We start from the raw sequence: 72,089 nt of genomic DNA on the forward strand, positions 1-72,089 counted from the left end.
CGGTGCCAAAGAGATCGAATGGAGCAGAATCGGAGACCAATCCTGCTATCATAAAGATACTCAAGGAACTGACAAAGCAAATCTAGACAGGGGAAAAGAAGATCTAGGAAAATGATAAGAAAGTGGAAAATTATAACTCCAGGGTTGACCAAATCCCGAGGGCACCACCTGTATTGAAAGGACTTGAATCCAAAAACTTTTCCCAAAAAACTTTTCCCCCAAGTGTGGCTCTGAAGCCAATCCCTAAGAAGTTCAGTATGCCCGAGATAATGAAGTATAACAGGACGATAGATCCAAACGAACACGTCACCTCATATACGTGCACTAAAGGTAAATGACTTGGAAGATGACGAGATTGAATCCGTATTGATGAGGAAATTTAGGGAGACTCCATCGAAGGGTGCTATGATATGGTACCATAATTTACTACCTAATTCTATTGATTCATTTTTTATGCTTGCAGATTCTTTTGTAAAGGCATACGCCGGAGCCATTAAGGTTGCTACAAGAAAGTCGGACCTTTTCAAGGTAAGGCAGACAGAAAATGAGATACTCGGGGAATTCGTATATCGATTCCAAATGGAATGGATGGATTTGCCACCGGTCACCAATGATTGGGTTGTTCAAGCTTTTACTCAAGGTCTCAATGCTCGGAGTTCCATAGCTTCACAGCAGTTGAAGCAAAAATTGATCGAATATCCAGCTGTCACTTGGGCCAATGTGCAGAATCGGTATCAGGCAAAGATCAGGGTCGAGGATGATCAACTAGGGGATCCAACTGGGTCGGTTTATCCTTACAGGATCGTGGATAGAGTTAAAAGGGACTTCGACCGGGAACCACGGTCAAACAGAGATCAATATCAGCCATACGGTGGAGATCGAAGAAATAACGGGCCTGGATGCAACCCCGTTTGGAATGATAGAAGGAATGATCGAGGACAGAGCTCCCGAGGACTCATGAGTAAGAGTAGTTTTGATAGGAATGTCGGGTCCAAAGAAGCACCTCGGTTGTCAGAATATAACTTCAACGTAGATGTTTTTGCCATAGTATCGGACATTGGATGTATCAAAGATACTAGGTGGCCTTGACCTCTGCAGACCGATCTGGCCTAGAGAAATTCAAACCAAATATGTAAGTATCATAGTACCCATGGCTATAAAATAGAAGATTGCAGACAACTAAGGGAGGAAGTAGCCCGATTGTTCAACGAGGGGCACCTTCAGGAATTCTTAAGTGATCAGGCCACGAACCACTTCAAAAACAGAGATTCAAATAGACAGAATGAGTAAGAAGATCCACAGCACGTGATTCACATGATCATTGGAGGGGTCGATATTCCTCAAGGACCAGTATTTAAACACACCAAGGTGACGATCACAAGGGAAAAGCGAACACGGGACTACTTACCGGAAGAGATCTTGTCCTTCAAGGACGAGGATGCAGAAAGGATCGAACAACATCATAACGATGCACTAGTAATATCTGTCCTTATGAATAACATTCAAGTTAAATGTGTTTTGATTGATCCAGGTAGCTCGGCCAACATTATTCGATCGAGCGTCGTAGAACCGCTTGGCCTAAAAGATCAAATTGTGCCTGTAGCCCGAGTACTTAATGGCTTCAACATGGCGAGCGAAACCACCAAAGGTGAAATTACTCTGCTAGCGAACGTGGCCGGGACCATTTAAGAAACAAAGTTCCATGTGATAAGGTACAACATGAGGGTAGTACCCTCGACCCTTCACCAAGTTCTGAAGTTCTCGACATTAGAGGGTGTCAAAACGGTGTACGGGGAGCAGCCCGCCGCCAAAGAGATGTTTGCAATCGATGAAGTGATACTGGTGTTGGCACTTTCTTCAGCAAATGGATCGAATTCAAAGGGAAAGTAGGAGGCCAAATAGCAACCACCAACACCAGCCTTGAGCCAACCAGATAAGCGGGGGACTGACAAGGACGATGACTATAGGATACTTCGCTCCTTCATAATTCCTGATTACTCTGACGCCACCAAATCAACGATCGAAGGCTGGAACAAATCACACTGGCTAACATCAGCCCGAACGAAAGGTATACCTAGGTACCGGGCTAACCCCCAAGCTCAGGAAAAAACTTATTCATTTCCGTAAGGCTAACTTGAATTGCATTGATTTGTCCCACCTCGATATGACAGGGATCTCGCCGGAAATTATTACTCACAAACTGAGCCTCGATCCTAAATTCTTCCTTGTGAAGCAAAAAGAAGGCCCCAGTCCGAGATTAAACATGCCTTCATCAAGGACGAGGTAACCAAACTTCTCAAAATAGGATCCATTCGGAAAGTAAAGTATCTCGAATGGTTACCAAACGTAGTGGTAGTCCATAAGAAGGGAAACAAACTTAGAATGTGTGTAGATTATAAAGACCTGAATAAAGCATGCCCCAAGGATTCTTTTTCTTTACCTAATATCGATCGTATGATCGATGCCACGACCGGCTACGAGATTCTCAGTTTTCTCGATGCTTACTTTGGGTACAACCAGATACAGATGAACCTAGAAGACTAGGAAAAGACTTTGTTCATCACAAAGTATGGCACCTACTGTTATAATGTAATGCCATTCGAACTAAAAAATGTTGGTGCAACCTATCAGTGCCTCGTAAATTGAATGTTCGAAGAAAAAGTAGGGAAATCTATGAATTAATGACATGCTAGTTATGTCCCTACTAGTAGAGGACCATTTAAAGCATTTGCAAGAGACATTCGATATACTGAGGAAGTATGATATGAAGCTCAACCCAGCAAAGTGCTCGTTCGGGGTTGGCTTGGGTAAGTTTTTTAGATTCATGGTGTCCATTCGGGGGTCCTAGATTAACCCCGATAAAATCAAAGCCATCAAGGATATCACGGTCGTAGATAATGTAAAGGTCATGTAGAGGCTAACGGGGCACATAGCTGCCCTAGGATGATTCATTTTGAGGTCCTCATATAGGAGTCACCGATTCTTCTCACCGCTTAAGAAGAAGAGAAACTTTGCATAGACTCCAGAATGTCAGCATGTCTTGGAGGAACTAAAGCAGTATCTATCGAGCCCGCCGCTACTTCATACCCCAAAAGTGGGCGAACATCTTTACGTGTACTTGGCAATCTCGAGATAGCGGTAAGTGGAGTCCTAGTCCGAGAAGAATAAGGTACGCAATTCCCTATCTATTATGTTAGTCGGACCTTAGGTGAGGCCGAAACTAGATATCCACACATAGAAAAATTAGCGCTCGCTTTAATAAGCACCTCTAGGAAACTAAAACCATACTTCAAATGTTATCCAATATGTGTTGTGACAACTTATCCTCTTCAAAATATTTTGCACAAACCCGAACTTTCGGGTTGATTGGAAAAATAGACCGTCGAAATCAATGAGTACGATATTGAGCATCGACCCCGAGCCACCATCAAGTCTCAAATCATGGTAGACTTCGTGGCTGATTTTGCGTCGGCCCTTGTACCCGAGGTTGAAAAAGAATTGCTGATGAAATTGGGTACATCTTCGAGAGTGTGGACCCTCTTTACGGACGGTTCTTCGAACGTGAAGGGGTCCGAACTAGGCATTGTGCTAAAATCACCCATGGGTAATATAGTTAGATAGCATATCAGAACTACAAAATCGACTAACAATAAGGCCAAATATGATGCCATGATTGCAGGTCTTGAACTAGCTAAAAATTTGGGAGTGGAGGTCATAGAGGCCAAGGGTGATTCCCTCCTCGTGGTAAACCAAGAGGACTTTTGAAGTCCGAGAAGACCGAATGCAGAGGTACTTGGATAAACTACAGATGACTCTACATTGATTTAAGGGATGGACCATGCAGCATGTACCTCGAGAATAGAACAGCGAGGCTGATGCTCTTTGCCAATCTAGGTTCATAGGTCGAAGACGACGAACTCAACTGGGGAACTAACGTAAAACTCATGAGGTCGGTGATCGAAGAAGGCCACGCCAAAATAAACTCCACGAGTTTGACTTTGGATTGGAGAAACAAGTACATAGAGTACTTAAAGAATGGGAAGCTCCCATCGGATACAAAGGAGTCAAGAACTCTACGTACAAAGGCAGCATGGTTCACTTTGTTCGAAGACGGAACGCTGTTTAGAAGGATGTTCGACGAACCATTGGTAATATGTTTGGACTGGGAGATATCGATTACATCCTATGGGAAGTTCACAAAGGCACTTGTGGAAATCATTCTGATGCTAAATTGTTGGTCCACAAAGTAATCAGAGTAGGGTACTACTGGACCAATATGGAGAAGGATGCAAATGAGTTCGTTCGAAAATGTGACCAATGCCAAATATATGCACCAATGATTCACCAGCCTAGAGAGCAGCTCCATTCGGTCTTATCTCTATGGCCATTCATGAAATGGGGAAGGGACATCGTCGGCCCTCTTCCATCGGCTCTAGGTAAAGCTCAGTTTATTTTCTTTATGACTGATTATTTTCCTAACTGGGTTAAAGCACAGGCTTTCAGGAATGTCAGAGAAAAAAAAGTCATAGACTTCATTTGGGATTACATCATAGGTCGATTCGGGATTCCCTCCGAGATCATATGTGATAATGGAAAGCAATTCATTGGCAGCAAAGTAACTAAATTTCTTGAGGATCACAAGATCAAAAGGATCCTATCGACGCCTTATCATCCCAGCAGGAACGGACAAGTCGAATCGACCAACAAAATCATCATTAAGAACCTTAAGAAGAGATTGATCGATGCCAAAGGGAAGTGGAAAGAGATACTTCCCGAGGTTCTATAGGCGTGCCGCACAATATTGAAATTCAGTACTGGAGCAACACCACTCTCATTAGTTTATGGCGCTGAAGCTCTAATCCTGGTCGAAATTGGAGAACCCAACATCAGATTTCGATATGCAACAGAAGAGTCAAATAACGAGGCTATGAATACGAGCCTAGAATTGTTGGATGAACGATGCAATGCCACCCTTGTCCGATTGTCCACTCAAAAATAGCAGATCGAAAGGTATTACAATCGAAGAGCCAATCTTCGACATTTTAACATCGAGGACTTGGTGGTAAGAAAGGTCACCCTCAACACCCGAAATCCAAATGAAGGGAAACTGGGTCCAAACTAGGAAGGACCATAGCAGGTTCTCGAAATCATCGGAAAAGGATCCTACAAGCTTGGCACAATGAACGACAAACAACTACCGAGCAAGTGGAACGTATCCCATCTAAAACGGTACTACTGCTAAGGTACGACCCCTTCCATTTTCATTTATATTTTAAACTAACTTCTGCAAGTGTTCGATTAGGAACATCAATGAACTCCTCAACACGAAGTCCTTAGGTCTGAAAGCACGTGTTGCACTCTTTTTTCCTTAGACCGATTTTGTCCCAAATGGGTTTTCCGACGAGGTTTTTAATGAGGCAACCATTGATCGTGCTAACGTAGAACAAGTCAACAATATCCGAGGCTTCTTTACAATAAACCTCGAATACTAGGGGGCAATTACCCTCAAATGAAAACTTTGTTGTGAGGAAATTACTTCATGACATCAGGGTCTCGATAGGAAAATTTGTAAGGGCCAAACGGTCAAACGAACTGTAGCCGCGTAGTTTGCTCAAGCCCTGGCATAGAACATATATGCATGTATAATCAATTATAAAGAGAAGTATTTTTCCTTGCCAATATCTCATGCCTTAGAAATGTTTTTGCTACTCTACAATTTTATACTTTCGATCTATTATGTAAACAGACTTAAGGGGTGATCATAACCAGAGTTCGGATAATTACCCCCACGCTCGGGGACTGCTATCCAAAAAATAAACGAGATCGAATTATTTAAACTTCTAGATCATAAGACCTTTTAGGCAACTCTCAATCTTTATAGGCCACAAAAACCCCACTCGGGGATTGACACTTCGGGTAAGCTCGAAGTAGAACGGGAAAATAAGCCCAAGGGGCAAATCTCGAACTAAATAGGCTACGGCTAAATTAACACAGTTCAGAGACGTCTGAATTCCGTAACAAAACAGGCCTTCAAATTCTTTCATAAACCGGTCAAAAGGGCTACCCCCGTCAAAATCATAAATGACTTTGATAATATAAAGCCTTAAAAACTCTAATGAGTCCAAAAATTGTTCGAACTCTCGAAAAGTTCCTTATTTCATAATAAGGCATTGCAACCTTTGTGAACACGGACGATAAAGGGAAAACTTTAAAAGCCAAAAAGGGTAGAAAAACCTTTTATATATATATATAGAAAAGGGTAGAAAAGCCTTATATATATGATTAAACGATTGTTTTACAAAGGCCAGATCGGCCAAATACAAAATTTACAAAGGCCTAAGGGCTACTTTCACTTCGAGTTCGAGAGATCCTTCTCTCTCGACTAGAAAGCCTAAAGGCTACCTAATTCCGAGTTCAAGCATGTCCTCACTCGATCATTAAGCTTAAGGGCTACATAAACTCAATTTCGGGTTATCATTTGGGGTCTATCGATTAGAAAAAGTGAAGGCAGGGCTTATTATCGTCCCTTACCTTCCCCAAACCTTGGACCCTCGAACACAACTTCATGATCTTATGCTAAGGCATTTTGACCCTTACATGAAATAAAAATCATAAGCCATGGAAAGGAAGGAAACTGATATATCGCCCTAGTCTTCTCCGGGAGTAGCATCTTCACTCTTGGGGTCTTCCCCACTTTCAGACTCGCTCATGCACCCAGAATCGTCGTCCTCAGAAAAGGACAACTCTTTGGCTTCAGCTTCAAACTCTTTGGCTTCAGCTTCAAGCTCTTTGGCGCTCTCGATCTCAACTCTAAGATCGAAACCACGAGCATGGATCTCCTCGAGAGTCTCCCTTCAAGAATGGCATTTAGCATACTCGGCACCAGTTTGCTCGAACCTGAGCAGCTTCAGCAACCTCCTTTGCTCGATCCTGAGCAACATCAATGTCGGTTCGGTAGGCGGCCACTATTGCATCAGCATTATCCTTGGCCGCTTCGATCTCCAATTTGGCCGCTGCAAGTTTTGTGGCCAGCTTCTTTCGATCGGAAGTTGCTAAACCCAACCGAGACTAGAACTCCTCAATTTTCTTGGCTTGCACCAAGGCATTTTCTTTCAAGCTTTGAAGTTGGTTCTCAGCCGAGGCCAGTTGAGCTCGGGCAGTTTTCTTCTATGAGGCCAAGCGATCCATTTTTTCCCTCCAGCCTTCGGCCTTGGTTTTTAGCGCATCAGCATCTTCACAGAGTTGCCTGATCACATCAAGCTTTTGTTGGACCAGCGGGTTCGAACAATTAGATACCACACCCGAATCAGCGCCACTAACTTCAAATATTCCTCTTACCTGCTCGACCAGTTCGGCATGATCTTTTTGAGCCGTTTCCATCTCAGCACGAAGGCCTTTAGCTTCCCCGTCCCTTTGCTCGCTGAGAAGCTTGAAGGCATATTTCTCCTAAGTCAACCCAATCTCGGGCTCAGAGCGGATCAGTTCCCCTCAGAATCGGAGGAAAGCCCCATGATGAAGCACCAAAGCCTGCAGAAATAGAAGGGAAAGTCATACAAAGGGAGAAAAATCTAAGTATGAAAATTGACAGGGAAATCAGGGATTACCCGGTTTAGAGCCTGTTGGGCTTCATTGAAAAGACAAGGCGTTCCCACCTCGTCCATCTGGGATCGGTCTTCTTCTATGACCAAACACTGGAGGTAGCTAGCCACCCCTACGGGCGTAGCATGAACTCGGGCATCGTTTGGGACCGTGATAATGATTGTTCGCTTGCACCCGAGATAGGCACTAAGGCTGAAAACTGATTGGTTAGTTTAAAACTCGAGGAATCCTAACTCGAACTCTTCTTCGGCACCTCCAAGCCACTCAGACAGGTGGTATCTTGTACCCCAACAAATAAACCACGGAAGAGATCCTCTTCGCTGTATAATCCTTCCCCGTGACAAGTCTTCGTGGACTGAGCATCGCGTATCACCGAATCGGAAACTAAAGGGAACAAGGGGTAATCCTCGATCTTTATTCCCCAAGTGGGTTCTTTGAGGCATTGCCTCCATCTTGGGGATCCTTGAGCCAGGTTTCTGCACCAACATCCAACACCTCTTCAATGGTCTATTTGCCCCAAGGTAAAATATCTTCGATTCCTTGTGGCTCGGGGGCTTGGGCCAAAGTCTCCTCATCGACCACATTGAGCCTAGGCTGAGCAGTATCGACTTCCACCAGTTTTGAAGCTTTTTGAATCTCGGTGCTAGCTCATGCACGGGCCACCAGCCCATAATCATCTTTATTCTCTTCTTCTTCACCCACTTCGGGCTCATCTATTAGCCAACGGACCGAGTCCATTGTTAGAGGGATGACATTTCCCTTACGGGTTCGCCTCTTTTTTAGGATTTTGCTCATACAACTTCGTGGAGCTCGGATCCCCTCTCCTTTTCTACTCTTTCTTCTACTTCGGAGCACATAGTTGGGTAAGGTATTCTTCATTGCCAGATGGGAGCCTCATTGGCACGTCCTTCCCGAGACCTACAAAAGAAGGACGAGTAAGATCGAGAAAAATTTGAACTGTGATCAAAATTATCGAGTTATACAAAAACTTACCGTGATTTCGGGCCTCCCATCGACCCTTCACCAAATCATTCCATGCATGCTCAGCGTGTGTCGACTTCGACACTAGGCCCCTAACCCAGTTCTCGAGCTGGGGAATCGCACTCGGCATCCAAGCAATGGCTACACCAAATAAAATGCCAATAAGAAATGATGAAAAAATATAGACAATAGCAGAAATTAAATGGAGTTATACTTACGTCTCATATTCCATTTCTCCGGAAATGGCATACTCTCAACTAGGATCAGGTCCAAGGTCTTCATTCGAACAAATCGACCCATCCAGCCCCGGTCCTTGTCCTCATCTATACTCAAGAAAGCTACCTCGGAGGCCCGACGTTGAAGCTTTATTAGTCCCTCTCGATAATGTCGGGGGCTATGTAAGCGCATGAGGTGGTCGAGAGTGAAGGGAAGCCCATCGACTTGGCTAACAAAGAAGCGGAGCAATATCACTATCCTCCAGGATGAGGGGTGAATTTGACCGAGGGTCACTTCGTACTTCTTGCATAAGTCTACAATGACCGGGTCCAAAGTACCCAATGTGAAAGGGTAAGTGTAAACACTTAGAAACCCCTCCACATGGGTAGTAATTGACTCCTCAGGCGAGGGCACCACCACGTGCTTGTCAACCCAGTTGCAGTCCTCTTTAACTTGGTTGAGAAGGTCACTAGTGATCGTGTATATGTACCTCAACATTGGCTTGCATCGACCCACAACTAAGGGGGTCTTTTCAACCTTGAAGTCGGAGTCAAGGACTCACCCTCCGGGAACGAATTCCTCAGGGCGTGGCTCCGCTGCTGGTTGCTCGCCGGCTGGCCGAGATGAGGAAGCATTTCTTTCTGCGGAAATATTTTAGAGATTTTTGCCATTTATTTTTGTAAGCAAGGGAGAACAGATATTGGGATATTTGGTGATTTGGGAAGAACAAACACAGAAACTCAAAAACCTGAAAATAGGAGGTTCTGAAGAAGGCAAGAAATATGAAGATTAGAATGAAAGAGATTGAAAGTAAAGTTTGGGCAAAAAAAGGAAGATACATTTATAGGTTGAAGATGACGGTTTAGAATCGGTAGTGGCCGACAACAACTGACAGGCATTTAATGCCTTGACATCCGAAGCGATGGGACGTTTCAGTGCCCACTTGTCGCTGACGTCATGATTGAGCTTGTCGCTTACGTCATGGCCCATCTAGATGGGATCGGGAAAGATCAAATCGTTTCTTGTGGTTAATCTCCAAAAAACGAGAGGACTATGTGTATATGGTTAAAATCGGGCTTGCCCTTTTTGTGAGATTGATCGAGGATGGAGCACGATAAGTCAGGATCGGCTTCGATTTATGACGGACCATAGCACGGGAATGGATTGCTAAGCTCATGAATCGAATATCGATCAAGATCAAGACCAGCCATGATCGAGACCGAAGCGGGATAGAGATTGAGCGAGATCAAAGAGAGCCAGCTAAGTCGACTAACAGAAAGCTGAGATATCCGTGATCGGGCAAGGATCGTGGCGGAAATCTCGGCACGTATCAAATCAAGACCAGTTATTTAGCCTATCATGGGATTTGCGTCTGTATTTAGAATTGTACCATAAATAGAATTCCTCTACTATATAAAGGGGGTTCTAATCATTTTGTAAGGATCATATTCACGCATAACAAAGCAATACATTATATTTTCTCTCTTAAGCTCTGTTGTTCAGTTCATACTCTCCATTAAGCATACTTAGCAGGTTCGAGAGCGGTCTGGTTCGAGGGCCATAATCGCTCATTATATTGGTTTGCTTTATTTTACAGTTAATTTCTAGCATTAATTCTCATATTTCTCAGTTTGTGCCAAGTGAAATCACATATCTTTAAAACCACTTATAAGTTTAATTGTTATCCAATTTTAAGGGTAAACATAATTCGTGACTTTTGTAAATAATCTATTTACTTACCAAAAAAACAAGGAAGGGTCCGTGAAATCCAAATCACTTTTCTTGTTTTATTTCTTTATGATCATAAAGTAGAATTTTTCTTGATGAAACTTTTCGACATATGCATATATAATAACGACTTGAATGGCCGCTTACAAAAATTATAGTGTATGCAAGATGACCCTAAACGAAGGGACCAAATCTAGGTCTAGTATATTGATTTGTCAATAAATAAAATCACAGCTGCAATAACCATTACACTAAGAGACTGCAGGCTTGAGGAAATATAATTAGATGGAATAGCGGCTGAAGTGCTGGTGTTTGGATTTTGAAGCACTGGTCTGATCCCCGCAGGAGTTGTGTTTGGAACTAATGATGATTTTGGTGGAGATGTCGTGGGTTTTTCAACATCAGCAGTAGCTTCAGGCCCTTCTATGGTTGGTGCTGCAACAGGTGGATCCACTTCTGTTGGTGCTGCCGATGCTTTAGCAACTGAAGGATAGAATTAAGTGGCTGCTTTTAGCATTGGAACTTTTATCACAACAAATTTGACATCGCATGTATAAAATATTTTCTTTTGTGCTCTATTTTCGCTAGGTTGTATGACTTTGTGTGTAATATAATTAAGTTGGTGTGGCATTACCTCGTGGACTACGAGGAGCAAGAGCGGGAGGAAAAGCAGCAGCATGCTGATGACGAGGAGGATGAGCAGGAGCATGACGGTGGTGAGGAGGAGGAGGAGGAGCAGGAGCAGGTGGTGGCGCAAACAAGGCCGGACCTACCAAGTTTATCATCGAACAACCAATTAATTAATTACCTAAATATGAAGTTAGCCCTGTTGATTGAAAGAGAATATGCGTTATCAATTGAGTAAAGAGATGGTTTGCTACAGTGATTCTACAATTCGCCCTCGTTTGGTGATAATAAAGTAATTTCAGGTATATCCAGCAGGTTGTCCAATTAATTACAGTTAGATAGTAATAACGTACTTTGAGACTGAGGCATAGTTGATAATAATAGGTTCATTGGCACAAATTAATTGACACAAATAAGATAAAGTTGCTGAATCAGTGAGTCTGATAAAGTTTCATGTTGCATGCATTGAAAGCTATAATACCTGGAGGTGGAAGCGGAACCCCTGAGGCTGCAAATTAAACAAAAAGAAATGAATTTAAAACTTTGGTCATAACACTAATACAAAAGAGAAATTCATGATGATGCTTAATAATAAATGAGTTTACCACTGCACTGGACTGGCACACCATTATTACATGCTTGAGGAAGTGAAAGTGCCAAAGTCCGAATAAATGGTATGGAAACAGGAACATTCCCAGTAACTATGAGACATACACAATCTATGCTATCACTCATTGATGATTTAAGTGAATTGCAGCAATCTTCAGTTGGTGAAGAGCCATTGCCACTGCTTCCAGTCAGGTAATTAAAACAAGGGGTGAAAGTACGAAATATTGAACTTGTACACGCCGTGTTTATTTGACCATTTAGCACCTTAAAAGCTGAAAAAATTAGAAGGGTTAGCAAAACAACATGTGCCGATACAGAAACATTCAAAATTTCCATCAGTATCAAATTTGATAAGTCTAAATTGATCTTATGATATGAATAGGTTAATTTCCAGATGTGGATGTGCATGCATATTTGCTAATGATTTATAGTTTACATTGTTTAAAAAACTTCTGTAGGAGGAGTATAAGGTAGATGTGAATTTTGTGGCTTGGAGTTAAACCGCTTTGACTCATAGTGTAAAGTTGGCATTACCACTTTTTGATCCAAGACTTTGGCTTAAAAAGATGCGTGTCCAAGTTAGGTAGGACAGTTATACTGCTTATAGCTAGATTTCCCAATCTGACTTTTCCAATCTAGAATATTATCATATTATTGAACATTTCATTAGTTTGCATAGCTCCAATATTTTTTAGGGACCAGGGATTTTCCTTTTCTTATTTTCCTGGTTTACAAAAATTTAGCGTCTCTGACAGAGATTTAAGTTGTATACATACACTAACCGTGTAATTAATTATTATATTATCAGTGCATTTTATTGCGATTATATGAAATTATTACTCTATTTTCAAGTTACCATATTCAAATTGATATAAAAAATTATTTATTGTTGTAGGTCAATTTAATCCAATAGCATAAAAAATAAATACAGTACAGGTGCACGGTACTTAAACTCATACTATTGAAAAAGGCATCAAATTTAGGCGTTATGTCGAGAGGACTCAATCGAGATCACGTAACCCAATTAACTACTTAGGTTAACACTTGTCAAGATTACGGACAAAGTCTTGATCTGATCTATTTTTTATTGAAGGTTTAGTTATGAAATTAAGCATTTTTCCTCACACATTTTTAAAGTTATTCATTAGTTTGAGTTGGCCAACCAAAGCTACCTATATTTTCTTGTTGTTTTGCGCTAAGACTTTGGGTATTTAAACCATAGCCCTTTTTCTCCTTCATCACTCAAAGCAGCCAAATTCTCAACCAACTCAAACTCCTCTGCTCTTTTCTGAACTTCCTTGCAGTTAGCCTTAAAGGAAATGGCATCCAAAGTCATGAATATAATGGCTCTAGTCATAGTATTGGTGGCCTTGTTTTGGAATGAAGCTGCAGCTCAATCAAATTGCATGACTACACTTGTTGGATTGGCCCCATGTATGAATTATGTTACTGGAAATTCATCAACTCCAACCTCATCTTGCTGCACAGCACTATCCGGTGTTGTCCAATCCAATCCTCAATGCCTTTGCTCTTTGCTTAATGGTGGTGGTTCTGGTCTTGGTGTTGCCATAAATCAAACTCTTGCTCTAGCTTTACCTGGTGCTTGCAATGTACAAACTCCTCCAGTTAGCCAGTGCAATGGTAAATTTGCATTCCTAAATCTTTTATGCTAATTGCACAACATAACACGCTTACCTCATTTACCTTGAATTTCTACACGCGTTACTAATTGCGCTTAAATTAGCTATTAACTCTTGTTAATTTTTAGGTGACCTAATTGTGCAATTTTATTTTTTTTTAACTGTGAGTCTGTGCCTGACTTTTATGCGTTTGAAAAAACAGCAGCCAATGGACCAAGTGGTTCAGTCCCAGCTGCAAGTTCCCCTTCAGGTTCCCCTGCCCCAACTGGTACATCGGATGAAACACCTGATCAAACCCCATCAACTCCATCAGGATCAGGTATTTCAAGTTCAAGTATTCTATAATTCGTACACTAGCAGAATAAAAAAGGGCAAAAACAGACAAATTCGTTGTTCTCTCTATTTATCTGATCCTAGAAGCTCCATTAAATTAAAAGTGGAAGGCTAATATTATTTTTTGCAGGTTCAACAGGATCTAAGACAAATACCTCACCAAATGGATCCTCAAATGCTGGAAGCAACATGAAAATTTCTTTCAGTTTAATGGGGTTCTTACTCTTCATTGCATCAACTGCTTTGGCTTTCCCTGGATTTTGAAGGAGCTTCGCAGTTACTCTTATGTCACTTCCTTGCTATTCAAACACTGTTACAGAGAAACCCTTTTTCTTGGTCTGGTGTGATTGGTTGTAACTTAGCTATTTATTGTTTCTTTTTTGTTTGTTCGGAGAGCTCGTTGTACCATCATTTGTTTTGAATATAATAATCATCTTTGTGAATTGTGATCAGTTGTAAACGGGTCCTGTTCTGTATCTCTATGTCCTGTTTTTTCTTTTTCATAATTTGTTGTATGAGGGCGAAAGCATCAAATTTTACGGTATGAATTTAAAAGGATGCCTGCAAAGTAAAATATAGGCAGAATGGCCTCTTGGCCAATGGTCTGTATTTGACCATTTAAACACTTCTACTTGAGAAAATAGCTACTAACAAATATAATTGACCGTTGACTATGTTTATGTAGCAATACTAGTTGATGTGGCCAGCTGCGTGTTAATCACGAGTATAAAACACGTGAATACAATAAAAGATAAAAGATAAATAATTAATAATAAAAAAGAAAAAAGAAAAACACCTTTTCTTTACTCATGTTCGCCCCTCCCCCTCCTTAATTGTCGGCCCCCTATATCCCCACTTCCCCTCCCCCTCCTTAATAGTCGGCCTCCCCTCCCCCAACCCTCACCACCCCCTCCTCCATTTCTTTTCGTCTTCCTTTCCCCTCTCTTCCCTCTTATTCCAAATTAAGTCCATAATCAAATTTTGATAAATTACACTCCAAAGCCCCATATTCAACTACCGTATCTAACTATTCTTCAATTTTTAACTATCAATCACACTTCAAAGCCCATATTAGAGAAAAGTTCACATCCATTATCATAAAAAGATACCCATCGGATCAAGAAAGATGAAAGAAACGGAGTCCGTTTTTTGTACTATGAATGGGTAAAGAAAATTGAAAAGCAAATAGTGTCTGTTGCTTTTTGGTTTGTTGAAATTATTTGATAATTTGTTGGAAAGAATCGGGTCTGATTTTGATCATGGTAAAAGATATCCGTTGCTTCCTGATTTTTCTCTCTCATTTTTGGACGTGGTGATTTTTGTCTCTGAGTATTGGTGATTTTTTTCTCTATGATTTTTGCTGATAAAAGTCGAACCTGAAGATTTTGCAGATGCATCTGTCACGACCCTAAACCCAGACCCGGTCGTGATGGCGCCTCTCGTGAAGACAAGGCCAGCCAACACAACACCCAATTCATTTTAAACAATTAAAATAGCACAATTTAAGTCATTAACATGATTAAATCCCAAAAGAAATAGTGAAACAGTATAACTTGCGGAACAAACACAGCCCGACATCGGGGTGTCACCAGTAATGAGCATCTAAACATGTGTCTAAGAGTCTGAAAGAGTTTATACAGTCTATTACAGATCTAGAAAACGGAAAGTAAGATAGGAGGGAGAAACACAGAGCTGCGAATGCCGAGTAGCTACCTAGTGGACTCTGAATGGCCTGCTCGGAGTAATTAACCCTCACTGGCGGGACCTGAAGCTCCTGAATCTGCACACATGGTGCAGGGAGTAAAGTGAATACTCCAACTCAGCGAGTAATAACAATAAATGAAGACTAAGCGATAAGAAATCACGTAAACACAACAACATGATATAAAGAGGTAGTGTAAAACCAATAAAATGTAATTAAACAGGGAAATCTTATAAAAATACCTTAGTTCAGTATAAGCTTCTTTAAAACACATTTTTAACAGTTAAACAAGTAAATGAAAAGCAGCTAGAAAAGGTAAACACATAAAATCCGCCCCTCAGGCACAATGTCAACAGAATCAGCCCCTCGGGCAATAACATGGAACAACATCAGCCCCTCGGGCTATATCACATATCACACTGGGTACCCGCGCTCACTAGGAGGTGTACAGATCCGGGGGGGCCCTTACGGCCCAAGCGCAATATCAAGCCATATCGTGGCATAATCAAATAGGCTCTCGGCCCCATATCAAGCCACCTTGTGGCGTACAACTCAGGCCCTCGGCCTCATAATCATAATCAGTACAACACAATTGCGGCATGCAGACCGATCCCATAATAGTCCTCACGACACAGGCCCTCGGCCCTACTCAGTCAAAAATCTCTAAAAGTCACTCGGGCATAGTAAAATATGATGCTCGGCCCAAAATATCATTTAAAGTGTTAAAACAGAGTAAACATGGCAGAGTTATGAAAACTGTACAATATAGCATGACTGGGTATAGATATAAAAATAAAAACGGTGAGGAAATAGCAGGAAAATCCCCTAAGGGTCCAAAACAGTTGGCACAAGGCTCAAATATGGCATTCAGCCCAAAACATGATGATAACAAACAGTTTTCAATCAAATACGCGATAAAACAGTCATTCGGGATGGACTAAGTCTCAATCCCCAACGGTGCACGACCCCACGCTCGTCATCTAGCGTGTGCGTCACCTCAATATAGCAAATGATGTGAAATCTGGGGTTTCATACCCTCGGGACAATATTTACAATCATTACTCACCTCTATCCTCTATCCGGTCCAAACTCTAGCCCGCGATGTCTTTGCCTCTCGAATCGGCCTCCGGATGCTCCAAATCTAACAAAATTCAGTGCAAAACCATCAAAATATGCTAAGAAAACAAAGCCCACTCAAAAGTAATTAAATTACGACACAAATCCCGAAATTGGCCAAACCCGACCCCCGGGCCCACGTCTCGGATTCCAATAAAAATTACATCAATAGACTCCTTATTACTCCCCGAGTTCATTCATCTCAAGAGCACCAAAATCCAACTACAAATGATCCCTCAAATCCCTAATTTTAGGTCTCCAATTACAAGCCCTAGTTCTTCACTATTTAGGCTTAAATTTAACAATTTTCATGATTAATTAGGTAGAAATCACAATAGGATTGATTATTAAGTCCATAAATCTTACCTCCAAGTGTTCCCGCTTGATTCTCTCTTCAATCCCCTTCAAAAAGCTTCAAAATCGCCCAAAATGGAGGAACATAGGTTCAAAATCGCGGAAATGGGTCTTTTAAACATTCTGACCAGACATTCCAATCCTTCTTCGCGAACACGGTCAAAGCCTCGCATTTGCGAAGCACAACCTGACACTGACCACATTTTCCTTCTTCGCGAACGCGAGGGCCCACTCGCGAACACGAAGGCCAACTGGTCTGCAACATACACAACAGTTTTCTGCAATTTTCTACAACTTGAAATGATCCGTTTAACAACCTGAAACTCACCCGAGGCCCTCGGGACCTTAACCAAACATGCCAACCTATCCCATAATATCATTCAAATTTGTTTCAACCTTCGTAACACTCAAAACAATAACAAAACACCAAATTTGCATCGGATTCAAGCCTAAGAAACTCTAAAACCTTTCAAATTTCGCTTTTGATCAAAAAGTCTACCAAACCACGTCCGAATAACCTGAAATTTTGCACACACATCCCAAATGACATAACGGACCTACTGCAACTTCCGGAATTCCATTCCGACCCCTGTATCAAAATCTCACCTATCGACCGGGAAACGCCAAAATTTCAATTTCGCTAATTCACGCCTAAATCTACTCCGGACCTACAAAACACATTCCGATAAGGCTCCCAAGTCCCAAATCACCTCCCGAAGCTATCTGAACTATCAGAACTCACATCCGAGCCCTTTAACACATAGGTCAACATCTTGTTGACTTTTCCAACTTAAGCTTACTCAAAAGAGACTAAGTGTCTCAAACCTTACCAAAACCTCTCCGAACCCGATCCAACCAACCCGATAACACAAAATACAGTTGAATAAGGCAATAAGAAGCATAAATGGAGAAACAGAGCGTAACTCATGAAACGACCGGCCGGCTCGTTATAGGATCTTGTTTTGTAGGTGAGAAGATGATAAAAACAATGGAAGTGAGAGGTATTAGGTGGGAGAGAAGAAAAACAATCGCTGGATATATATATGACCGTTAAAATCTAAAAAATCCAGGTTGATTCCCAATTCTGGAAGGTGTTTCCCGGTGGGTTCCGATGGAGTGGAAGGGATGTGTGCAGAAAAAATTAATTTGACAAAAAAAAAAGTTGAGCCTTCTATATACAGGTGTCAACAAAATGTGAATAATTGGAAGATGTGGCTATAAAAATATTAAATTAAATACATGTCAGCAACAATTGAACAACACGCACCGTCACAAGTGTTTATTAGTAGTCAACTCAAGTAGAGGTGTTGAAATGGAAAATCCAAGAATTCATATATCGGTCTGCAAACTGATGCAAGTTTAAGTGGCCACGAGGCCATTTCGAAACTCTATAGAATAGTCATTGTCACACCTCCTTTTTCCGACCCCGCGAAGGGCGTAGGAGTTTTTTTTTTTCAATTAAAGGACAATCGAAACGGGATTTATTTATTTATTTCAGAGTCGCCACTTGGGAGATTTAGGGTGTCCCAAGTCACCAATTTTAATCCCGAATTGAGGAAAAGAATGACTCCATATTACAGTCTGCGTACCAGAAATCCGGAAGGAATTCTGTTAACCCGGGAGAAGGTGTTAGGCATTCCCGAGTTCCGTGGTTCTAGCACGGTAGCTCAATTGTCATATTTAACTTATTTATCTGATTTTAATACAATTATGAACCGATGTGCCAATCTTAACTTTTTACCACTTTATTATTATAATTATTATTATTATTTTAAAAAAAAAATTGTGAACATCGTTTAAAACATGTCTTTGGATTACGTCACATGAAATGCACCCGCAATCCGGAACACATTTTTATTCAATGTTTTAGGATTTAGATTTGGGTCGCATGAAATGCGCATCCGAGTTTAAGAAGGTAAAATTAATTAAATCGCGCCTAAAGAGTCTAGCGCGTCATTATCTTTGGGGAAGGAAGTGAAATTCACTAAACAATCCATCCCAAATTCTAAGTAATTTTTTTTAAAATAATTAAATAAATAAATGAGATTGGAGAATCCTGTAAATTTTTGTATTATTTACATCTATTTATTTTTAGCGAAATCCTTCCTTATTTTAAGAATATCCTTTAATGACTACCTTTTTATTATTACTAAGTTTGTCTATAAATATAAAATCAATATCTACATTCTTGAAAATAACATATTAAATAGAAGAGAAAAACAAATATTAACAGAAAGTAATAAAAATTATAATCATAAGTACAACATGGAATAAAATAAAATAAAAAATAAAAAAAAACTAATTATCTCATAGTTGGATTAAAATTCAAATTGTTAGTAAGACTTAAGCTTATTGAAACTAATTATTTACAAATACTGAAAATTGAAAGAAAAAATAAACTTGATTACTAAACCATATTTCTAAAAAATTAAAACAATTTAACCTTAACTAACTTTGTTTTAATTCACATCATGTCCTAATACTTGATTCGCAAACTAATTCATGTTTTAACTGAAATTAACTACATGATTCCGATTAACTTATCATTGACGAAAAACCTTATGAATAAGGAACTTAGTCAATTTTTGCCAAACTGATTCAATAACGCCATTTTTACGTTATTTCTTCTATTTTTATTATTAAACAGTTTTAATTAATAATCAGGCTTAAATATATTTCCTAATAATCTGGTTAAGGCGTTTTTTAATATGTCGCTATAATATGCCTAGTTATGCCAAATGACAGTGATTTACAGAATAATAATACATGAATAACCTAAATACAATACAAAAAAAATTAAACGAAATTTAAAAATTTAACACTCCATTCTTCATTTCAGCTTACAAAATGCCAAAATTACAGTTGTGTACCTGATATTGTCAATATAAGAAGAAGAAAGTCAGCAACGTAATACGTAACACAGCAACATCAACAATAACCAGCAATAACCAGTCAACGAAAATCTCAGTGGCAGATTTGAAAAATTCAAAATAAAATCCAGGAATGCCGAAAATAACGGACAGAAACCAAGGGAAATTTTCAGATTTTTGAAAGGCTAGTTAATCTTCAACCCTTAATTTCTACACCTGTATACCAGAATATTTATCAGGTGTGTACTACTTTCTCTTCTAATTTTCAACTTTTTTTTATTTTTTCTTTGTATGTTTTTCTTTTTTTGAGAGTTTCAATGTTTTTTCGGAATAAATGTTCAGCGCTTTTTTTTTTCTAATCTCTCTTTTTTTCTCTGTCTGTGTCCTCTCTATCTGATTTCAAGACTTCTCTTTTATAACTCATCCCATAAATCTTTCAATTAATTAAAATCAATACTTTTTCTCTACCCAACCCATTATCTTCTCACTCATCCCCATTACATTAAATAAACATATCACACCACTCCATTATATTATGTCCCCAATGCTTTATTTAAAATAACACAAGATTCCCCCATTATATTTTGTCTTGTCCCCCCTTTATATTAAACAATTATATCACAACCCACCCCATTTCATTTTGTCTCCCATGCTTCAAATAAACAATTACAAAATGTACAATTCCTAAACTACCCCTCATGACCTTACTGAAATTACCAAATTACCCCTGAACGTACTACAAATTACCAAACTACTCATCAGCTATAACACATCAATTAATCAAACTTAACCAAAATATAGGCAATATGGTTAATTTCTAAAAATGTTCAAACAACAAATTTCATGAACATGATTTCTTCAACATTTCAATAACAAATCACATGAACATGATTTCAACCACAAATCATATGAACACAAATTGAACAACCAAGAACAACTAAAATTTGATTGAACAATATTTTTAGCAACAACAAACCTATTTTCGGATTTAACAACAACAACAAACAAGTATATTTAGATTTCTAACTTCAATCATATTGAACTTAAAATCAATTCTAACAACATTACAACAAACAATTCCTATATTAAACTTAAACAAGATTATGAGACAAATTCAAGAAATAATCATAAATGATAAACAAAAAATCAAACTATACAAATTTCGGATTCAAGATCAACCAAACAAAGTATGAACATGAATGAAAATATTCAATAACAATAACAAACAAACTTTGTTCAAACTTCGAATTAAACTTAAACAAAACAAATAAACACATTCAAATTACTAATCTTCAACTAATCAATTAAATCCAACCAAAATTATAACAAAGATATATGATCCAAAATTAAGAAGCAAAACATAACTTCACATTAAATTACTAAATAAAAAAACGAACTTCAAACAAAGATGAACATGAATTAAACAATGTTAACAATTTCTGAAAATACGTTTAACACATGAAACAAATTGAAGAAACAATTAATTTAAAACTTCAATTTGAATAACAAACATTAAACTAACAATTCCTTTTTTTTTACAAAAAATGAATAAAATTAGAATGAAATAAACATGAAAAACAACTAATTAATTTCCCATTTAAATCTGAAAATTAAATTATCAAAACACATGAAGCAAACTAAAAATTAATTCAAACGATAAACATGAACAAAACAAGGATCGAACATTTATCGATTTTTATTTCGAGAAATATAAAACGAAATATGGACAAAATAAAACTCAAAACCAACTAACCGGAGATGAATCAACGATAAACTCCCCTTCCTCTTGAACTCGAAACAACACACCACAGACTCAAACGAAAACCAAACGAATCCTTGATGAAAAGGAAGGAGATGATGCACCATTAGAAGCAGAAACGAAGCCGCAGCAGCTGGTCGACGCAGCTGGAAGGAGGAAGAGAAGCAGCAGTGATATGGCTGAAGAAGAAGCAGCGTGAAGCAGCAGATGTGTCGAGAAAAGGGTGCAGCAACAGTAAAGTAAACGACGCGACACGACGAGGAAGATGAAGTCGCGTTGGTGGTTTTTGAGGTCGTTCATGGTTTCTGAGGTTGTTCATGGGAGGGCAGCTTGGAGACGACGTGTATGTGTGCAGTGAGGAGGATGGAAGGGAAGCCATTGATGCTAGGGAGAAACTTGGAGAAGAAGAAGCAAAAGTGGGGGGGGGGGGATGACTTAGGTCTTTTTAGGGTTTTTTCTTCCTTTTTTTTATTTTATTTTGTTTGTAAAATAATAGGGGTGTTGGGTTATGGACTGGGTCGACCCAGTTCGAAATGGACTGGGTCGTAGGGAAGGTTGGGCCATTTTTTGGGCCTATGGCTTGAAATCGAAGAAGAGGCTCAATTCCGACTTTCTTTATATTTTCGCTCTCTTTCTTCTTTTATTTCTCTAAAACTAAATTATAAAAATACTTAAACTATTATTAAGAATTAAATTAAGTTATAAAAGCGCAAATTAACTCCCAATAACAATTAACGCACAATTAAGTAATAATTAAGCATAAAATTGTATATTTGGACATTAAATGCTAAAAATGTAAACGATGCCTATTTTTGTAATTTTTATTTTTTTGTAAAACAAATTTAATTACTAACAATTTTAGAATTAAATCCTACATGCGAAAGGCGACATATTTTGTATTTTTTATTAATTTAGCAAATAAACATGCACAAACAAATACAAATAATTATTCAAAATGTCACAAAATATCACAAAAATGGCACACCAAGAAAAATTATTTTATTTTTGAATTTTTTGGGAGTAATTCTCATATAGGGCAAAAATCACGTGCTTACAGCTGCCCCTCTTTGCCCGAAGACACGAAGGGTTTTCGTGCAAAGATAAAGCGAGCGATTTTTGCCCATCCGAGTACTCCGTTGAAGCATTTTTTGAAAAAGATTTGACCGAACCTTTGCTTCAAAGGTTTCCTACATATCCTGGGCCAAACAGGAATCAGGTCAATGTAGTTCGGGAAATTTTGGTAGCTGGGACTACCGTGGGACTGAATTGTTACTGTTGTTGCATGCTATTACCACTGCTTACCGATCTCCTTGTTACACCATGTTTTAAAAGAAAACAAGAAGCTAGGCTAGAGTACAATTTGTTTTTGTTGCCTTGTTTCCTTGTCTGCTTGTATTTCTTCCGGTGCTTTTCTTCTTTTGACACATGTACTTGTGTTTGTACTGTGACCTCTTGTTGCAACCTTCTGTTTCCCAGTGTCGGGGAATTTTATTGTCTCCTGCTGGGGATTCCTATTGTAACCCTCTGTTTTATTGTCCTCTGACTTGATCTTGAAATGTATGCCTCTTGTTCTATGGGCGGGCTCCCAACTTCAACACTTGAAATTAAAGACTGAATGTATGCCTCTGTTATCTGGGCGGGCTCTCAACTTCAACTCTTGAAATGTAAAGACTGAAATGTATGCCTTTGTTCTATGGGCGGGCTCCCAACTTCAACAATTGAAATGAAAAGACTGAAATGCATGTCTCTTTTATCTGGGCGGGCTCCCAACTTCAATACTTGAAATGAAAAGACTGAAATGTATTCCTCTGTTATCTGGGCGGGCTCCCAACTTCAATGCTTGAAATGAAAAGACTGAATGTATTCCTCTGTTATCTGGGCGGGCTCCCAACTTCAATGCTTAAAATGAAAAGACTGAATGTATTCCTCTGTTATCTGGGCAGGCTCCCAACTTCAATGCTTGAAATGAAAAGACTGAAATGTATTCCTCTGTTATCTGGGCGGGCTCCCAACTTCAATGCTTGAAATGAAAAGACTGAAATGTATTCCTCTGTTATCTGGGCGGGCTCCCAACTTCAATGCTTGAAATGAAAAGACTGAAATGTATTCCTCTGTTATCTGGGCGGGCTCCCAACTTCAATGCTTGAAAAGTATGTCTCTGTTCTCCAGGCGGACTCCTGACTTTTAAAATTTAAGTTGTATGTCTCCGTTCTTCAGGCGGACTCCTGATGTCAAACTTGAAAAATACGTCTCTGTTCTCCAGGCGGACTCCTGACAACTTGCATTTATCCTGATTAGTGCTTGTTTTTCCCTCCTGGAGAATTCTTCTTCAACAACTAACTTTTCTTCCCCTACTCAATCAAAGAAAATTTTGTCAGTTTAAAACGGTGGTTAGTTGATGGCATTCTTGCTGAAAAATCCTTCCACTGCCCTGCTTTGTGTTGACTAATTTCCACGCACTGACCCTAAACCGCTTGACTTTCTGGCCAACTTTTAAATTCCCAACCTCTGGCGACCTAAATGTTTTACACCTCTGCTGTTATTTCACTTTTCTGACCTTTTTGTTTGAGCTTTCGCTTTTCCCACAACATTTCCCAATCATTTCACCAACGAAACTTCCGTTAATTCCCTGTATTCCACTTGGCATCAAGTTGTTTTTGACATGCTCTGACCACGTTGTGCTTTACAATTCTAGAAGCTGGTAGTGAACTTTGAAGTCCTTTCTGCTTGCATTGAACAAAACTGGCACTGAAACATCTCAGCTAGATAAAACCCTCAAAAGAAAATGAAATGCAATGATTTTTGAGTTAAGGATAAGAAGAATCCAAAACCAGATGACTGTTTGAAAAGAGAAGGAAAAGAAACTTATCTGAGCGAGACAACTAGTACCAATGATCAAGACATGCATTTTGTATTAATCAGCCCAATCTATCCAACCAAACAACTCTCAATTGTCGTACCTCATTGCCCAGAACTTTCATCACTTGTTTGATTTATCCAGACCTTAACCTTGTTTCCCTGCGGTACCGCGAAACAGTTTCTATCAACAGACTTTTCTCAGTTTTCCATTTCTTATCTCACCTTCGCCTTGAGGTGCCCGTAAAGGTTTTCACCAACACGACTCTCTCATTTATTTTTCTCTCAGCTCCCGTCGCCTTACGGTGCCCGTGAGGGTTTTCACCCATAAGACTCTCTCATTTATTTTTGTTCTTCTTGCTCGAACCAGAGTGTTGCCCCTGTCGTGGGTTATTCCTACCTGTTCATCTTGGCATTTCTCAAAACTGATCATAAGGTCTTTCTTTGGACCGTAATGTAGGCTTTTGGATTGAGTTAGAAAGAAAAGTATAAAAGGCTCAAAACAATTCAAATGGGTTCAAATTACAACTTTCGGAATCCAACTTTCATAACAATCACCACATCTGCCCCAGTTTCTTGCTTGGGGATTTTTGGATTTCTATTTGGTATGACTGAACCTCGGATTAAGGCTGCCTACGTACCCTTTCGGGATCAAGTCAAACGTAGTTCACTTGGCGAGACTACGTTGTTATGTTTCTCTTCTTTCCTTTTTTTTCACTTTTCTTTCTTTTCTTTTTCTTCTTTTCTTTTTCTTTTTTTTTTTTGTTCGGCACTTGTGTTCTCTGATAATGCTGCTGATTCCGAATGAGGTGTATGAAAAATAAGTAAGGCTCGAAGGGGATAACAAGGGATATGAGTGTTTGGATAGAAGAACAAAATGCCTTCATCATTTCAATCTTTAAGATATGCCAAATATGAATAGATACATTCAGAAAATAAAGAAATCATACATAATATCTCTTGACCGCATCGGAATTGATTGTCATTTGTACACATTTTCCTTCCGCATCTGTCAAATACAATGCTCCATTAGACAACACTCTGGTTACCACAAATGGTCCCTGCCAGTTTGGGGCAAGATCCGCCTCAGTACTAATTGCCCGACTTCAAATTTCCTTGGACGTACCTTTTTGTTGTATGCTCTTGCCATTCTTCGTTGGTACAGTTGGCCATGACACACTGATGCCAATCTTTTCTCATCGATCAAACTCAACTGCTTAAGACGGCTTTTCACCCATTCATCATCATCGATCTCAGCCTCTGCAATGATTCGCAGAGATGGGATTTCCACTTCTGCGGGTATTACTACCTCGGTACCATATACCAATGAGTAAGGAGTCGCCCCTACCGAGGTACGCATGGTGGTGCGATATCCTAACAATGCAAAAGGCAATTTCTCGTGCCATTGTCTAGATCCTTCAACCATCTTCCGGAGTATTTTCTTTATAATCTTATTGGCCGCTTAAACCACACCATTTGCCTTGGGACGGTACGGAGTAGAGTGCCTGTGAGCAATCTTAAACTGCTCACATGTCTCCTTCATCAAATGACTATTAAGATTAGCCCCATTATCTGTGATGATTACCTTTGGGATCCCAAACCGACATATGATATTTGCATGCACGAAGTCAACTACAGCCTTCTTGGTCACAGACTTGAATGTTTTCGCTTCCACCCATTTGGTAAAATAATCTATAGCTACCAAGATAAACCTGTGCCCATTTGACGCTGTTGGATCAATTGGCCCAATAACATCCATGCCCCATGTGACAAAAGGCCATGGCGCGGACATCGCATGTAATTCTGATGGTGGAGCATGAATCAAATCTCCATGTATTTGGCATTGATGACACTTACGCACAAAACTGATACAATCTCGCTCCATCGTGAGCCAATAATAACCTGCTCGGAGAATCTTCTTTGCTAGAACATACCCACTCATATGCGGTTCGCAAACTCCGGAATGCACCTCAGTCATGATAGTTGTGGCCTGCCGTGCATCTATACATCTCAACAAACCGAGCTCTGGTGTTCTTTTGTACAGTACTCCTCCACTAAGGAAAAACCCACTTGCCAACCGTCGAATTGTTCTTTTCTGATCACCGGTGGCCTGCGTTGGATACACTCCCGCTTTGATGTACTCTTTGATATCATGGAACCACGACTCTCCATCGATTTCCTCTTCTATCACATTGCAGTAAGCATGCTGATCACGGACTTGAATTTGCAATGGATCAACATAGGTCTTATCTGGATGGTGCAACATTGACGCTAAAGTAGCCAAAGCGTCAGCAACCTCATTATGAATCCTTGGAATGTGTCTGAATTCTATGGCCTGAAAACGCTGGCAAAGCTCATGTAGACACTGTCGATACGGTATAAGCTTCAAGTCCCGTGTTTCCCATTCCCCTTGAATCTGGTGTACCAGTAAGTCCGAGTCACCCATGACCAAGACTTCCCGTACACCCATATCCACAGCTAATCTCAATCCCAATATACACGCCTCATATTCTGCCATGTTGTTTGTACAGTAGAAACGAAGCCGAGCTGTAACGGGGTAATGCTGACCTGTTTCCGAAATAAGTACTGCTCCTATTCCCACACCCTTCATATTTGCAGCCCTATCAAAGAAAAGTTTCCATCCCGACTTCTCAGCTTGTTCTAATTCTTCAATGTGCATTATCTCTTCATCAGGGAAATAAGTTTTCAAAGGCTCATAATCTTCATCAACGGGGTTCTCAGCCAAGTGATCGGCTAATTCCTGTGCTTTCATGGCAGTTCATGTCACATAGACAATGTCGAACTCTGTAAGTAAGATCTTCCACTTTGCAAGCCTTCCTGTGGGCATGGGTTTCTGGAAAATATACTTCAACGGGTCCAAGCGAGATATAAGGTAAGTGGTGTAAGATGACAAGTAATGTTTCAATTTCTGTGCCACCCAAGTTAGGGCACAACATGTCCTTTCCAGATGAGTATACTTGACCTCGTAAGATGTGAACTTCTTACTGAGATAGTAGATAGCCTGCTCCTTTCTGCCCGTAACATTATGTTGCCCCAGTACACAGCCGAATGAACTGTCCATAACTGTCAGATACAGAATCAAAGGCCTTTTTGGTTCTGGTGGGACCAACACAAGTGGGTTTGGCAAATACCCCTTTATCTTATCAAAAGCCTCCTGGCATTCATCAGTCCATTTGACCGCGGCATCTTTCTTTAACAATTTTAAAATTGGTTCACACGTTGCCGTGAGCTGAGCAATGAACCTGCTGATATAGTTCAGTCTTCCCAACAAACTCATCACCTCGGTTTTGTTTCTTGGAGGTGGCAATTCCTGAATAGCTTTGATCTTTGACGGGTCTAATTCAATACCTCTCCGGCTAACTATAAATCCCAACAACTTCCCAGATGGCACCCCGAAAGCACATTTCGCAGGATTGAGCTTAAGATTGTACCTGAGAAGCCTTTGAAAGAATTTTCTCAAATCTCTGACATGGTCAGATTGCTGTCTAGACTTAACGATCACATCATCCACGTATACCTCAATTTCTTTATGTATCATATCATGGAAGATAGTTGTCATGGCCCTCATATAAGTTGCCCCAGCATTTTTCAAACCAAACGGCATGACCCGATAATAATACGTTCCCCACGGCGTGATGAATGCCGTCTTTTCTGCATCTTCCTTATCCATTAGAATCTGATGATAACCCGCATAACAATCCATAAAAGAGCCAATATCATGTTTGGCACAATTGTCGATCAGTATATGGATGTTGGGCAGTGGGAAATTATCTTTTGGGCTTGCTTTGTTAAGGTCTCGATAATCGACGCACACCCTGGTCTTGCCATCTTTCTTTGGCACAGGCACGACATTGGCTAACCAAGTGGGGTACCGTGTAACCTGAATGACCCTTGCCTCAAATTGCTTGGTGATCTCTTCTTTGATCTTCACACTTATGTCTGTTTTGAACTTTCTCAACTTCTGCTTGACAGGGAGGAGTGCTGGATCAATGGGCAATTTATGAACCACCAAATCGGTGCTTAGACCCGGCATATCATCATATGACCATGCAAAAACGTCTTTGTACTCATGCAATACTTTAATTATCTCCTCCTTGAGTTGTGGCTCCAAATGAACACTTATTTTAGTTTCCCGTACATTGTCTTGGTCCCCTAGATTAACTGCTTCTGTGTCATTTAGGTTAGGTTTGGGTTTTTCTTCAAAGTGACTTAATTCTTTACTAATTTCCTCATAAGCTTCATCATTATTACAATCCATCCCATCATCACACTCGATCTCTTGTATTATTACTTCTGAACTAGATTGGCTTTTAAAACTGGGCCGAAGATTCCTCATGCATGTCATGTCATTGATATCAGCATAAAAAGAACACGACTCCCTCCGAACTGGAAGAGGAGTAGCTTCCCAATTGTTGATGTTAGCATGTGGTCCGATGTACTGTATGTCTGCTCTGCTTGACCCTTCCCCGGCCTCAACCATGTTTACTTCAGCAAATACTTTCTCAAACACCTTATCCAAATTCCCATCCGCCTCAATTAACGAACCTGACATCTTTGCTAATGATTGTTTCTTAATACTCGGTCTGACGAAGGACCTGGACAATCGAGGAATTGGTTTAGGGAGCACCCAAGCTTTCTTCTTCAATTTACGGGCCTTTCTGACATCTGCTGCTGTTGGTTTGAACCCTAACCCGAAGGTGTCCAGATTTTTGGGCAAAGACACAGGTTGAGTAATGCCTTGCAGTTCAACCCCCAAACCCTTCCCGGGCACGAACCCGTTATTCAACATTTCTTGACACTACCATGACGGTCGTAGCTGACACCCTGGGACATGGCATGCTTTTACCCTCAAGCAACCTGCTCACCGGAACCGTGTCGAGGATCTGATACACCCATGGCCCCTTATCATCTTCGGTCTCTATAAAGGGTACAATGGCATCATTCACGGCGCATGTGGGATCTTCCCCATGTAACACAATTTCTTGTCTGTCCCACTCGAATTTGATCATTTGGTGTAGTGTGGAGGGCACGGCTTTTGCCGCATGAATCCACGGTCGACCCAACAAAAGATTATAGGATACTGCAGCATCCAACACCTGAAATTCCATCGTGAACTCGACTGGGCCAATAGTCAATTCGAGTACAATATCCCCTACTGTGTTTGTTCCCCCTCCATCGAACCCTCGAACACAAATGCTATTTTTGCGGATTCTATCCTCATCAATCTTTAACTTGTTCAATGTGGATAACGTGCAAATATTAGCGCTCGACCCGTTATCGATTAGTGCCCGAGTAACCATTGAACCTTCACATTTGACCGTCAAATAGAGAGCCTTGTTGTGTTCTGTGCCTTCCATAGGCAATTCATCATCAGAAAATGCTATCCTGTTCACTTCAAAGATCTTGTTGGCAATTGTCTCTAAATGGTTTACTGAGATTTTGTCAGGCACATGAGCCTCATTCAATATCTTCATTAAAGCTCGACAATGCTTATCAGAGTGAATTAATACTGACAACAACGAGATTTGGGCCGGTGTTTTTCTCAGTTGCTCAACAATGGAATAATCTTGTCCTTTCATCTTTTTCAGAAACTCTTCTGCTTCCTCTTCCGTTACAGCTTTTTTAACTGGCACTGGATTGTCTTTAGCGCCCTTAGCTTTTCTCAACTCTTCAGGGGCGAAACAACGTCCTGACCGGGTCAGTCCCTGTGCTTCACAACTTTCTTCCTCGATTTCCTTTCCTTTGTATGTCACCACTACTTTGTCATATTTCCAGGGTACGGCTTTGCTATCAACCATGGGTAACTGGACTACCGGTTTTATGACAACCGGCTCTACATAGACTCCCTTCACAACCACCACGGGCGTGGATACTGACCTTGGTACCACTATCTTGACTGGCTCCTGCTTTTTCTCGGCCACAAACGGTCCCTTTCCCATTACTAGCACTGGCTTGTCTTCTACTGCTTTTAACTGAACCACTGGCCTTGCACTCACTGTCTTTTCTTTGGTTTCCGTAGAACGAATCACCATAACCACCTGCGAAGGTTTCTTAGGCTCTGCCCCCTTATGTATCAGTTCGATCATGTTGGCCTCATAATGCACTTGGTAACGGATTTTGATTGATGTTCGGGGCCTCTGGAGCCTGTACCTCAATACGGCGATTATCAATGAGCTCTTGGATTGAGTTTTTCAACTTCCAACATTTTTCAGTATCGTGCCCCGGCATCCTTGAGCAATACTCGCAGCTAACAGAGTGGTCCAGGTTTCTGGGAAGAGGATTTGGTGCTTTGGATTCAACTAGGGTCAGCATCCCCAACTGTTTCAATCTGTGGAAAAGAGAAGTGTAAGATTCTCCCAGCGGAGTAAATGTATTTTTGTTTGGGGCCTTCTTATTTCTAAAAGCTTGGTTTGGGCGGAAGCTGGTTCCTGGTCTGTTAGCCCTGGGAGGTGGATAGGTGTTTTGTGGGTGTGGCTGTGTATTTTGGGGACTTGGTGTACGCCATTGCGAGTGCACTGGGGGTTGAGTGTAGGTCTGGGCGTGGTGAATAGAAAATTGTGGTTCTGGTGGTGGATAATAGTGTTGCGGTGGACCATATGGGGTATATTGATAGTTTGGGTGATGGGGTCTGGGTTGGTTGTAGTAGAGTGGACGGTTATTGTGCTTGGACCAAACATTAGCTTCAACTGCAGCAACTTCTTCTTTCTTCTTCTTCCCCAGCACACCACCAGTACCGCTTTGGATGGCCTGAGTGGTTACTTTCAACGCCGAGTAGCTCAAGATCTTGTTAGATTTCAATCCTTCTTCAATCATGGCTCCCATCTTTACCACTTCATTAAACGACTTCCCGACAGATGTCACTAGATGACCAAAATAGGTAGGTTCCAATGTTTGCAAGAAGTAATCTACCATCTCACTCTCCCGCATAGGAGGATCAACCCTTGCAGCTTGTTCCCTCCAGCGGAAACCAAACTCTCTAAAACTTTCCCCAGGCTTCTTTTCTAGTTTCAACAATGACAGACGATCAGGGACTATTTCGAGGTTATATTGAAAATGGACGATGAATGCCTGGGCCAAATCATCCCATGTATACCATCGGCCGGGGTCTTGCCTCGTGTACCATTCTAGCGCTGACCCGCTCAGGCTTTGCCCGAAATATGCTATCAACAACTCATCTTTTCCCCCAGCCCCTCTCATTTTTCTACAGAAACCACGCATATGGGCTACTGGGTCACCGTGCCCCTCATATAAGTCAAACTTCGGCATTTTAAACCCCGCAGGCAACTGTACATCAGAAAAAGGGCACAAATCTTTGTATGCGACACTAACTTGGTTTCCTAAACCATGCATGTTCCTGAAGGATTGCTCCAGGCTTTTGACTTTATGAATCACCTCCTCTTTTTCTGCATTCTTAACTGGTTTATCAACTTCTCCCGGGATTTCAAAATGGGGAGAGGAGGTATATGGCTCAGGCGCTTTGAAAGTGGGTTCGGGAGGGTAATATTGGGTGTCGTGAGCTTGGAATAGCGGCTCACTGGATGATCTATGTAGTGGAGCTGGGGGAGGTGCCACAAATACGGGAACATTTGGTGGAGGAGGGTTTTGAGTGGGTGGTGGAGCTTGGGAATCATAAGCCTCTCTTCCCTGATAATAGTGATGGCTTGGGAAACTTGTTGAAGGACCGGGAGAGGGGTATTCCGGCGTGTGTACTGGTTGGAGGGTAGGAGTAACGGGTAGTTCTTGCCCCTTCTGGGCTCTAGCTAAGGCTATCTGCATTTCATTCATTTCTAGCCTCATTTTTTCCATTTTCTCCAGGGCTTCCTTCAGCATCTGATTGGCCGTTTTTTCTGATTCAACGCTGTTGTCTGACCTAGTCATGCTTTCTGGTATAGGACCTTTTGATCTTGTTTGATAATGGTACGGTGCCAGTACGCTCTAACAACTAACTGATATCGATTGGAAAAACAACAAACTTGTCAGTGTTAGAGTCTTAACAGATATTGTAATTGCACGTTAGGGGGATGCAATGCTCCTAGGCAGTTAATCATTTCTAACATGCTTTTGCTCTGACCGCATGCATCATCCCGGCTTATTTTTGCTCTGACAAATATATATTCTTTTTTTTTTTTAATTACGGTCGAATCCTATAGAGATTGCCTACGTATCGTGACCCCGCATGAATCAGACCAAGCGTAGTTCGTGCAGATAAATGTAAAAATAAGGATGGAAATAAAATGCTCAACTTTCATTAATAAACAGACTCTTACAAAAAATACAGACTTCATATATATATATATATATATTTTTTATTTTATTTTTTGAAAAAAACATATGGGTAGACAACAGACTCGAAAAACAAACAAGTGCAAGATTGAACTAGGGATACATTAAAGCTTTGAATTTTGGTGCCCGCGAGGCATCATTCGGCCTTTCCGCGGGCTTGGGGGCCAGGCTTCTTTGCAAGCTTTTTAGTTCCTCCATGATCTGATGGAAATAACCCATGATTGAGGCAAAAAGGATATCACGAGGCATCTCTTCACATGTTAGGCACTTCGTGGTGATATAGTGCCCTATATCATTGATCCTACCCCTGATTCTATCCCTCTCTATGCACAGCTGTTCTATCCGTTGATTCTTTAGTCCCAATATTCGAGTATTGTCAATGAGATGCTCTTGGAACCTCTCCATTTGTTCTTCCATCTGGGCTATCGACTCATAGCAGTGTTCTCTATCTGTTCTAGCATCCTGGGCTTGTTTGAGGACCCGATTATTGAGAATGGAGTTTATCTCTCTCAATGTCGCAACACTCATTTCGTAGTCCCTTTTCACTTGCCATAGGTTCTCTCTCCGTGATGTTGTAACTGTGGCCCACCTGACCAGCATTCTTGTTATACAAGCCTGGGATCTCTCCAAGTCTTCTCGGCTTTGGCTGACTTGATTTCTCAATTCCGCTATCAACCTTTCATCAGAGCGACATTTCTGTCGGTCGCTATCACTCTTACAGACTTGGCGAATTCGGGCTTTCAGTGCCTGGTTTTCTTTGGCTAATTTGTTCTTCTCACCCTGCTCCGAGGCTACTTGAACGTTGTTTTCAAATATAAGCCTTTCAATTTGTCGCTTCAGCTTCCCGATTTCAACCCGGTAGCCTTCCTCTCTCACTAACCAGCCCCACTGTTCCTGCGAATCATCCGTAAATTGTTGGACGTGAGCTCTTTTAGCAGGCCTCTGACGAATCTGGAACCTTTTCCCGAACCAAACATCGTATTTTGGGTCTACCTCACCCTTAGCCAGCTCTCGAACCATAGTCTTGGGTTCAAGGAATCTACATTCGTGCCACAGCTTTCTAATTTTTCCTTCGGGGAACACGACTCCTGGACTCAACTCAATGGCGTGCTTGCTTAGATCCTCATCAGTGGGAATTACCTGAAATCTTCCTAGTTGGCGCAGTACCCGATGAGGAGCATATGGCTGGATGCTACGAAGTCCCATCAAAAGAACATGACATTCCTCGGCCGCCATGTATATTACCTCAGTATCATTCAACCACCCAAATGCCCATTCAACTTGGTCGGCTGTTGTTGACCTCAATTGTGCAAGCCATGCTTCGACGCCTTCGGGAAATATGACGCCTGTCATTCGTTTCTCAAAGTCGCTAATGCAGTTTCTCTCAGTCAACCCGTGGTTCATGTATCCCACTCGGTGATGGAGGTGTTCTTGCATCCACAGCTGGAGTAACAGATTGCATCCCTGAAAGAATTGCCTCCTTCTCGGCATATAGTTAAAGCTCGGTAGATTTCGGACAAAATCAAAGGAACCACAGTATTGTCGGTTCTTTTGATTGCAACATTGGCCATCCCTACAAGGCCTATCTCTATTTTTTTATCTTTGCGGGTACAGACCACAACTCCCAGAAATGTTGTGATAAATGCCAAAGTACGTCTTGCTTCCCACTTGATTCTGTTCCCAGTGTGAATTAATCCGAGGTTTGATTCTTCCAAACCCTGAGGAATTCCGTACCGTTGATACAAGAATTGGAGAGTACAACATCCCTTCGACAAATCATCATTCTGCACCTTCCGACTAATGCTTAGAAAATCCAAGAACGCGTGCGGAGATACTGGTCTTGGTGAAAGTAAATACTGCCCTCTTAGTTTCCCATTCAACCCCGCATATCCGGTGACTTCCTCTAGTGTAGGTGAAAGTTCAAAGTCAGCAAAACGGAACACATTGCGGGTTGGGTCTCAGAACGGTATTAGAGCCTCGATGATATCTGTCCTTGGCTTGATATTCAACAGATCGACAAAACCTCCCAAAACTCTTTCCACTATCTTTATACTATCCTTTCCCATATCATTCCACCACATGTGGAGTTGCAAAGGGACCTCGCTACACACTGAGAATGGTTCATTTTGACTTGTGCTCATCCTGCACATTTATTATAGTGATTAAAGAAGGAAAAACTTTTATTTGACTTAAAAACTATCTATATTCTAAAGAAATATTTTTTGGATTTAATTTTTTTTTTTTTTGAAAAAACTTTTAAGGAGAAAGGAAATATTTTTGAACTATTATTCTGAATTTATGAAAGAAATACTACAGAAAAAAATATTTTTGAATTTTCTTTTGAATATCTTTTAAACAAATAATTGGGATTTTGAGATTAAAAGGAAATATTATTATTTTTTTTTAAAAAAAACATTGAGGTCTAAAAGAAAAACTTTCTAAAGAAGTGAGTAATGTTAAATATTTTTGGATTTTTTTTTTGAATACGGTGAGCCGAAACCAAAGAGGTTTGCCTCTGATCTCACATCTGGTAAGAATCAGACCCGCGTAGTTCAGGTTATAAACTAACTAATTTTTGAAAACAAACAAATTTTTTTCTTTTTCTTTTATAGCAAAAAAAAACTATTTTCCTTTTTCATTTTTTTTTGAAAATAAAGCAAATTAAAATAAAAGACTTATTCCTACACACTTTCTACTTTCTAGGCAAACAAACAATTCTAAAAGTAAAAATATATATGTTTTTTTTCAAAATTTCGGCAGTATTTCGACAGTACTTGGACACTGATTTTTCTAAATTAATCATCTAACTCTCCACTTGCTATTTTTATTTTATTTTAAATTATTATTATTATTATTTTTTACACTCCCGAGACTCAGAAGCCAGTCAACATGCAAGACCGAGCAAATAAATGCACATAAAACAAATAAGATGCATCAGGATGGTCTTTATTTCAGGTTGCTAGCCCTAGACGGACTCAACCCCTTTGTTGAGTCCCCTAAGTCAAAATGCACATGATGCAAATAAGCGTTCCTATTAGGGATCCGGCATGAAACTGAGTTATTCTAGGTTCAGAACTTGGGTGTTTGTTCTAGACCTGGCTTACCTGAGCGGACAGCTCGAGCCGAGGGGGAGGCAGCGTACCGGGAATACAGAAGTTTCACCGGCTTTGCAACTTATCCAACCTCGTTCTAAATTGGGAATTTAGACACTATACAGAAAAGAAGTCACACGAAGTGTACCCTTCTTCATGATTTAGAAGACTCAGAGAGGAGATGGTTTTCGGCACAGCTTATATACAGTTCACATAAGATCAAAGCGGTAAAAGCAGTTAATTAGCACATTAAGCACAGATCATGTAACAAAATCAAACGAAGCCAAATACAACGATTATTCCAAGCTCGAATTCTGAACCCTGAACCAGAGATTCTGGGTCCGTTTCCCCAGCGGAGTCGCCAGAGCTGTCACACCTCCTTTTTCCGACCCCGCGAAAGGCGTAGGAGTTTTTTTTTTTCTTCAATTAAAGGACAATCGAAACGGGATTTATTTATTTATTTCAGAGTCGCCACTTGGGAGATTTAGGGTGTCCCAAGTCACCAATTTTAATCCCGAATCGAGGAAAAGAATGACTCCATATTACAGTCTGCGTACCAGAAATCCGGATAAGGAATTTTGTTAACCCGGGAGAAGGTGTTAGGCATTCCCGAGTTCCGTGGTTCTAGCACGGTCGCTCAATTGTCATATTTAACTTATTTATCTGATTTTAATACAATTATGAACCGATGTGCCAATCTTAACTTTTTACCACTTTATTATTATAATTATTATTATTATTATTTTTAAAAAAAATTGTGAACATCGTTTAAAACATGTCTTTGGATTACGTCACATGAAATGCACCCGCAATCCGGAACACATTTTTATTCAATGTTTTAGGATTTAGATTTGGGTCGCATGAAATGCGCATCCGAGTTTAAGAAGGTAAAATTAATTAAATCGCGCCTAAAGAGTCTAGCGCATCATTATCTTTGGGGAAGGAAGTGAAATTCACTAAACAATCCATCCCAAATTCTAAGTAATTTTTTTTAAAAATAATTAAATAAATAAATGAGATTGGAGAATCCTGTAAATTTTTGTATTATTTACATCTATTTATTTTTAGCGAAATCCTTCCTTATTTTAAGAATATCCTTTAATGACTACCTTTTTATTATTACTAAGTTTGTCTATAAATATAAAATCAATATCTACATTCTTGAAAATAACATATTAAATAAAAGAGAAAAACAAATATTAACAGAAAGTAATAAAAATTATAATCATAAGTACAACATGGAATAAAATAAAATAAAAAATAAAAAAAAAAACTAATTATCCCATAGTTGGATTAAATTCAAATTGTTAGTAAGACTTAAGCTTATTGAAACTAATTATTTACAAATACAGAAAATTGAAAGAAAAAATAAACTTGATTACTAAACCATATTTCTAAAAAATTTAAACAATTTAACCTTAACTAACTTTGTTTTAATTCACATCATGTCCTAATACTTGATTCGCAAACTAATTCATGTTTTAACTGAAATTAACCACATGATTCCGATTAACTTATCATTGACGAAAACCTTATGAATAAGGAACTTAGTCAATTTTTGCCAAACTAATTCAATAACGCCATTTTTTACGTTATTTCTTCTATTTTTATTATTAAACAGTTTTAATTAATAATCAGGCTTAAATATATTTCCAAATAATCTGGTTAAGGCGTTTTTTAATATGTCGCTATAATATGCCTAGTTATGCCAAATGACAGTGATTTACAGAATAATAATACATGAATAACCTAAATACAATACAAAAAAATTAAACGAAATTAAAAATTTAACACTCCATTCTTCATTTCAGCTTACAAAATGCCAAAATTACAGTTGTGTACCTGATATTGTCAATATAAGAAGAAGAAAGTCAGCAACGTAATACGTAACACAACAACAACAACAATAACCAGCAATAACCAGTCAACGAAAATCCCAGTGACAGATTTGAAAAATTCAAAATAAAATCCAGGAATGCCGAAAATAACGGACAGGAACCAAGGGAAATTTTCAGATTTTTGAAAGGCTAGTTAATCTTCAACCCTTAATTTCTACACCTGTATACCAGAATATTTATCAGGTGTGTACTACTTTCTCTTCTAATTTTCAACTTTTTTTTTTCTTTGTATGTTTTTTCTTTTCTTGAGAGTTTCAATGTTTTTTTTTCGGAATAAATGTTCAGCTCTTTTTTTTTCTAATCTCTCTTTTTTTCTCTGTCTGTGTCCCCTCTATCTGATTTCAAGACTTCTCTTTTATAACCCATCCCATAAATCTTTCAATTAATTAAAATCAATACTTTTTCTCTACCCAACCCATTATCTTCTCACTCATCCCCATTACATTAAATAAACATATCACACCACCCCATTATATTTTGTCCCCCATGCTTTATTTAAAATAACACAAGATTCCCCCACTATATTTTGTCTTGTCCCCCCTTTATATTAAACAATTATATCACAACTCGCCCCATTTCATTTTGTCTCCCATGCTTCAAATAAACAATTACAAAATGTACAATTCCTAAACTACCCCTCACGACCTTACTGAAATTACCAAATTACCCCTGAACGTACTACAAATTACCAAACTACTCATCAGCTATAACACATCAATTAATCAAACTTAACCAAAATATAGGCAATATGGTTAATTTCTAAAAATGTTCAAACAACAAATTTCATGAACATGATTTCTTCAACATTTCAATAACAAATCACATGAACATGATTTCAACCACAAATCATATGAACACAAATTGAACAACCAAGAACAACTAAAATTTGATTGAACAATATTTTTAGCAACAACAAACCTATTTTCGGATTTAACAACAACAACAAACAAGTATATTTAGATTTCTAACTTTAATCATATTGAACTTAAAATCAATTCTAACAACATTACAACAAACAATTCCTATATTAAACTTAAACAAGATTATGAGACAAATTCAAGAAATAATCATAAATGATAAACAAAAAATCAAACTATACAAATTTCGGATTCAAGATCAACCAAACAAAGTATGAACATGAATGAAAATATTCAATAACAATAACAAACAAACTTTGTTCAAACTTCGAATTAAACTTAAACAAAACAAATAAACACATTCAAATTACTAATCTTCAACTAATCAATTAAATCCAACCAAAATTATAACAAAGATATATGATCCAAAATTAAGAAGCAAAACATAACTTCACATTAAATTACTAAATAAAAAAACGAACTTCAAACAAAGATGAACATGAATTAAACAATGTTAACAATTTCTGAAAATACGTTTAACACATGAAACAAATTGAAGAAACAATTAATTTAAAACTTCAATTTGAATAACAAACATTAAACTAACAATTCCCTTTTTTTTTTTACAAAAAATGAATAAAATTAGAATGAAATAAACATGAAAAACAACTAATTAATTTCCCATTTAAATCTGAAAATTAAATTATCAAAACACATGAAGCAAACTAAAAATTAATTCAAACGATAAACATGAACAAAACAAGGATCGAACATTTATCGATTTTTATTTCGAGAAATATAGAACGAAATATGGACAAAATAAAACTCAAAACCAACTAACCGGAGATGAATCAACTATAAACTCCCCTTCCTCTTGAACTCGAAACAACACACCACAGACTCAAACGAAAACCAAACGAATCCTTGATGAAAAGGAAGGAGATGATGCACCATTAGAAGCAGAAACGAAGCCGCAGCAGCTGGTCGACGCAGCTGGAAGGAGGAAGAGAAGCAGTAGTGATATGGCTGAAGAAGAAGCAGCGTGAAGCAGCAGATGTGTCGAGAAAAGGGTGCAGCAACAGTAAAGAAAACGACGCGACACGGCGAGAAGGATGAAGTCGCGTTGGTGGTTTTTGAGGTCGTTCATGGTTTCTGAGGTTGTTCATGGGAGGGCAGCTTGGAGACGACGTGTGTGTGTGTGTGCAGTGAGGAGGATGGAAGGGAAGCCATTGATGCTAGGGAGAAACTTGGAGAAGAAGAAGCAAAGGTGGGGGGCGGGGCAGATGACTTAGGTTTTTAGGGTTTTCTTCTCTTTTTTTTTTTTTTTATTTTGTTTGTAAAATAAAAGGGGTGTTGGGTTATGGACTGGGTCGACCCAGTTCGAAATGGACTGGGTCGTAGGGAAGGTTGGGCCATTTTTTGGGCCTATGGCTTGAAATCGAAGAAGAGGCCCAATTCCGACTTTCTTTATATTTTCGCTCTCTTTCTTCTTTTATTTCTCTAAAACTAAATTATAAAAATACTTAAACTATTATTAAGAATTAAATTAAGTTATAAAAGCGCAAATTAACTCCCAATAACAATTAACACACAATTAAGTAATAATTAAGCATAAAATTGTATATTTGGACATTAAATGCTAAAAATGCAAACGATGCCTATTTTTGTAATTTTTATTTTTTTGTAAAACAAATTTAATTACTAACAATTGTAGAATTAAATCCTACATGCGAAAGGCGACATATTTTGTATTTTTTATTAATTTAGCAAATAAACATGCACAAACAAATACAAATAATTATTCAAAATGTCACAAAATATCACAAAAATGGCACACCAAGAAAAATTATTTTATTTTTTGAATTTTTTGGGAGTAATTCTCATATAGGGCAAAAATCACGTGCTTACAGTCATAAGACAGGTGGTGCTTAGTATGGGGTTAAATGTTGAGCCGCAACAATTTAATACATTCATAAAATAAGTGCCCATAAAAATGTTGATGCTAAGATTAATGTGTGGTAGTACAAGATTGGATAAGATTAGAAATGGTTACGTTTCAAGTAGCACAAATTGAGGATAAAATGAGAGAAATATCACTTGAGATGGTTTGGTCATGTCATTTTTCGACCTCCAAATATATCAGTCTGGAGGTGTGAAACTATAGGCCTCGTGGATGAAAATCACTTGGAAGGAATTTATTTCAAATGATAGATAATTTCTGAGGATCATACAGGCTTGGCAAAATATAAGATACAACGGAAGAAAAAGATTTATATACACGATATATATAAGTTGAGAATTTGTTTTAGAAGTTAGCATTTTTTACTTTAGGTCTTATACTCTCCAGAGTAGTTCAACCTTTCGTAGATTTATACTTTTAGAGAATATACATGTTTTTGTATACATCTCGAATATTTATATTAAGGAATATAGTAACTAAGGATTCGTATTTCCAATTCCTACTAGTTTGAGACTGAAGTGTTATTATTGTTGTAGTAGGATATAAGATAAGAATACATGTATTAACAATACCTGAATTAGACTATTTATAGACGAAAATATCCTTAATTAATGTAGTATTTCTTGTATAACAGATCACTAGAAATCACCACATAACAATTCCTTCATTATAATTAATTACTTCATAAATAGTATTCGCATTATTCCATGTTAATATGCTAACCAAACGACCTCCTAAGTGAAAAAGACAAAAATAAATAAATAAATAAATAAATAAAAAGGTCTTTGATGTCTTTTCCGGTTGTAAAATCACTTTTCATTAAAAGGGAGAAAAAGCTACAGATTGTAGAAAGTAATAAACTTAAAAAAATAAAAGGAAAAAAGACAAAGAAAAGGGACAATCACAATCATTGACACTTTTATAAGTAAAGTACACATAAACATCTTATAGAATTCAGCAACGGCAAACAAGTTCAGCTATCTTTCTGTGTCAATTAGACCACCTATTACCTAAGCACTACCAACTGTAAAATAACAGTATATATTTTCTGATTGGCACACTTCTTTCCTTGTTGCAACCAAGCCTGCCTGCTCCATTATATATTTCTATTTTATAATGATAACTGGCGTAACAATGAATCAAACTTTCCCTTTCTTTCTTTAATTATCAATAGTCTAGAACCAATTGGTTCTCGACTATAGAGATTTATATTTCAATTTGGTAAAGTTGGACACCCACACTATCAAGTGATGTAGTCTCTTCTCAAGTTTCAGTATAAATTCACAGCAGAGTCATGCTAGTAATTCCATGCCCTCGATCAACTAACTAGCATAAACTATAGAGACTAAAATTATCCAAAATATACAAAATTCACCATGTATGACTGCATGCCCTGTATTGTGTCTACACTTACTATGAGTTATTCATTGAAGTCTTGGATTGTCAATTCTAGCTCATTGTCAAAATCATTCTCGCACTATTTATTTCTTTATCCTTTTTTACCTTCACTTTCTTTTTTGGTTGTTGCTGATTGTAATTAGTTGATCCTTGGCAAGGCCTTTGCATAACAAAGAAAGAATAAATTCGCATTCAGCCACAATGGGAACAGAAATTTTCATAATTTAAGAGTCTAAAGCAGAGAGGAAATGAAGGATCGGAGCAGATAAAAAATTGATTAGAGATTCATAAGGAGTTATTTGTCCCTCTTGTATTCATTCAAGGTTCAACGTGTTTGAAATACGTGATCATCTCATTTAAAAGCTTAAACTGTTAGAGAGAGCATATTTTTATTTATTTAATTGTGTCTTCAACACGCCCCTCACCTGCATGCTTCTTTTTTTTTTTTTTGTTAGACTCAAACCTAGGACCACAAATTAAACATGATGATATCTTCTTATTTTTTATTAAGAAAACAACAAAGAAAGGAGGAAAGAAAGAAGAGAAACTATTTGACACAAAATTGAGAGGCCAATAATTTTTTGGGCTAGGAAAAGTAAAATAAGTGGGAATAGTCAATACATTGAACAGAAAGAAGTAAGAGTGAGGAGGGTGCCTTTGATTTATCTCTGCTTGGTAAACACTTCTCGGTTGACTATATTAGGGTGATTAAAGACATGTATGCTGGAGCTAAGACTCGGGTTAGGACAGTAGGAGGCGACTCTGAATACTTCCCAGTTATTACGGGGTTGCACCAAGGGTCTGCGCTCAGCCCATTCCTATTTTCCCTGGTGATGGATGCACTGACTCATCATATTCAAGGGGAGGTGCCATGGTGCATGCTATTTGCTGATGACATTATTCTAATTGACGAGACACGAGGCGGCGTCAACGAGAGGCTAGAGATTTGGAGACATGCTCTTGAGTCTAAAGGTTTCAAGTTGAGCAGGACGAAGACGGAATACCTCGAGTGCAAATTTGGAGTTGAGCCGATGGAAGCGGGAGTTGAAGTGAGGCTTGACTCTCAAGTCATTCCCAATAGGGGTAGCATCAAGTACCTTGGATCGATTATTCAGGGGATCGGGCAGATTGACGAGGATGTCACACACCGTATAGGGGTGGGGTGGATGAAGTGGAAGTTAGCGTCGGGAGTCTTGTGTGACAAGAAAGTGCCACTGTTACTAAAAGGTAAGTTTTATAGAGCAGTGGTTAGGCATGTCATGTTATATGGAACTGAATGTTGGCCGGTAAAGAACTCACACATCCAGAAGATGAAAGTAGCAGAGATGAGGATGTTGAGGTGGATGTGCGGGCATACAAGGAAAGATAAGATTAGGAATGAAGATATTCGAGAGAAGGTGGGCGTGGTTCCCATGGAGGACAAGATGCGGGAAGTGAGACTCAGGTGGTTCGGGCACATTCAGAGGAGGAGCACTGATGCACCGGTGAGGAGGTGTGAGCGACTGACTATAGTGGGCACGCGGAGAGGTAGAGGGCGACATAAGAAGTATTGGGGAGAGGTGATCAGATAGGATATGGCGCGACTTAGGACTACGGAAGACATGGCCCTTGACAGGGAATTATGGAGGTCGAGCATTAAGGTTGTAGGTTAGGGGAAAGTTGTGAATATTTCTACAACACAATAGAGTGAGACTAGCCAGTTAGGAGTTAGACTAAGAATGTCATTGGTCGGCTATTGATGCAGGGCTTTACCTGCTAGTTTTACTATACCAGCCATCTATTTCGTATTTCGTATTCTGTATTTCATATCTCTTATACTGCTGTTATTTTATTATGCATTTTTATGGTACTAATATATTGGCTCATGTTGCTTTTTTTGAGCCGAGGGTCTCCTGGAAATAGCCTCTCTACCCTTCGGGGCAGGAGTAAGGTCTGCGTACATATTACCCTCCTCAGACCCCACTTGTGAGATTATACTGGGTCGTTGTCGTTGTTATTGTTGTTGCGGGATTCGGAAATGGAATTCTGGATTCCTATGGCGAACATCAAATGAGTTGATTCCCCTTTACTACTTTGGGCAAACTTTTGATTTCATCAGGCATGAAAATTCGGTGATTTCTTGGTCAAGGAGTGATGTCCAAATCATAAAAGGCCAAACGGCGATTTTGGCTTTGATTTTACTCTGTGAATACAAAATGTGATATTGACCTTTGTACCTATCCTTGAGACGCGGAGACAAAAGAGTGGTCCTTTACCATCACAAAACCTTGGATTAGGGGTAGGGGTGTACATGAACCGGATTGGTTCGGTTTTTATCAAAACCAAACCAAACTAACTATATCGGTTTGGATTGGTTCGGTTTTGTCGGGTTTTTCGGATTTTTGGGTTTTTTTGTTATATGAATATTATTTCAATCTTATTTTGTTAAAATTATAGATAAAACTTTGATAAATGAATATATATTTAGTAAATATGGAAAAAAATTGGCAAACATATGATCTATTAAAATATTCTAATGAGAGAATTTTTTTAGTAACACATGATAGTTATTTTCTTAGTCGTCTAACAATAATTTTTTGTTAATTTACGCTTTCAAGGTTAATACACGAGAAGATCCCAAATATTTTTATATTTTCTAAAGAAAATTCACTATAAAGTCATAAAAATATAAATAAAATTTATATATTTATATGTCAGTTTGGTTCGATTTTTTTTTATTCAATACCAAACCAAGTCAAATCAAACCTAGTCGGGTTTTTTTTAACCGGTTTGGTTTAGTTTTTCGGTTTGGTGCGATTTTCCGATTCGGTTTGAACACCCCTACCTTTGACCATAGCAAATAACATGTGTGCCTATTTTTCAATTTTAAGTTTCGCAGAGATCATCAAAAAATTAGTAGTTGTTTCCTAAGTTATGGTTATAAAGTAGGAAAAGTAGTTAACCCACATTCGTTTTCCCATCTGCATGCATTAATTTATTTCCCCAACTTTTCCTTTATATTCTCCTCTTGACTTTTAATTTGCACCCTATCTATATATATGTATATATATCTCAATAGTAGAGACCATTTAAGAAGCAATTTACAGAACAGTATTCAAGTAAAATGCAGATCTCAACGAGCACAATAAGTGCAATAAGTTTTGTAGCAGTGGCTCTTCTTTCATTACATGTCAGTGCTCAATCGGATTGCCAACAGGTGGTTGTTGGGTTAGCTCCGTGCCTGCAATACATAGAAGGGAATGCCACGAGCCCGTCATCAGGATGCTGCACTCAGCTCGCCCCTATGGTCAAGACGCAGCCTCAGTGCTTGTGTCAGGTTTTGAATGGCGAGGGCTCATCCTTTGGAGTCAATGTCAATCAGACACTTGCTTTGGCTCTTCCTAAAGCTTGTAATGCCCACACTCCCTCTCTTAGCCTATGTAAAGGTACGCTTAATTTATCACTACTTCCTTAATTCCCAAATAGTAATCGTTTGACTAACTGAATTTTCTTAATATATTTGTCTTTAAAAATAGAAGAAGTATTTATTACTTTCGCGTCTATGTAAAACTATATGTTTGACTTCATGGAGTGTAGGAAAGAAATAACAACTTTTGAAACTTGTATTCTAAAACAAGCTTTAGATATTTGTATGTCTATAAATCATTTCATTAAGGATAAAATGAATATTTTGAAGTCAATTAAGTTACTCCCATGACTAGAAAGGTACTATTCTTTTTAGGACAAACTAAAAAGTTTTTCCAAACACATCTTAACTAAAATATCTGTTAAGTGACATTTAAGGGTCGTTTGATACATGAAATAAAAATAATAATCCCGGGATAAAGTTCGGAATTAAATTTATCATATGTTTGATTTGAAATATTAGCTAATTAATCCCTGGATTAACTAATTTTACACTTAAACGGTGGAATAATTATCCCATATAAAATACGGGATAGCTAATCCTATGAATATCCCCTCCCCCGTGGTATATTTTGGGATATCTCACTGCTGTACCAAACGATCACTAACAGAAAAATGAATGACAACTAACAATCACTTTTATAATTAAAGTCATTCAATATCTTTAAGGAGTAGCAACGTCTTTGCCCTTCTTTCTTTTTATTTTTTCCCGAAGCTTTTCATTTCCCTCTAATTATGACGAAAGATCATTGTTTTAATCTGTATTGTGAATATAAACATTTCAGCAACTTCGCCAACTGGTTCTCCGGAAATCTCTCCGTCCACTCCTTCAGGTGCGAATACGAACAAATCTTGCACTACACTTTTTCCATGGTTATTTTCCTGCACCAATTTCAACATTTATATAAGGGTGTGAGAATTGATTATATATTTGTGAGCGTGACATGCAGGAGACAGATATTCAAGATCTTCGCCATGTGGAGATTCATCAGGAGGATACTCATTGAAGCTGCAGCCATACTCTCTGTTATTTACCCTTAGTGAATGTACCCACTTTGTCATATGCCACAATATTCAGCTCCATTTTATAAACTAAAGCTCACTCAACAAAAATACCGTCTTTAATTTTGTCATAAAGAGAATCATTGTAAGAAGGTTTTTGTCTATCTTAGATTTTTGCTTATGTAAAGATGGTTCATCACAAATTCGTTAGATTGTGATGGATGTGTCATCATTTTCTTTTAGATTTTGATTTTCTCATAAATATTGAACAAATTAAGCACTTTTCTTTTTGAATGTACAAGTACATTTCACACACTCAATGGCCTGATTCATTATATTTTGCAGACGGTAAATCATTGAGTTATGAGTACTTAATTTCCTACTTCCTAACTCTTCTACAAGATGTTTGGTCTTTTCAAATTATTCTGGAAGCTAAGGTTTAGAAAATATAATTCTAAACTATATCCACCATATAAAAGCAACATTAAAATTTCCAGTAGAGTAATTCTCGGACGTGTCATATGAAATAGGGGGACATGAAATATATATAGAGAACGTTTAAAAAGGACAAATTGAGGAATATTACTGAAATAGTTAAATTATTATTAGTGCATGTCATTTTACCTTCACTGTAGAAGCGGTTTCGGCATGATACATGTCATGGGCGGCTTTCCAGCCATGCCCCATGACCCCATGGGCGTGCCCTGTGGCGTCCTAGCAAGCCTCCCAATGCCTAGCGCCACGGGCGGCCCCATGGTCTTAGCCACGCCAAGTGACAAGCGCACATGTGCCTCTGTCGCCCCACCGATATCTCTCGTCAGCGCCCAGCCGCAAGCAGATGCCAACAGTGCCGCGCGCGCAGACAACGCCGTGCACGTAGATAACGCCGCGCGCGCAGACCGTGATGCCAAAGACAATGCTGCTGACAACGGACCTGTTTCTACCTTGTAGAAAACTAAGTCCTTTTCATTGTAAATATAGAATAATTTTATTTCATGTACTTCCATTATGTTTCTCTAGCTTAGTCAAGTCTAGTCTTATAGCTTTGGTTTATTTTTTTAAAGCATTATTAAGGGGGACCAAACAATCAAAACTTTCTAGCAAGCAAACAATTTTCTGTACTGGTGTCTCTCCCCCTCGACACCGCATTGCCTTTCTGTAATAGCTTTCATTAATGCAATCAAGCTTTCTTTCATTCTCAATTCTCATTCCTGTTCTCTCAATTTCTCTTGACATTGGTTTTCCCGTACGGCACTGACAATCTAGTCTAGCGTACGGAGGGGACCTCAGTTGGCGGACAGTAACTGCACTGACATCAGTTGCTTAGCCTTACGTCGCCCTTCCAAGGAATCTCAGGAAGGCGTCGTGTAACAGTTGGTAGCCTAGGCTCGACATCGGACGGGGGAACACATTGTCATTACCACCATTTCTGACCATGGTGAATCATGGGGACCGCATCCGGCCCTTGAACAGACGGTTAACGGATTATGGCCCATCGTGGATACGGTGCATGAATTAAGAACCAGCCTAGGGAAAAGGTTGGACGACCTGGACCGCAAGGTGCTCCAGGCCGAAGTTGACATAGAAAACATCAGTCGCGACTCCGAGGGAGACCGGCAAATAGCAGCCACAGAGGCAGCCAAAATTTTTGGCAAATTTGAGGGACTCCAACAGGAGCGTGCCGAGGATTTAGCTTACAGGGTACAAGAGGCAGAAAGGGTGACTGCCATGACAAACTATTGACGACTTGACAGACAAGCTCAATGTTGTTAATGCTTCTTTACATGGCCTGCTTCGAGGCAGTGGAAACCAAATCGGGGGCGCTATGAACCCCGTTTCCGCGACACAAAAACTGAAAATTCCTGAGCCAAAGCCATACAGTGGAGCTAGGAATGCCAAGGAAGTAGAAAACTTCATCTTTGACATCGAGCAGTACTTCGATGTTGTTGGGGGCCTAGAAGAAGCTAAGAAGGTAGCAACTGCTGCCATGTATCTCCAAGGTGATGCTAAACTCTGGTGGCGGGTGAAGCACGAATCCATCAGGGCCGGTGAAGATGCTCTCGAGACATGGGCAGAATAGAAGGCAACCATATGCCTATAGTTTTTCCCCGAGACTATTGAATACAATGCAAGGAGAAAGCTACGGGCGCTCCGCCAGACCAAATCAGTGCGGGACTACGTGCGGGAATTCTCCGGTGCTCATGCTAAACATACGTGACATGGGGGACAAAGACAAGCTCTTCACCTTCCTGGAAAGGTTGAAACCTTATGCCCGTATGGAACTGCAAAGACAAAGGGTGGATACCCTACCCAAGGCGATCCAAGCAGCTGAATGCCTTGGGGACTAGCAAGTGGAAGCTCGGAAGGATAGGCCTCAGCCACCTACCCGAGCGAGATTCAAAGGGGGCCAACCTAGCAATGGTGGCCCTAGTAGAAGTGGGGAAGATCGGAGTGCAACCAAATCTAAGGCTCCCTCCTCAGGAAGCACTAGTGTTGCGTCAAACAACAATGATCGGGGGAGAAAGCCTCCTTCAGGATGCCGTCATTGCGGCGGACCACATTGGAACAATGAATGGCCACATGCACAGATGAACGCCCATCAGGCTTTTGATGATAGGACGGATGATGACTCAGATGATGCGGATCAGACTAAACTAGTAAGTGCTTTCAATGAAATTGTTGGCTCTATTTCTGAGACATTAGCAGAGACCAGTGCTAGTATCCATAAGAAGAAGGATCCATGTCCAATAAATAAGAAAGGGAAAAAGAAGTCGGATGAGAGGACTCCTCTTAAACAAGAGAGGACCTTAATGTTCGTCGAGATGAAGATGAATGGCAAGCCCATTCGGGCGATGATAGACACAGGTGCTACCCATAACTACTTAGCCTCGACTCAGGTGGAGCGCCTTGGTCTAGTTGTAGGAAAGGGTAGAGGTCGTGTTAAGTCTATTAACTCACCTCCTCATCCAGTGGGTGGAATAGCCAAAGAGGTACCGGTGAAGCTTGGCCCTTACGAAGGAAAATTCATCCTACGAGTGGTGATCATAGATGACTTCGAGTTGATAGTTGGGTTGGAATTCCTAAGGAAAACCAACACCATGCTCGTACCATATGCAGACATGCTACTGATGATGGGAACAAATGGGGCCAAGCCCTGCATTATCCCGTGCATGCCCATGAAGATGGCCGTTCAGAGCATCCCGGCCTTGCAGTTGAAGAAGGGGGTCAAAAGACATGAACCTACATTCATGGAAACCCTCTGCATTGAAGATATAGAACGCTCCTCGAGTCCCATTCCTGAACCCGTGAAGGAGCTACTACTGGAGTTTGAAGATGTCATGCCACAAGACATTCCAAAGTGACTCCCACCTAGGCACACTGTGGACCATGAAATTGAGTTGGTGCCAGGCACGAAGCCACCCGCCCGGACGCCTTACAGAATGTCACAACCCGAACTCACCGAGCTTTGGAGACAATTGATGGAAATTCTAGATATAGGGATCATTGTGCCCTCCAAGTCCCCATATGGGTCCCCTATTCTATTCCAAAAGAAACATGATGGCAGCCTGCGACTCTGTATGGATTATCGGGCTCTAAACAAAATCACAATGAAGAACAAGTACCCTATTCCGCTAATGGCAGATTTGTTCGATAGACTGGGTGATGCGACGGTGTTCACCAAGATAGACCTAAAGATAGGTTATTGGCAAGTTCGGATTGCAGAGGGTGATGAACACAAGACGACCTATGTGATAAGATATGGATCGTACGACTTCCTAGTTATGCCATTCGGCTTGACTAACGCCCCAGCTACATTTTGCACCCTGATTAACTAAGTCTTCCAAAAGTTCATTGACGAATTCGTGGTGGTCTACTTGGATGACATTGTGGTATATAGCCAAACATTGGAAGAACACTTGGTTCACTTGCAGAAGGTCCTAGCTCGATTGTGGGAGCATGAACTATATGCGAAGTTATCCAAGTGCTCCTTTCCTCAAAAGCAAATTGACTTCCTTGGACATGTCATCGAGGAAAGGCGGATCAAGATGGACCAACAGAAGATTCATACAATCACAGATTGGTCGTCGCCTAAGGATATCCATGCCTTGAGAGCGTTCCTTGGCCTATGCAATTTCTACCGACGATTTGTGAAGAACTACTCCCTCATCGCAGTGCCATTGACAGAACTTCTCAAGAAGGTCACTCCCTGGGATTGGGGACCCAGGCAGTAGAGGCCTTTAATGCATTAAAAGCGGCTATGTCTAGTAGCCCCATCTTGTCCCTCTCTGATCTAGCCAAGCCATTCGAGGTACAAATGGATGGATCCGACTATGCCCTTGGCGGAGTCTTGCTACAAGAAGGGCATTATGTAGCATACGAGAGCTGGAAGCTGAAGGATGCAGAGCGGCGCTATGCCGCCCATGAGACAGAATTATTAGTTGTCATCCACTGCTTGCGCCTTTGGAGGCACTATCTGTTGGGGACCCCGTTCGTGGTCAAGATAGACAACACAACTGTTAGCCATTTCATGACCCAGCCGAAGTTGAATGATCAACATGCCAGGTGGAAGGAACTCCTAGCTTAATTCCACTTCAACCTGGAGTATCGAAATGGGAAGACCAATCATATTGTTGATGCACTCAGTCGGAGAGTTGATCTAGCATCGGTGTGCCTACTCGCCACCCTAAGGAGGAGCGAAGTAGCCATCTCTATCAAGGACCAGATATATGATCTACTAATCAAGGATCTTACTACATAGTATTTGGTTGATTTAGTAGGACAGGGCAAGACTCGCCAGTTCTACATAAAAAATGGTTTTCTGAAAGTGAAAGGGAACCGACTTTTTGTTCCTAAAGAAGGAGATCTGCAAAGGAATCTTCTAGTGGAATGTCATGATACTTTGTGGGCTGGCCATCCCAGTGAGGAACACACCATGGCGTTGCTTCGCCGTGCATATTATTGGCATCAAATGGCCGATGGCATCGCTCAGTATGTGAAGACTTATCTAGTATGCCAGAAGGACAAGTCGGACCGCTTGACACAAGCGGGACTCTTGGAACCACTAGCTGTCCTAAAGAGACCTTAGGAAAGCGTTTCCTTGGATTTTATCACCGGATTGCCCTAGGTCGGAGATCTCACAACTATCTTGGTTGTGGTAGATAGGTTTCCCAAGTATGCTACCTTTATTGCCACCCCATAATATATATTAGCAGAAGATACAACTCGACTCTTCTTCTCTCATGTCATCAAATATTGCAGCCTGCCCAAAGACATTGTTAGTGATCGCAAGTCACGCATCAATAGCAACTTTTGGACCCAACTCTTTAAGTGCCTTGGGTCAAAGTTGAGTCACAGCTCAAGTTTTCATCCGCAATCTGATGGCCAAACGGAGTAGTTCAATCGTATGTTGGAGGAATATCTCCACCACTTTGTAACCGGAACACAGAAGAATTGGATGAAGCTTCTGGATGCTGCTCAACTGTGTTTCAATTCACAAAAGAGCTCAAGTACAAACAAAAGCGCTTTTGAAATTGTTATCAGACAGCAACCGCTACTCCCACACACTGTGAATGCACTAAACATGTCTAAATCTCCTCGAGCTGCTAGCTTCTCAAAAGAGTGGAAGCGAAATTTGGAGATAGTGCAGAGCTATCTTGTCAAAGCTCAAAAGCGGATGAAGAGGCATGCTGATCAAAATCGTCGCTTTGCTGAATACCAAGTAGGAGACAAAGTGATGGTCAAAATTCCAAAGCAGTACTTATTTGTGAGGGTCCATGACCCTCTCATATTGCAAAAATACATTGAACCCTTGTCCATTGAAGCGCATTGGGAAAGTTGCATACCGGGTGGATACCCCAGTTTGGTGGAAAACTCATCATGTCTTCCATGTCAGCCTCCTGAAACCTTTTCGGGAAGACACGGAGGATCCTTCAAGGAGCCAGCTCACAATACCCAGTGTTTGAGGTCCCAATTCAACCGGAAAAAGGCGTGTTGAAGATATCCTTGATGATAGAGTAATTCATGCCTCAAGGAAAGATCACCAAGGGTTCTTGGTGAAATGGCAGGGTTGTGATGCAGATGAGAATGCTTGGGAGAGGGGAATAAACCTCAAAGCCTACAAGAGCCTAATTGAAGATTATCTTGCAAGTAAGGTGTCGAGGACGTCGCCAACTCAGATGGGGGAGAATGTCATGGGCAGCTTTCCAGCCATGCACCATGACCCCTTGGGCACGCCCCTGGCGTCCTAGCAAGCCTCCCAATGCCTAGCACCACGGACGGCCTCGTGATCTTGGCCGCACCAAGTGACAAGCGTGCATGTGCCTCTGTCGCCTCACTGTTATACCTCACCAGCTCCCTGCTGCAGGCAGATGCCAACAGTGTCGCGTGCACAGACAACGCCGCACGCGCAGACCGTGATGCCAAAGACCATGCTGCTGACAACGGACCTGTTTCTGCCTTGTAGAAAACTAAGTCCTTTTCATTGTAAATATAGAGTAGTTTTATTTCATGTACTTCCATTATGTTTCTCTAGCTTAGTCAAGTCTAGTCTTGTACCTTTAGTTTATTTTTTTAAGCATTATTAGGGGGATCAAGAAATCAAACTTTCTAGCAAGCAAACAATTTTCTGTACTAGTATCTCTCCCCCTCGACACCGTGTTGCTTTTCTGTAATAGCTTTCATTAATGCAATCAAGATTTATTTAATTCTCAATTCTCATTTTTGTTCTCTCAATTGCTCTTGACATTGGTTTTTCGGTACGGCACTGACAATCTAGTCTAGCATACGGAGGGGACCTCAGTTGGCGGACAGTAACTGCACTGACATTAGTTGCTTAGCCTTACGTCGCCCTTCCAAGGAATCTCAGGATGGCGCCGCGTAACATACATTATGCGTGCTATGTAAAAGTGTTACGTAGTGGGGAGTACCTTATAGTAAACTTATTTCTGAAGATAAATCTATATGAGGTCCACTTATGAAATTAAGAAGGAAATTAAGCAAAACATAAATCAGTTGTCTAAAGTTTAGAACCCAATTATTAGTTCCTTAATCACTCTTAAGTGTTATATTAATAGCTCAATAAAATCAGTACAGAAACAAGATAGCTAACTAGGTGAGAGTTGAGCAGATGTTTGCAAGTAGAACTTTTGTTTGTAAAGTTTCAAATTCATAGGTTCAGATGGCTTGAGTACATCACTTTTATTGTAACAAGGACTAGAAAATTGGACAGTCAGTCAACTTATTCAATATTTTTGTCCATCAAACAATATCAAGTGTAGAGAATGTGAACCTAATTAAAACTCATTTTATACTCCTTAATATCTAATATATACATTTGTCCCAAAAACTGGAATACAATATTTGAATAGAACATCATAATGAGTTTGCGTGAAAAATATCTAAAATAATGATTTGAGGTGTGAAAAGATAAAATTGTTAGTGCTCTCTATTTTAAATATTGGAGTGACATGCATAACACGTTCTATCACAAAATTTAAAATGCATTAGCATATTTTAATATTCTTAAATTTTATATCTAATTAAACTAAGATACGTAATGTGGAATAGAATGAGTAATTATTAAGATGCTAAATCAAATTTGAAATATTATAAAGTGGAAGTCCTTTATTTAAGTTCAAAATAATTGGAGAGTGAAATAAAACAATAAGGAAAAGAATAATATTGAAGGAAAAGAGAGAGATAATTCTTATTGAATTTAAGATGATTTACGATGGTTAAAGTCCATCTATTTATAGAGGGAAAAATGACTTAGTCATAAAGTAACAAACTCTCTAAAAGATAGATGTTCACTCTAAGTACAATTCTATTCATAATACTCTTCCTTGAATGTCTACCTAATAGGTAATGTGCCTCGCTAAAATATTAATTAAAATAAAACCCAGTAGAAAAAAATTCTAGTAAAGAAAAAAGAGTGCACATATTTAATAATACGCTTATAACGACCCGACCGGTCGTTTTGAGCGTTTGCACTTTGCTCGGTAGTTTACGGGCATGAGTAGCTCCGTATGATGTATTATGACTTATGTAAATCGTCGGTTTTGGTTTTCAGGTTATTCGGAATCGATTTGGAAGAATGAATTTCATTATTAAAGCTTTAAGTTGGAAGAGTTGACCAGGTTTGACTTTTGTGCATTTGACCTCGGATTGGAGCTTTGATGGTTCTGTTAGGTCTGGATGGTGATTTTGAACTCGGGTGTATGCCCGGATTTGCATTTATATTTCTAGAAAGTTTCAGCACAAATTGGCGAAAATTAAAAATTTTGAAGGGTTGAAAAATTCATAAGTTTGACTGAGAGTTGACTTTGGTAATATCGTGTTCGGATTGTGTTCTCGAAAATTTGAATAGCTTCGTTACGTCATTTGGGACTTGTGTGCAAAACTCGAGTTCATTCCGAGTTGATTTGGTATGTTTCGGTGAGGGTTTTGGAAGTCGAAAGTTTAAAGTTCTTTAAGTTTGGTTTGAATGCGATTCGTCGTTTTGATATTGTTATGCGTTATTAGAGGCCTCGAGTTGGTCCGTATTATATTGTGGGACATTTTGGCATGTTCGTACGTGATCCCGAGGGGCTCGGGTGAGTTTCGGACGAGGTTCGGATTTGTTTAGATCATTTTTGGCTAAGTTGCTAGTGGCAGATTTGGTGTGATCGCGCCTACAGCTGGTTTGTGCAGGTGCGATGGTAGCAGAAGTGACAGAGGAGTCGCAGAAGCAAGAAGAGGCTGGGTGAGGAAGATCGCAGAAGCGTAAAATTGAGCGCATGTGTAGATGCGCAGGTGCGAGTAATTGGAAGCGCATGTGCGAAGGTCTTCGCAGAAGCGAAGTTTGTTACTGCAGGTGCGGGGGTTGCTGGGCAAGGCTATTTTTGCAGAAGAAAAGTTTTTACTGCAGAAGCGAAGGTCGCAGGTGCGACCTACTGTCCGTAAATGCAGAAAACGCTAGGCAGAAAGCTTTAAGTTCGAGAGTTGGCTATTTTATCACATATTGAGATATGGGCTTCGAAATGGAGCGATTTTAAAGGCAAATTTCACCACAAGGATTGGAGTAAGTGCTCTACACTTAATTTTGACTATATTTTGTGAATCTATCTTCATTTTAGCAATTGGTTGATAAATTTTAAAGAGGAAATAGGGGGTTTTGTCTAAAACTTCATAAATCGAATTTTCGATATTTGAACATTGATTTGAAGTCGGATTTAAATAAAACTAGTATGGTTGGACTCGTAATTGAATGGCTTGTCGGATTTTATGAGTTTTGTCGGGTTCTGAGGCGGGGGCCCGGGTTGGTTTTTTGGTCGATTTTGGGCTTTTGATTCAAGATTTGACCCTTGTCGATTGGGATGGTTCCTTTTGCATTGTTTGATATATTTGAGGTTCTTTTGGATAGTTTCGAGCCGTTCAGAGGTCAGAATGCGCGGGATAACATTTTTGGAGAATCGTTTGGCTTGCTCGGTATTGAATTTGGCTTGTCCGAGGTAAGTAACACTTCTAAATTTAGTGATGAGGGTATAAAACCCCGAATTACGTGCTATATGTTTTGCTGTTGAGGTGACACACATGCTAGGTGACAGGCGTGTGGGAGTACACAATGTGTATCGTGACTCCGTTATTTTTGTGGTACTGTGTAGTTACCTGATCTTATCTGTAACCATAAAATCTTTACGGACTAGAGCCATTGAGTTGTATTCCATGTTAGAAACCATGTCTAGGCTACATGTTTATTCTGTTGGGACCCACCGAGGTCATATTGTTGTTGAATTAGATGTTTAAATTTCAATTTCACATTCAGTCATGTTCATTCATTTCATATCATATCTCAGTCTCATTTGCTATTTATTGACACATCATATCATCATTTTGGGCGAGTTTCATGGCATTGTAAGCCCGAGAGACTGGAGAGATCGATAACTGAGTGAGGCTGAGAGCCTGAGCTGTGAGTGATATATATATATATATATATATATATATGGGGGGATTGGGTTGCACGCCACAACGAGCCTTATGGCTGTATATATGTGGATCGGTTTGCACGCCGTAACATGTATCATTGATTTATGCCATGATTGGCTTGATATAGCGCTTGGGCTGAAGGATACCCTCCGGAGTTTATACACACCCCAAGTGAGCGCAGGTACCTACTGAGTGCGAGTGTCGAGTGCCCAGTGATGAGCGACCAAAACATTTATATTTGGGGATGGATCTTCCCCGGGCTAGATTGGCCTTATACAATACTGAGTGACTAACTGACAGTCGCTATGTATATATTCGAGATGGATCTTCCCTGGGCTAGATTGGCCATATACAGTACTGAGTGACTGAGCATGTCGAGTGATTGAGCATGATAAGTGGAAAGTGTAAGACAGTGAGATTGAGTACCCTGAGAGTGTCAGTACATGAGTTCATCTTTGAGATACATGACATAGATATGCATACATGGCATACATGCACAGAAATGCATTTTCCTCATGCTGTAATGTATCACTTCATTCCTGACTTCTCACACATCTTGATATATTGGCATAGAGATGTATTTTACTCATGCCATTTAAAAATGAAATATTTACCTATTGAAAGCTTTTTGGAAAAAATTACAGCTTTCAAACTTACTCATATTTTTGGCGATTTCAGTAAAAGATTTAGATTTTCACTTATTTACTTGAAAAACATACCTATTTTCCGGAACTGTGAACAAGTCGAGCATTTTATCTTTGAGCTACTTCTTTTATTGCTTTCATAAGTTGTTATGAACTATTATTGGCTATTGTTGTTGGACTCCGACCTATGTTCCAGCTCGTCAGTACTTTCAATCTAAGTTTAGGTTTGTTACTTATTGAGTACGTGGGGTCGGTTGTACTCATACTACACTTTTGCACCTTGTGTGAATATCTTAGATGATGATGTTGCTGCGTACAGCCGGAGATGGATCAGAAGATGTACCTGTGTTCCAGTCACAGCTGTCTCTTGTTCTTCGTAGCTTTAGAATTATTAATCTGTTCATGTATATTTCAAACAGATAATGTATTTTATTTCACACCAGTGTTGTAAATTCTAAATCTTAGACGCTCATGATTTGCACTACCAGTCCTTAGAAAATTGTATAAAATTTGGTTATCTCATTTTTTACTCACATCAGTATTATTATATTGTGTTTATTGTTAGTTGCCTTACCTAGCAGGTGGGGTTAGGTTCCATTACGACGGTTTGGATTTTGTGTCTTGACAAGTTGGTATTAGAGATCTAGGTTCATAGGTTCTACAAGTCATGAGCAAGTGTCTAGTAGAGTCTTGCGGATCGGTATGTTGACGCCTTTACCTATCTTCGAGAGACTACAGGGCATTTAGGATATATACTTCCTAACTTTTTTTTCCTTATTGTGCGGCATTGATTCGGCTTGAAGCGTAACTCTTTGAATTCATTCCATGCATTCTTCTGCGCACATGAGCGCTCGGTATCAGCGGTGCACCGGCGGCTTGTGATTCCATGGATGAGGTACAAAATGTGATTTCTTTCTGCTGATGAAGGGCCAGTTTGGAGGACTTAAGGCCGGATTTTAACTGTAGCTTATGCATGGGGATTTCGGTTATGTGAGCACGTGCTTTTGGAATTATAAGTCCTGTAGTGTCCCTATTAGTAGAATTTGTGGCTCGATGAGTAATTGGTTGGCTATATGATGAGTATGATGTGACTGCGAGATGTGTTCGAATGGTTCGAAGGTGTTGAGAAGAGTTTGCTTGAGATGTAAGAGGACCATTGGGTGCTTGGTTTCTATCTTGATGTGATGTATAGTCTTGAGTCATGAGTGTATTGAAGGATCATTCATATTGCTTAATTGTGGAACGAATTAGATTCTCATGGGCTTGTTGTTGGGTTCAAACTCAGGAAGATTAAGTGATTGCATTGTAGTTATGGCTGTGAAAGGGTATAAAGAGATGTCAATTTGAGGCTAAGCAGGTGGGTTATAACCTGCGAGGTAATCTACGGATGTGTGATTTTATGATATTGTGTGGGGGCTTTCTTTTCTACCACTGGGTTATATTTGTGCGATTTGAGTTTGGATCAATTGTAATAGTTGACCTGACCGTCATGAGGATGAATGCGAGATTTGTAGATGGTTTAAGGTATTAGATGGTTTGTGTTACATGAGCTTATGAAGGATTTAGTTGAATGTCAATGCGTTATTATGGAAGTAATGGGCTATGGTTATTGTAAGTTATCAGATGTTTTATTCCATGGCTTTGAGCCAAATGAGGTAGTCTGTTATCGACAATTTGATTGCACAATTATAAGTTGTAATGGTTTCGGTTTGAGGTATATTTGTGAATCAGTTATGACTTGTAGAGGTAGAGATCGAGGATGACTCGAGTAAGGGAATTTCTGGATATGGGTTGTATTACACTCTTTGGGTATATGTGAATCATGGAATGATTGAATGGTTATTCGTGAGTGATGTAGTGCGCACGAAGTAGGAATTTACTCATTTTTTAGAGGTGATGATTACGTCTTTGGGTGTTATTGAGCTAATGGGGCACAGGTCGTTCAGCCCATTTGGCAGAACAATTGAGATTTGAGTAGAGTATATTCTAAGGGATTCGGGAGTTATATGTAGCAATTGGGAATTTTCAGAATTTGTATATGGCTAGAATCTGATATTTACATTGGATGGTGTCGAAACTCGCGGTATTTCTATATACTTATAGATTCTACATTGCAATATAAGGAAGGTGAAGGAAACGGCTTTAGAATCACAGAAGGTCTCTTCAGAGTGGGTGTATCGGTTGTGATACTTTTGGGGTACTTAAGAGGGAATTCAGCGGCTTATGGACCTTAGGGCGGTGTGGTTCTATGCTAGAGTTAGTAGGGTGAGTCTTGGTTAAGGATTATGGTGTTCTAGCAAAGAGAAGTATCAATTTGAAGGCAATTCGGAAGGAACTCAAGAAATAGGGCAATTTAGTAGTAGCTTGGATAAGCACCATAATGGATATGATCGATTTTTTGGGTACTCATGATGTAGCGAGTTTCTACAGGTGTTTTGTGGCAATACTCTTTGGTTATCAACCTGCATGGCTTGGTTTAGTAAGAGAGATTCAGTTACGTCGGCTTGGTTTTGTGCAAATGGGCTTCGAAGAGTTCTCGATGGTTTCTACCATGGTTTGAGATGAATTTTTCCTACCGTGAGGAACATGTTGTATATTAGGATTTTCTCCTGGATGAGATCAAACGGAAGGTTCTTGGCTAATTGAGTATGTAGTTTTCTTGTGACTCAGAGTTGATTATGCAATTTTCATACTTTTCAAATGAGGGCATGATTGATGCGGTGTGTGGTGTGGGATTAAGATTTGCATATGCAAGGTCACGGGTTAGTTTTGAAGGGAAGGTCATGAACTCTTAGACAACACAAACGGTTTCAAATGATTAGGTGAATGATATTGCTACTTGGTATTGCCTGAGAAGGGTGCGAACTTCAGAAGGCACATTGTGTTTTGACTTACGGATGCTTCATTGGTATTGCGGTGTTCTCCTGATTGATCGACGCTGATATTCAGATTTTGTTATGTGGCATGGAAGAATTATAGAAGTAGTCCTCGTGGGATGATCGTGTATGAGAGATGTATATGGCATTCGGGCGGTGGAGTTAGGATTAGATATGGTGATTCGTGTGTTCTATAGATTTGGAGACTGGGATTTCTCATGAGTGGATTGTTTCGTGGTTGAATGTGAAAATATGGCCAAAGCTAGTCAGAGGATGGTATGTGTTATGGTTAGGTCATTGTGGACTTTCATAGGGTTATTTATCTATTTTTGGATGACCAGAGTTTATTTGGGGGCTCATTGGTAGGCCTAATAAGGATGTGTATCCTACACCGGGTCGGATTTGTTGGCTCGACACCATTAATGCAGAAAGGTGTGTCATTTGGTTAGAGTAAGTGTGTTCATGTTTTGTATGTTCTATGTGTTACTCTTCCATGCTACGAGGGGTTGTGATTCATTGGTTATATGCACACATGGTACAGTTCTGTTTGGGCCTTATAACGGAATTTGAGCATGATGGGTATTTGGGTGTTGCATGATTAATTGCGAATTGGTTATGTTCTTTCAGGTTTGTATGGCATTGTGCCATTTTCTTCTCCGTGGTTATGGTCATGCACCTTGGGGTACTTGATGTCGAGTTGCGTATGGTTATTGGTTTTGAGCAGGGTGGCTGGAGGTATTTCATATGGACCAGTGTCTGGATGGGGTCACGCATTGCAGTAGGGTTATTTTGAGTTATGATCCTTTATGTTAGATTTGTGTGTTATGGTTCTACAGTGTGTGATCAGTTAACATTCCGTTATGGCGGTACTTATTGAGCTCGTAGGACAGTTCTTTGGTTTGAGTCATTTTCCATGTTTAGGAGCATTTGAATTGTTGCGTATTGGTGCACGGATTGCACGGTTTGTGACTTTGGGTAGTATTGATGTGGCATGTCAGTAGAGTAGTTGGTATTTGATAAGATGAAGTTGTCGGATCTAGGATGGGTGATATCGAATTTGATTGCACTATATTTTGGAGGATAATATCGAAAGTCGGCTTAGAAATTGCTATGGTTCTTGTCGAAGGAGAGGGAGTACCATGACTTGTTGATCTGATGAATGGTTATGAGTTTCTACGTGTTTCTTTCATAATCTGCAGTATACAAAGGTTTTAGAACGAGGTTTTGTTTGATATGAGGTTTAGTACCGGAATTGGGTTATTTTGATTAGCTACTGTGATCAGAAATTTTGCTATGGGTATTTGAGTTATGTGGTATATCCTGTGATTGTGTCTTGGTTTATAGTTATGGCTTGATACAGCCTATTCAGAAATATACAGTGTGTAGATTGCGAGGTTCGGGTCTTGTAGGAAATTCTGGATGTTGGGAGTTGGATTTAATGGTTTACGGACTAAGGTTGAAGTAATGATCTTTAGTATGTTGTGTTGTCGGGCCTATATAAAATAGGGTGACATGGGATCAACCCCAGTTATGTGCATGGTAAGGTTAACGGTGATCTGCCGACTTAAGAATAACTCTGGGCACGTTCGAGGATGAACGTATGTTTAAGTGGGGGAGAATGTAAAGACCCGACTGGTCGTTTTGAGCATTTGCACTTTGCTTGGTAGTTTATGAGCATGAGTAGCTCCGTATGATGTATTATGACTTATGTGAATCGTCGGTTTTGGTTTTCAGGCTATTCAGAATCGATTTAGAAGAATGAATTTCATTGTTGAAGCTTTAAGTTGGAAAAGTTGACCAAATTTGACTTTTTAGCATTTGATCATGGATAGTAGTTTTGATGGTTCCGTTAGGTCCGGACGGTGATTTTGGACTCGGGCGTATGCCTGGATTTGCATTTGGATGTTTCTAGAAGGTTTCAGCACAAATTGGCGAAAATTGGAAACTTAAAGGGTTGGAAAGTTCATAAGTTTGACCGAGAGTTGACTTTGGTGATAGCTGGTTCAAATTGTGGTCCCGGGAATGTGAATAGATTCGTTGCGTCATTTGGGACTTGTGTGAAAAATTTGGATTCATTATGAGTTAATTTGGTATATTTCGGCATGAGTTTTGGGAGTCGAAAGTTCAAAGTTCTTTAAGTTTGGTTTGAGGTGTGATTCGTCATTTCGATGTTTTTATGCGTGTTTCGAGGTCTCGAGTAGGTCCATATTATGTTATGGAACTTGTTGGCATGTTCAGACGCCATCCCAAGGGGCTTGGGTGAGTTTCAGACGAGGTTCGGATTTGTTTGGATCATTTTTTGCTAAGTTGTTGGTGGCAGATCTGGTGTTATCGCACCTGCGGTTGGTTTTGCAGGTGCGATGGTCGCAGAAGCGACGGAGGAGTCACATAAACGAGAAGAGGCTGGGTTAGGAAGATCGCAGAAGCAGAGAATTGAGCGCATGTGCGGATGCACAGGTGCGAAGGTCTTCACAGAAGAGGAGTTTGTTACCGCATGTGTGGGGGTTTCTAGGCAAGGCTATTTTCGAAGAAGCGAAGGTCGCAGGTGCGTCCTACCGTCCGCAAATGCGGAAAACGCTGGGCAAAATGCTTTAAGTTCGAGGGTTGGCCATTTTTATCGTATATTGAGCTTTGGGTTTCGTTATGGAGCGATTTTGGAGAAACGTTTCACCACAAAGATTGGGGTAAGGTTTCTATACTTGATTTTGATTATATTTCGTGAATCTATCTTCATTTTAGAAATTGGATGATGAATTATAAAGAGGAAATTGGGGGACTTTGTCTAAAACTTCACAAAACAAATTTTTGAGTTTTGAACATCGATTTGGAGTCGGATTTGAGTGAAACTTGTATGGTTGGACTCATAATTAAATGGGCCGTCGGATTTTGTGACTGTTGTTAGGTTCCGAGGTGCGGGCCCACATTGGACTTTTTGATCGATTTTGGGCTTCTAATTCAAGATTTGACCTAGTCGATTGGGACTGGTTCCTTCGGCATTGTTTGAAGTATTTGAGTTGCTTTTGGCTAGTTTCGAGCCGTTCGGAGGTCGGAATGCATGGGATGGCATTTTTGGAGCATCATTTGGCTTGCTCGGTATTGGATTTGGCTTGTTCGAGATAAGTAAAACTTCTAAACTTGGTTCTGAGGGTATAAAACCCTGAATTACGTGCTATATGTTTTGGTGTTGAGGTGACGCACATGCTAGGTGACAAGTGTGTGGGCGTGCACCATGTGAATTGTGACTTTGTTATTCCTGTGGTACTATGTAGTTACCTGATCTTATTTGTAACAATAAAATCTCTACGTAGTAGAGCTATTGAGTTACGATCCATGTTAGAAACCATGTCTAAGCTATATGTTTATTCTGTTAGGACGCACCGAGGTCATACTGTTGTTGAATTAATTGTTTAAATTTCAGTTTTAAACTTAGTCATGTTCATTCATTTCATATCATATCATATCTCAGTCTCATTTTCTATTTATTGACATATCATATCATCGTTTTGTGCTAGTTTCATAGCATTGTAAGCCCGATAGACTTGAGAGATCGATGACTGAGTGAGGCTAAGGGCCTGATGTGTGAGTGAGATATATATATATATGTGTGTGTGTGTGTGTATGTGTGTATGTGTGTGTGTGTATGTGTATATGTGTATGTGTGTGTATGGATTGGGTTGCACGCCGCATCGAGCCTTATGGCTGTATATATGTAGATTGGGTTGCACGCCGCAACATGATTTATGCCATGATTGGCTTGATATAGAGCATGGGATGAAGGATCCCCTCCTGAGTCTGCACACACCCCCCAGTGAGCGTTGTTTATTTATATTGTGGATGGATGTTCCCTAGGCATGGATCTTGCCCAAAGCATTTATATCTAGGGATGGATCTTCCCCGAGCTGCATTGGCCTTATACAGTATTGAGTGACTGACTGAGAGTCGCTATGTATATATTCGAGATGGATATTCCCTAGGCTAGATTGGCCATATACAATACTGAGTGACTGAGCATGTCGAGTGATTGAGCATGATAAGTGGAAAGTGTGAGACAGTGAGATTGAGTACTCTGAGAGTGTGAGTACATGAGTTCATCTCCGATATACATTACATAAACATGCATACATGACATACATGCATAGATATGCATATTCCTCATGTTGTATGGTATCACGTCATTCCTGACTTCTCACACATCTTGATATATATGCATAGAGATGTATTTTCCTAATGACATTTGAAAATGAAACATTTACCTGTTGAAAGCTTTTTGGGAAAAATTAGAGTTTCCAAACTTACTCATATTTTTGGCGATTTCAGTAAAAGATTAGGGTTTTCAGTTATTTACTTGAAAAACAGACCTATTTTCTAGAACTGTGAATAAGTCGAGCATTTTATCTCTGAGATACTTCTTTTATTGCTTTCATAAGTTGCTATGAACTGTTAATGGCTATTGTTGTTGGAATCTGACCTATGTTCCAGCTGTCGACGCCCCCTTTTTCCCTCCCAAAAGAAGGCGAAATCGGGTTTACGACATTATAGACAAAACAACTCTTATTCCCCTTTCGAGGAATCGGGTTATGGAATTTGAAGAGTCGTCACCTAATGATTATAGTGCATTAGAACACTTTTAAAGAAGAGAAGAAGATTTTTGAAAGATAAACCAGAGTTCGGGTAAGGGCATGAGATTATCTGGAGGGGAAGGTGTTAGGCACCCCTCAAGATCCACTAGTGTGGTTCCCGACCGTGCTTAATTATGACTTTAAGAAGAGTAGGAATAAACAAGCAAAGTTTGCACATAACAAGTTGAAAAATTTTGAAAGAAGAAAGACACAAGTGATTTTAAAAGGAGAAAGCTTAGTTGAAGAAACATTAATTTAAGAAAACATCAATAACTAAAGAAGGAGGAAAGGGGTCCTAGGTTTAAATATAATATGAATCAGTTTGGTGCAATACCCAGCAATCATTCTCGCACAAGATATTAGCGCACCGTCATCATCTCCATATTCTACCCTTCCCGCCCCGTAAAGGTTAATTAAACGTGTGGATTGGTCGCGAGTGCTTATTGCGTGCTATTACCCGTCCCGTCCTATAAGTCCTAGAGGGTATTTAGGACCATTATTCCTATAAGGTAAGGACTAGGTTGAACCCTTAGGTTTAAAGGTCAAAATACTAGGCGACATACAAAACAAATAAGACTTCATGTAAGGGATCACATAAAGGCATGTAAGAGGCTCAAATGTCCCTCCACGGATAGACATATAATTAGCACGTCTCAATCACATTTAATGTCTAAAGAAATGAGAGTTAAAAGCAGGAATATTAAAGATAGGTTTTGGCAGAAATCAAAGAGTTTGATCGAAATTTTCAGAAGTATAACTAAAAAATGGCAGTAGGTATATAATAGTTTAGGAATTAGTAAAAGACATATTGAAACACTTTCAAAATATAGTAATGATGTAGCAAAATAGCACGATTCTGGACAAGCAAACAAACCAGTAGAAGACATGATAAAACATATGCATGATTCCGAGAGTATGTCAAAATGGGACTGGAGTTTTAACAGAAATCAGAGTAATCCTCAGCAAGGCAAACAAGGAATGGAGTTCAGTAGTTTAAGAAAGAGACGAAGTAATCTGAAAACTGGCAAAACAAAATCAATCAATTTTATTAGGCCTAAAGCTTGCCTAGGCGTCGTATGTATTGCCTACTTGAAAGGTGAGCATGCATATTAATCCAGTTTTAAGGAGAGGAGGCATAGTTCATCAGACTTATGTTGTTAAATTAGACAAATTAGTGAGGCGTTCAGCAATTGCAACCCAAACGAAGATCCTAAGTAACATGATGTCTAATTCACATAAAGCTCCTAAAACATGGTCCCTAAATGCAGTAGCAATTTGTATTACAGGTTGTTAATTAATCGTGATTACAAAGTGAGTATAATAACGAGCTGAAAGTAAAAGAGCCTAAAACAGGATTTCTAATCGTGTGAGATGCATGTCCTATGCAGGATATCTATTGCACAAATAAGTAAGTAAAACCCTATAGACATGTTCTCTACCCATTAACCAAGCATGCATAATCCCACCCAATTCTACTATAGCCCCAATTATTCAGTACAAGTTATTACAGACGAAGTAATCAGATTACAGTAGCGAAGAGTAGAAAAATAAGAAGCTATTCTATAGGGAGCCTTCAACCAGGCCCAAGTCTCCAATCCTCACTTCTTTCGAGTTCACAACCTTTACCAAGGTTTGGGTGCGGCAAAGCTCCCTAAAGGCCCATTGGGACCTTTGGCCAATACCAGGCACCCAAAACAAATTAACAAGACAAGTGCAAGGTGGAATTACCAGCCTTGTGCATCAAAGTTCAGTGGGTACTCAAGGTACCCAAAGCAATGCTTACACTAAGGTGGCTGACCCTAAACTTCTAAGAGTAGTGAGATAGTGATGGAGTTTCACAAGATTGAATTGAAAAGCAGTTTGAAACAGAAGATAAAATGTCAGGTAAGCACAAGCAGGGGCAGAGAAGAAGGGGGCAAGTAATTCATGAGTGAGAACGCAGTTACACAAACATCAAAGAGAAGCACTTCAGCACTTAAACAATCAGGCAGGTTTCAACCAAAGAGGTCAGAACTTCATGCTGATAACTACACTGGGGTTAGGGGATAAGGAAAGACATGCATGAGACATATAAGGGGAGTAATGGGCATGCCAGATTAAGATAGTCATGTTAATCAACATAGAAGCATGCTAATTGCAGCAAGAACAACAAAAGCATAAGTAGAAACATACGAGAAACAAAAGGAAGTGCAATACCCATAGAAAACATATTGCTTTGAAGCTGTAAATCAAATAGGAGACATACCAGTTGAAGGCAAAGTAATGCAGGACAGTAGTGAGTTATAATATGCAAAGTGGTGAAGTGAGCAGCAATATAGAGAGTGTGAAGCGATAGTAGTGAAGTGAGCAACAATATAGAGAGAGCAATGGAACAATGAAGTAGCCTGAAACTCAGCCTGAGTTTCAAGCTAGTTGAGCAGCCAATAGTCACAAGGGGAGAGAGATTGTGTGAAACAAAGAGAGAGTACTGAATTACTTCTTTTGTGTAAGAGAGAGTTCAGAAAATGATTCCGTCCTCCTATGCTAAAGAGAGGGTAGAGTATATATAGTCTTCAAATAAGTGAAAAATAAGGTAACACATATAGACTGATTATAATTATAGAAAGAAAACCTATTAGAATCAATTAAAACTCAAATTGCCTTCAATTAGGGAGTCACAACTCAAACGGTAAAGAAAAATGCATCAAATAAGGAAGGTACAACATAATTACAAGTAAGGAAAGTAAATAAGCATATAGTGTGCATATAAACAGACTGATTTTGAAAGCAATTAGTTAAGGAAAATCACGGGTGAGATGGAAAATCACAGGGAATCATCCTTAAGTAAGGAAAGCATCTCACAATCAAGGAAACAATTCAAATCAGTGGAGCATCTCCAAGGAAATCATATACGGATAATCAGGGATTCAAAGAGATGCACAGAATTATTTAGAATAACAATTAGACCTATAAACACAATAGGTGTGAAAATCAGAGAACACTAAGCGAGAAGATCACAGTTTCAACACAAGATAGGAGCCCTAATAGAAACTTAAAGCATGGAACTCGGATTAACCAGAAAACCACACAAACAAGCTCATAACACAAACATAAACAAATAATACAGGCATAAGCACATAATACTCAAAAAGAAGCATAAGATATAGTGATTTTTGAAAGGGGTTCGGAAACCCTAGCTTTTGAGAAAAGAACAAAACGTTTAAAATTTGAGAATCAGGCATAAGGTAGTGTAAAACACAAAAGGATAAGTTAAAAATGCTTTAAAAATATAGAGATCGAGAGACTTAGGCGGAAATTAGGGTTTTTTGCAATAAATCGGTGAGGTAAGGAACCTGGCTGTGAAACTCGTTAATAATGGCGTTCATAGTGCCATCGGACTGAAAACCATCGGAGAAAAGGCCGGAGATAAGCCAAGCAAGGCTTCCAGTGACCATCTTGCATGGTGGAAGTCTCTGGAGCCTCAAAACTTAGAGAAGATCAGCGAGACACAGCTCCATGGCGACTGGTGGTCGAGAGAAGTGAGGACGGAGCATGGCCTGAGAGGCGATGAAGCTCGTCGGAGAAGGAGGAGACGAAGAGACCAAGAGAGAGACCGATCTCTATGAGAAATGAGGAGTCAAGGGGGGGTCATTTGATTTAATTTGGGAAATAGAATCTGAGTCGTTGATCTCATTTGATCAACGGCTCAGATCAGATCAAGGCTGGATCAGGTGAATCAATTGGGTATGGGTTGGGTAATCTAGGAATACGGGTTGGGGTTGAAATTGAGGGTGCAATTTGGGCTACAATTGAAATAAAAAGGGACTGCAATTTAAATAGCCAATTTTCCCCGTTTTCATTTTATAAAAATAGTAAATAGTGTTTAAAAATCAAATTAAAAAATATTGATTAATAATAAATGCATAAGTATTAATTTAAAAATATTAGAAATGATTTTGTGATTACGAATGCTATTAAATCGAGAAATAGGCTAAAATTGCAATTTCATGCAATTTTAGTTTAAAAATACCAAATGGACTTGTAAAATTATGCAAAAATCATGTAAATTATATTTTGTATAAATACGAGAATAAAATAAATTATTCGCCAAAATGACAAGTTTTGGGAATAATTATTGGTTTTTATAGTGCAAAATAGGCCATAAATTGGTTTTAAAAATCTTTAAAAATTTGGGAAAATACCAAACCCTTTGGGCGTGCTTGTATATGCATACATATGCTATTTTGATAGTATTTTGAGTATAAAAATACATAGGAAAAAGTTGGGTATCAACACCAGCTCGTCACTACTTTCAATCTAAGGTAAGGTTTGTTACTTATTGAGTACATGGGGTCGGTTGTACTCATACTACACTTATGTACCTTGCGGGCAGATATTGGATGATGAGGTTGCTACGTACGGCGGGAGATGGATCAGAAGATGTACCTGCGTTCTAGTCACAACTGCCTCTTGTTCTTCGTAGCTTTAGAATTATTAATCTGTTCATATATATTTCAAATAGATGATGTATTTTTATTTCACACCAGCATTGTAAATTCTAAATCTTAGACGCTCATGATTTGTACTACCAGTCCTTGAAGAATTTTATAAAATTTGGTTATCTCATTTTTGACTCAAATCAGTATTATTATATTATGTTTATTGTTAGTTGGCTTACATAGTGGGTGGGGTTAGGTGCCATCACGGTGGTTTAGATTTTGGGTCGTGAAAGCGCCTTTTGGCTGCCTCATTAAAAATATTACAAGGAAAACCCAGTGGGACGAAGGCTTGTAAGGGAAAAAGAGTACAACTCATATTAACTCCCCCGGATGGGAGCATCAATTCACATCCTTGAGCCTTTGCATCATAATCTTGTACACCAGCTTCTTGAAGGTTGATGTCGGTAGAGATTTGTTGAATAAATCAGCCATATTATCACTTGAACAAATCTGTTGCACATTGATATCACCATTCTTTTGAAGCTCATGTGTGAAAACTAACTTCGGTGAAATTTGCTTTGTTCTATCTCATTTTATGAATCCTCTCTTCAATTGGGCTATGCATGTTGCATTATCTTCATAAAAAATCGTGGGTAGTTTGTCACATTTCAAACCATATTTGTCTCGAATAAGATGTATCATATACCTCAATCACACACATTCTCGACTTGCTTCATGAATAGAAATTATCTCAGCATGATTAGATGAAGTAGCCACGATTGATTGCTTAGTCGATCACTAAGATATGGCAGTGGCTCCATAGGTAAACACATAGCCTATTTGAGATTGAGCCTTGTGTGGGTCGGATATGTCACACCTCCTTTTTCCAAGGAATAGGGAATTTTTTCAATTAAAGAGATATTATTCGTAATGGAATTATTTATTTAATTAGAGTCGCCACTTGGAATATTTATTATGATGTTCCAAGTCAATGGTTTGTTTTATATCCCAAATCGAGGAAATTGACTCTGTTTTAAAGTCGCAGAAGATCAGGTAAGGAATTCTGTTAATCTGGGAGAATGTATTAGGCATTCCCGAATTTCGTAGTTTTTGCATGGTCTCTTTAATCATATCTCGCTTAATTAGTTATTAATTACTCCCTCCATTCCAGTTTATGTGAACCTATTTTCTTTTTGGCCTGTTTCAAAAAGAATAATCTCTTTCTAAATTTGGTAACACTTTAGCTTAAACTTATGCTTCTACCCTTAGTGAGAAGCTTTTATAACCACACAAATACTCTGGGCCCCTTTTTGACTTGTTTAGGACCACAAATTCCAAAAGTCTTCATTTTTTCTTAAACTCCGTGCCCAGTCAAACAGGTTCACATAAATTGGAACAGATGGAGTACGTATTTTAGAACCTACATGTGTTTTACCTTTTACTGTTCTTTATTAAGGCGTTATGGATTTATCTTTGAAACGGATCACATGGGCGTAAATCCGTTTTGTTTATTGTGCCAAAATTATGTCACGTGTACATGTACACAATTAATATCACTATATTAATCATTAAGATCGTTTGGCCAAAGTCGCACGAATGCATACTTTGATTTATTTGGAGGATCGTAGTTATGTCAAGCGAACGTGTACATTATCACGATAGAATATTTAGAACGCGCCTAAAGCATCTTACGCATATTCAAGAGTTGTTTGTTCTAAACTAAATTTGTAATTGATGTAGAAGTTCTAATTTTACAAAGTTGGGCTGGCAGGTATATCGATATAACCCCCAAAAAAGATTCATGCTAGTACTATAACTTTTGATGCACGAAATTTTTTTTTGATGAAAGGTTGGATCTAACGACTTATCTAAAGTTATAAGAACCATCTAAAATTATCAATTGCAATTAAGTTGGGTACTGAAACACTTTCTAGAAAGAAAATCCTCTTGCTTTGATTTTTATCGTTGCTAAAGCTGAATAATGGTGTTACGAGCCATGTTAGATTGACAATCCATATTGGACCTTTAGCGTATCAAGTATGAAACGCAAATGGGCTTGAGCTGAAGTCCAAAGCATGAGAAAGCATTTCTGAGATAGCATGACAACTTGTGTACAAACTGCTAAATAGGCTCAAAAGGACCGGGCCCAAAAGTGAGTGAGTCCAAATGACTCCAAACCCATGCACCAATTTAACCTTACCCTAACCATTTCGAGTTAAGATTTTGGGCTTCCGAATGTGCCCAGCACACACAATTTCAGCAAATCACATTTGTAGTACTGTAAAAAAACTTAATTTGGTATAGGAATTTTAAACTAATAGCTACATATCCATATGAATCAATGATTGGAGACAATATTAATATCCCTCCCCCTGATGATTATCACAACATAATCAGTTGTAGTGGAACTAAGAAGGAACAACGAAATAATAGTAAAAATGAATTATTATAACATTGTTCATCCTAATAAAATCAATACTACAACTTCTTTTACAGCTTAATCTGACTTTACCACACGTAAACATAATTACTCCAAGCTCGAAAACTCCTGGGTTGAATATCAACAATTATCATGGAAGACATTTGTTATCAGAAATGAGTAGGCTACTGCAATTTTAGCATGTTATATGGAATTTTAGGCATACAATGAGTAGGAAAATTAAAAAATAACACAGTATATTCAACTTATCACTCAAAAATAGATTTCAAACAATAATCAAACAAACACAACTTGAGGGATATCAAATAAATTAGCAACAATGAAAATCAAAGCAATTAACAACTTTGTGCTTCAAATAAACCACATTTCCATTATTTGATCGAGAATGGTACCTGGCTTACAACATAATAGACAAAAAGAAAATAAATCTCTGAAGTTGGGAAGGAGTAACATGAAGAACAAACATAGTAGCAGAAAACAACATACAACAGCTTTAAACCTTACTCCCAAAACTCCAAAATAGAACCAATGGAACTATGTTGATGAATTCTGATTCCTACTTTCAGAATATTTTTTGTGAGAAGAAACAAGTGAGGGTGAGTGTTGATTCTCTGATAATATAGAAAAAATAAAAGTGTATGCAGATTGAGAGTAATGAAAAATTCTCCGAAGAAATGTCAAAATCTGTGTGTGTGTTGTGTAGAGAGTCAAGGAATATATAGGAGACTGTCAACCGTAAAAATAGAACAAAAATATCTTTTTCAATCGATTTTTATACAAATGTCACTTTTTAGTTATTCTTTCATCCTTTTTAAACCTTAGT

The 72,089-nt window shown here is 39.3% G+C and overlaps 2 protein-coding genes, 1 long non-coding RNA gene and 1 pseudogene across 4 annotated transcripts in view; 2 read left to right on the forward strand and 2 right to left on the reverse strand.

The window, feature by feature from the left end:
* Positions 1-10,558: 10,558 nt before the first annotated feature.
* On the reverse strand, positions 10,559-12,153 carry LOC107830959 (uncharacterized). The gene is made up of 4 exons (XM_016658657.1): positions 11,757-12,153; positions 11,633-11,659; positions 11,159-11,293; positions 10,559-11,007 (listed from the first exon to the last, which is right to left on the reverse strand). The coding sequence occupies exons 1-4, from the start codon at positions 12,094-12,096 to the stop codon at positions 10,724-10,726; spliced, it is 786 nt and encodes a 261-aa protein (XP_016514143.1). The 5' UTR covers positions 12,097-12,153; the 3' UTR covers positions 10,559-10,723.
* Positions 12,154-12,990: 837 nt separating this feature from the next.
* On the forward strand, positions 12,991-14,176 carry LOC107830960 (non-specific lipid transfer protein GPI-anchored 15). 2 transcript variants are annotated; one of them, XM_016658658.2, is made up of 3 exons: positions 12,991-13,401; positions 13,603-13,719; positions 13,864-14,176. In XM_016658658.2, exons 1-3 carry the CDS (start codon positions 13,080-13,082, stop codon positions 13,995-13,997), a joined length of 573 nt encoding a protein of 190 aa, XP_016514144.1. In that variant the 5' UTR covers positions 12,991-13,079; the 3' UTR covers positions 13,998-14,176. The 2 variants fall into 2 exon arrangements, with proteins under 2 accessions (XP_016514144.1, XP_016514145.1); XM_016658659.2 differs by having other exon boundaries at positions 13,606-13,719.
* A 30,433-nt stretch (positions 14,177-44,609) lies between these two features.
* On the forward strand, positions 44,610-46,690 carry LOC107759709 (non-specific lipid transfer protein GPI-anchored 5-like; annotated as a pseudogene).
* A 24,568-nt stretch (positions 46,691-71,258) lies between these two features.
* The window catches only part of LOC107759708 (uncharacterized), a 1,805-nt gene continuing 974 nt past the window's right edge, over positions 71,259-72,089 (reverse strand). Inside the window, exon 2 of the long non-coding RNA XR_001642225.2 lies at positions 71,259-71,374. This is a non-coding gene — a long non-coding RNA (uncharacterized LOC107759708). The remainder of the gene's footprint in view (positions 71,375-72,089) is intronic.

The sequence above is a fragment of the Nicotiana tabacum genome, chromosome 22 (genome assembly GCF_000715075.1).
Source record: "Nicotiana tabacum cultivar K326 chromosome 22, ASM71507v2, whole genome shotgun sequence".
NCBI lineage: Eukaryota > Viridiplantae > Streptophyta > Magnoliopsida > Solanales > Solanaceae > Nicotiana > Nicotiana tabacum.

Bases quoted from the DNA above. Each gene is read 5' to 3' on its own strand.
- LOC107830959 (XM_016658657.1), bottom strand. From the start codon at position 12,096: ATGGAAATTTTGAATGTTTCTGTATCGGCACATGTTGTTTTGCTAACC. The intron at 11,660-11,756 runs GTAAACTCATTT...TTTAATTTGCAG, and splicing joins TGTGCCAGTCCAGTGCAGTG to CCTCAGGGGTTCCGCTTCCA. The intron at 11,008-11,158 runs GTAATGCCACAC...TCTATCCTTCAG, and splicing joins TGCTCCTCGTAGTCCACGAG to TTGCTAAAGCATCGGCAGCA.
- LOC107830960 (XM_016658658.2), top strand. From the start codon at position 13,080: ATGGCATCCAAAGTCATGAATATAATGGCTCTAGTCATAGTATTGGTG. The intron at 13,402-13,602 runs GTAAATTTGCAT...TTGAAAAAACAG, and splicing joins TCCAGTTAGCCAGTGCAATG to CAGCCAATGGACCAAGTGGT. The intron at 13,720-13,863 runs GTATTTCAAGTT...TATTTTTTGCAG, and splicing joins ATCAACTCCATCAGGATCAG to GTTCAACAGGATCTAAGACA.